The following is a 72,089-nucleotide window of genomic DNA, read 5'->3' on the forward strand; positions in this document are numbered from 1 at the left end:
AAATGTTTGTTTGGTACAAGACCAAACAAACATCACATAAGTGTAAATAAAGGAAAAAATATATCGCAATTTGATGTTCTTGCAAATCGTGCAGCGCTAATTAAGATACTAACCCAAGTACCATTGTGTATCAGTCCGCCACTGAAATAGTCCCTGAGAAATTCACAATTTCAAGACCAGCTGTTTGGATAAATGGCCGTGCACTTGTTAAACAATTAAATTGTACATTTTACACTGGGAACCAAGTTATCTATGTTGGTTTTGGACTTTTCAGGGATTTGTTATCAATAAGACAAACAGTAGTTTTATCTTGACAGGGTTGGTGCTTTTATGTATTTTTAGAGCTATGGTTGTAGTTTTGGTTCTTTAACCTACACAACCTTCAATTCCATCACAACACATACAGTATAATGTAGCTTTGTCTGTGGGGCATCAGGGTATTTCAATACTTCACTTATTAAGTGGTGTTTCTGGCACTGAATGTCTAATTTCTTATTTCTACATGTTAAAGTGATAATGTTCAATTTTCAGAAATGGGTTTTTGTTTTGTATAGAAAAGACTGAATTTACAAGGATATATTGTTTTTAATTCGGGAGCTCAGTGATTTATCAGTTTTATGGTGCTAAAAATGGTAGACATAAACAAATATAATTTCACAGCTGTAAATATACCAAATTCAAACTATAAAATTTTGTTTTAACATGATTTACATCATTGTGTCATATTGTCTTTTTGTATTACATTTTGTATGTTGTATATTTTATTTTTTTTATATGTTGTTTTACACCAAAGACTCAGCAGAAATAACTGTGTATGAATAATTTGATGGATTGTACAAATGTCTGATTTGAAAATAAATAGATTTCTACATAAATGAGTTTCTCCTTTGACTGTCAGTGGCTCACTGCCCCCTGCTGGTCCGTGAAGGTACTGCAGGTCAATGCCACAGGTCATTTACAATAAGAACGTAAAAAGTTTTCAATGTTTGTTCCTAAATCCACAGTAAACACACATACAACAAACAACCAGTGAGACACATTGTTAAAACACAGACACATTTTATGATTAAAAACCAGACTGGGTTTTGTTAAAATTGTTACATGTAAAGAAACGACATTGGTAGACAAAATTCAAAAAATACAAAATAAATAAAAGTGAAACAAACAAACAATCGAAGACGAAAATGTTTTTGTCAGCTTCCAAACATTTCTCCACAGTCTCCATTGACATTTATATTCACATTTGACATCAATACTGTTGATAAATGAACACAAAGTAACTGTTAATAGGTGACATTTTTTCAGCACGTCTAAATGAGTGTACAGGTGTGGTGCATGTCCACAAACGCATGCAGGTGTTTACAGATTAACTGGCAAAATGACCCATGGATTTAAAACAAATCTTTCTTTTTGTGTGTTGACCTGCGAGGGGGGTGGGTCGGGGGGGGGGCGCGTAAATGCTTTATAAACCAAAGTTGAAACAGGAACAGGAGCGGGTGGGTGGGGGGATATCCTGCGATTCTGATTGATTGGTTAATTTGTTTTCAAAGCTAGCTATATTCTTTATCTACCGTTAACATGTCAAAGATACAAAAACGACAAAGAAACGGAACGTGTGAGTAGAGAGAATATGTCAAGTTGTAGACCAACTGTTCCACACAATAAAATCTACACCTACAGATCCACAGAGCCATGCCGTCCCTCTGCTCCCCCCCCACCCCACCATGCATCACATACACTTTGCACTAACACAGAGGTCAGACACAATCCAGTACACAACACCGTAAAAATCTCTAGAACAATGCATGCTCTCGTGTTTTTCACGTGCCCAAACAACACAGATAGATATTTTATAATTTTTTTTCTTTCTTTTTTTTTTTGTTTGTTTTTTTGTTTTGCAGATTTGTTAACATTGCACATCATCTGTAGCTAGTGCAGGTGAAAAGTAAAAAAAAAAAAACAAAACAAAAAAAAAACGTAGGATTCTTTTCTTTTTCTTTTTTGGTTGAAAAAATACAATGGTTGCTTGGGTCAAAATGTTACGAAAATCACACAAAGTTCAGCAAAGTCAGTGGTTCCCAAACTTTTTTTTTTTTTTTTTTGGCTTGTCATCCCCTTACACAGTAGATAGAAGATTTGTTACAGATACAGATATTTTTTTAAGAAGTAAAACCTTCAGGAAACAAGGCTTAAAGGTCTGCAGGCCGAGGTTCAAAGAGCCAGTTAGCTGTGTTAGCATGGTAGGCTAATATTTGTATGTTACCATTAGATATGAAGTAAAATTGTAGGATAGTGAGTTAAATGTCTGTACAAACAATAATTAATGATTCCAGTACATCATAACCAACTTATGACCAATGCTAATAACAACAACAACAACAATCCTAAGGGTCAACAGCCATGCTAACAGGCCGAGGTTGTTGTGTTTGCATTGTAACGTTGCAAATTGGCATAACATTAAGTATCTTATACATTTGATAACTAAACATCAGTAGGATTAACCCACTGGGGATCATGAATGCCTGTACAATATTTGATGAATCCATTTAGTTCTAATACCCAACAATAATAACAATGTTAAGATTCAACAGCTACGCTAACAAGCATAGGCTGAAAGAATTGTTGTTCACATTGTAACATTGCAAATTAGCATTAAACGCTAAATACAATTGATCACTTAACAATTATAAAACTTCTGGAGATCATGAACAATGGTTTCAAAATCTAACTTAGTACAACCAATGAATGACCGACGCTAATAATCTACAGCTGAAAGAACTGTTGTCTCAGCATGGTAAAATTGCAAATTAGCATTAAACACAATATTGATCACTTCACATCAGTATGATAATTAACCTTCTAGTGATCATTAACAATATTTTATAAATCCAACTTTTACAACCCATGACCAATGCTAATAATAGTGTGTTTTGAGCTAAATGCTCATTTTTAACATTTTTATCCCATTAACCATGTTAGTTTAGCATTTTTGTATGCTAACACACGCTAATTGGCACTGCAGTTGAGAGTGGAGGGAAAGGCAGTCATTAGCACGGCTGGTGAAACAAAAACAAAAAAAACATTCATAAACAAAACAAAACAAAACAAACAAAAAACAGATATGTAGAAATGTGTTTTCGATTATTTCCTATTTTGTTAACAATCATGTGAGAACATCCTCTGGGAACCACTGACTCTAAATGCAACCAAGGTCAGATCAAACTGGGTTTTTTTCACAAAGGTGACAGGTACAGTTAAGTGCTTTAAAAGTTGATTACATAGACATTTAAAAAATGGGATCGTTGGAGAATGGCTTCCGCATGCAACTCAAGAAACAAAAACAAAAGAATAGGAAGAAGAAGCCAAACAATGGCAGGTTTATAGTCAAATTGATTTTTTTTTTCTGATGACAAGTGCACTGCTGGAGTTTTTTTACTAAGATAAAAGCAGAGGAGGGAAAAACCTGCTTCGACCGCTCCGCCCTGCTTCCCATCCATTTAAAAAAAGACTGTAAACACAACACGAAGCAGGTGTTTACAGTGTGAGTGTGAGTGAGGCTGTGGGCGGATTCAGCTCAATGCAAATGGCACAAAGAAAGCAGCTGTTAATCATTTTATAGTCATATATAATAAAACTTATAATAAAACAATGCAAAGGAGGAGGGGGGAAGGGGCGGGTCATGGATTTAGTTTGGCTTGCCTCTCACTGAAACACTGAACAACAGAAACCAAGCTAAAGACCGCATTTTACTTTTTTCTTTTCTTTTTTTTTTCTACCTCAGGTCGGTGCCTCGTGGCTTTTTTAAGGTACGAGAGGCACCAATGATCAGAGAGGGGGAGAACAACTGTGCACGACACAGGTCAAAGGCACAACACTGGACACAGACGAAGGGAAACGACACCCAAGGTGCTTTGCAAAAAGGCCCAGAGAACAACAAGGAGAAAGAAAAGAAAGAAACAAGAAAAAGAAAGGTGCTCCTCCTCCATGAGACGTTCAGGCGCCTCCCACCGGAGTAGAATAAAACTGCACGACACACACTCGAGAGGAAGGAAACATAACAAAAATAAAACAACAGAGAAAGTCTGAGCTCTGACAACAGCAAAAGGTACAGTATCATTAATATTATTATTATTTTTTACCCATTAAACGCATTCTTTTTGTTCATGCTTGATATAACATAACTGCATCAAATATGCTCTTTATACAAAGGGCGGCGTATCAAAGTGATCAATGCCAGTGATTGGCTGAGGGTCTCACACACACACACACACACACACACACACACACACACAGACGGCGGCGACGCCTCCTTAGCTTCAAGGGGCTGAGATTGAAAGTTTGAGACAAATGAGATGTTTTGGATTTTTTTTCCATCTGATATGTGTAAAAACACGGCTCCAGATGTGCCGACGTGACGACGCTGCAGTCGCACCGGTGACAACACCACACTCACATCTGCTCACAGTTTGAATTCATTCAGCTGAGAAAAGAAGGAAATCCTCTCATCTGAGACATTTCTGGTCGATAATCGATTAAATAAAAGAAAATAAATAAAGGTTTCAGCTCTGGTTGAACATGAAAAAGAAGCCGAGAGAGTTTTACCTGCACTGAAACCATTAAAAGCTCCTGCAAAATGATTAGAAAACAATATTGGTATAGACTGAGCCTTATTAATTATCACATGGGCAGTGGTTCAAAGCTGCTGTTTCCTGTGTTTTCATGTTGCCCAGATGTTGTTACAGGTGTAAACAGCAGCGTCACAGCAGCTCAACGTCACCTGGAAATTAAAAACGTCTGCCGGCACAGAAAAAAACAAAGCAAAAAACAAAAAAACAAAAAAACAAAAAGGCAACATAACATTTGAAATAATAATAATAATAGTAATAATAAAGGCTCCCGGTGTGGAGCTCAGGAAGCTGAGGAGACGCTTCCCGTGTGGCAGGTTCACTGACAGTACGTAAATCTCTGTGATTAAAATGCAGTTCTCAGGTGTCTGAGGGCTTTAAGCGCGAGGAGCACGATTCAGCTTCGAGCCACAGTTGCTACAGTCGCTGCAGGATGAGAGAGACCAAACAGAAGATACAGAGTCGGCATGAAGGCAGCACGAGGCCGAGGGGGGAGGGGGAGGGGGAGGGAGGGGAGGACGGGGCTGTTTCAGGGTTTTGAGGCAGCATACAGACTGGCCACAGTCCAATCCCCGGGGCGAAAAATGGCATCGACAGTAGTTTTTCCTTGTCCCTAATTACAATTTTAAGATATGCAAGAGATCAAAGTCGGATATTTAAAGAGAAAAACTTAAGTGACAAGTGTTTTTTTTTTCTTTTCTTTTCTGTTGCTGTTGTTTTTTTGAGGAACACTACAGAAAACGTGCAGCTGAAAAAACCTGTGATATCTCAGTGATGTGACAGAAAGCAGAGAGAGAGGCACTGCAGACGCACTCTCGCCCGGCGGGGCGGGCGGGGAACCTTCAGGAAAACTGGTTATGAAAAGTGATATTGTCTCTCCATCATTTAAATAGACTCACCCACCCACCAGAATATGTAAATATATGACAACTATGATACAGAAATCAATAATTACACCATTTGCATTCAATTTTTCATATAATTTCATCATGTAGCCTATATAGATTTATATAGATTCCTCACATGCCTTGACAAATTGTACATAGGTGAAGTCTGTTTGAGTCTTTTTCTTTCGTTTTTTGCGCTAAAATATCCCAAATTATCCCCCCCCCCCCCGCGGAAACAGATCGGATCGAATCCTGCGTCGAAACCGGCGTCTGTCCGAGGGTGACGACGACGACCGTTGTAGAGACTCAGGAGAGAAGAGGAAACGCTGCTCCTCCTCCTCCTCCTCCTCCTCCTCCTCCTCTGGACCTCCTGCCTCGGAGTCTGGGAGCGCAGGGGGGAGGAAGGGGGGAGGATCCAGATCCAGGTAACGAGAGAAAGAGAAAGGGAGAAAGAGGGACAGAGGCTCAGTCCGTGGGCGTGTGTTCGTTCCTTTGTGTCCTTTGAGAGTCCTGAGGAGATTTCTGCTGAGTCGACAGAGCCAGGTGGACGGGAGCGAGCGAGGATCCCGTCTGTTTAACAGCCACCATGATGATGATGATGATGATGATGATGATGAAGATGATGATGATGATGATGAAGAGGAAGATGATGATGATGATGTGTAGTAGGAGCTCCGTGCCGGGGCGGGCGTCCATCCACTGCATCGGCACCGCAGCCTCCGTCGCCGTGACACTGACCATCGAGAAGCTGCTGTGAGCAGCACTGGAGGAGGAGGAGGAGGAGGAGGAGGAGGAGGAGGAGGAGGAGGAGGGGGAGGAGGAGGAGGAGGAGGAGGGGGAGGAGGAGGAGGAGGAGGAGGAGGGGGAGGGGGGTAAACTCATGGAAGAAATGTTGTTGATGTTGATGTTGTTGTTGATGTTGATGATGTTGATGTTGATGTTGATGTTGAGCTGTTTACATCCTGGAGCCTCGTTCCTGAAGGATCTGAAAACACAGAGAGAGACGGAGCGTGAACTTTTGACTTTGAGTTTTGAATTTTGAATTGAAATTTGTTTATTTCGGTCATACAACACCAACATCAAAATCAACCATTCTGTGTGAACAGTTTAGCCAACACATATTATACACAATTGCAACCATACACACACACACACAAAAGAAAATATCATACAGTGACCGAAAAGGGAATAGGCTGAAGCCCAAGGCTTATATTTGCCTATCCTTTACACTCTATGAAATTAAATTACCTAGAATGTCATCAGTCCAAAATAATAAGATGAAAGTAATCATTACTGTATTTTATAATTTTTCATTGTTTTACATTTCAAGGTTTCTCAACAAAGAACTACATGTCTTCAACTCATCACTGAGCTTATTCCACATGTTAACTCCCAAGACTGAAACACATTTGTATTTTATATTAGTTCTCACTTTACACATTTCAAGACTTTGAATTAAAAGCTGAGGTTAAATTTAAAGGGATACGCCAACATTTTTTTTTCGTGTCTTGCCTCACTCCCGAGTCCATGACCAGCAGATAGACACCATCCTTTCGACTGTGCGTGCAGTAACGAGGGAGATAGAGCCGTATCGCCCGTAATTAGCTTAGCTCAAACACTGGAAGTGTATCGGTAGTGTTAGCCTGCCTCCACCTAAAGTCATCAGAGAAACTCTTCAGCAACTCTAAACGGAAACTGGCAGGCCGATCGAGGGTAGGTTAGCTTCCTATTTCAAAGTAAAAGCACAAATTCTATCGTCATGGTTTTCTGTATGTAAAGGGCAACGGGTGTTTTATTTTGTGAAAGTGACCGGAAGTGCGTTGGTCACAACGGCTAGCTTGAGTAGCGGCAAATTCGTCCAAACAAAATTGTAAACAGCTGGTATTTAGACAAATTAACGACACACTGCTGATCTAAACGGCTACTTTCTCGCCTAAAGTGTTTGAAATGTCGATAAAGTGATATATTAACAGAGTTTAGGCTAACACTACCTATGCACTTCTAGCGTTTGAGCTAAGCTAATTAGCGGTGCACCTGCTCTGCCCATATCTCCCTTGTTACTGCACGCACAGTCGAAAGGATGGTGTCTATCTGCTGGTCATGGACTCAGGAGTGAGGCAAGACAAGAAAAAAAATGTTGCCGTATCCCTTTAAGGAGGACAGGTGTGGTGTGGAGTCACTGACCTTGGCCTTCTCAGTCGGCTCGATGACGATGCCGTTGGTCGAGTTGTTGAGTTCCCGTGAGACGACACAAAGAAACTCGGCCTGGTCCTCGTTGCCGTAGTTATACGAGGAGCCGATGCTGATGAGCTGAGGACGAGGAGGGAAGACACAGTTAACAGACCTATCTATCTAATCTATATATATATATATATATATATATATATATATATGCTTTATAAGGGCTTTATACAAAAACAAAGTCACCACTTAGATTGAATTAAGGTGAAAGGTAAGAGTCTCCCATTGTATAATTACTGCATGGATGCAACTTATTTAACCCTAACTGATGCAGTCTCATTTCTTAAACAACCATGAAGACCCATTCTGTGGCCGTGGAGAAGATGTAAATCTTTTTTAGAAGAGTCAAATTATTGGCATCAAGAAAATGAAACATCTGAGGAGATAACTGAGACTAAAACTGGGTTAAGAACCGTCCAACACATTATTTAAAATTGGAAGGAGAGTGGGGAACCATCATATTCAAGGAAGAAATGCGGTCCAATGTGAGCACAGAGTCCATATCTTAACCCCGCTGAGAATCTTTGAAAAATTAATGCAAATCTAGCAAAGTACAGTCGAATCAATTCAGTGATTCAACGTCTTCAATTCTAAATTCTGGATAATTCAGCTGTTTAATTCACCTCCTGTCGTCACATGGATTGAAAGTAACGACAGGAAGTGAAGCTCATGTAACAAACACATGATATGAACACGAAGACGCTGTGATTCATTTCTAATTTCACAAACTAATAAAATTCAGTGTGAATTCTGTGAATATTCAGACACATTTCAGCCTGATGAATTAAAATTAGTCTGTGTTCTTTTGTTTTTTGTTGTTGTGATAAACGTCTCTGAGGCTGAAATATGAAAAAAATAATAAAAATCTGATTTTTCTGCACCTGCTCGAACTTCCAACCGTCGGACATGGTCGAGACCATCTGTGTGAGTTCCTCCTCTTGGCACTGTAGTACTCGATACACATGCTTCACAGGGCCCTGAGGGACACACACACACACACACACACACACACACACACACACACACACACATGAATACACAAACAGTCACTTAAAAACAACATCAATCATCTGCACACATAAATCTATTCTGGGAACATTCTCACTGCAACAAAGTGTTTTTTTGTTTGTTTTTTTACAGATTTATCTCCTCAGTCTCTGACCTAGTTTTTATTTTATTCATTTATTTATTTATTTATCTATGTGTTTGTTTGTTTTCTGTACCTGAGACGTCCTGTTCTCGTTGTCCCGTATCCTCTCCTTCACCAGCCGCACCAGCGACGCGATGTTGTAGAACTCGGCCTCCTCCAGAACCCCTGAAACACGAATCAAACGCACCCATCATCAGCATCATCATCATCATCAGCCTGTGTGTGTGTTCGCTGTGTCAGATGTTTCCTGCAGAGTCGGCCGGTCAGAAACCTTTACCTTCCTCCGCCAGGTTTTTGTCCATGATCAGTTTCCCGTGTCGGAGGTAATTCAGGATGGGGCCGAAGTACGTGGGGTCCCTGTCGATCAGGTACGCTCCTGTCTCGTCCTGTACGAACAAAAAGATTATTAAAGAGAGCTCGCTGCCTGTTACAAGAACATCTGATATGAACCCTGGAATAAGAAACTTTGGTAACCCTTTAATTTACAGGCCGCTAATTACGTGATTATGTCAAGAAATAGCCAAGAAATAACAATTAATTGCATCATAATGTCTAGAAATAGCCAAGAAATAACAATTAATTGCATCATAATGTCTAGAAATAGCCAAGAAATGACAATTAATTGCATCATAATGTCTAGAAATAGCCAAGAAATAACAATTAATTGCATCATAATGTCTAGAAATAGCCAAGAAATAACAATTAATTGCATCATAATGTCTAGAAATAGCCAAGAAATGACAATTAATTGCATCATAATGTCTAGAAATAGCCAAGAAATAACAATGAATTGCATCATAATATTAAAGCAGAAGTAAGTGATATATTTGTGTTAATATAAGTCTTAAATAGTTATATCTTCCGACAGCAATCACTTACATAGAGTGTTTGGACTGAAACACGGGTCTGTCAGTCACTCTGCTCTGCTCTGAGCCGAGGAGAAAACATTTATCGTATCCTACAGTTTTTATCCAATGAGGAGAGAGAACGGCATGCAGGGCTGTGTGTGCAGCCAAGGGACGCCGTGAATGTGGCGACGTAGGGACGAGGACTGTTATGGTGCGTTCAAGGAAACTCGTATTTTTCCGACCGTGAAGTGGTACCAGTTCGATCTGGTACGACTTCACCGGTCGGAAGTTACGAGTGGCCGTTATAGTGACTTTCACCGGTAAAACAGGTCGGAAAAACACGAGTGGGTTGCCTGGAACGCTACAAAGTCGTAAGTTGTGACTTGAAGCTGTAATTTACGATTTCAAAAGCCTGCCTGGAACGCAGCATTAGCGAAAACGACCGGACCACTTACTTCTGCTTTAAGAAATAGCCAAGAAATAACAGTTAATTGCATCATAATGTCTAGAAATAGCCAAGAAAGAAATAACAATTAATTGTGTCATAATGTCTAGAAACAGCCTGGAAATAACAATTAATTGCATCATATGTAATTAGCCTAGAAATAACGGTTAATTTCATAGTAATGTCGAGAAATTTTGCCAAAAAATATAAATTGATTGCGTAGAAGTAGCCCAGAAATAAGTGATTGTAATTTACAATTGCAACGACTTGGTGGAGAAAAATTCTGGCCTTTCCCAAAAAATTCAAAGCATGAAAAGCATGTGTAATCTTTTGCCTTTATGAAAAACGTTATTTCTAGGCTATTTCTTGACATTACTATGCAATTAATTGTTATGTCTTGTTTATTTCTTGACATTATCACGTTATCAACGGCCTGTAAATCAAAGGGTTACCAAATATTTTTTATTCACATTCAGTCTTATCATGGTTGTCATACTGATAATAATAATAATGACATGCACTAATTCCACTACATATGTACCAATACTGATATACAAATATTGTCATCATAATTGTAATGATTACTATTATTGTTGTGAGTGAATATTTGAAAAAATAAAAGTGCAAAAACTGTAGGAAAGATAAAAATGTAGAAAACAAAACCAAAAAACTTTCAAACAAGTAAAAATGCAAAACATCATGTGGACATGACAGATGAATGAGCAGCAGCAGCAACTTCAAAAACTTCAATTTTGTTGAATATTTGTAAAGTATAAGGATGCTCGTAGCTAACTTCTGTGTAATTTTTGATTGGTGGATGTTTTAGTTGTTTTATTTTTTCCCCACAGTACAGTGTGATCCGTCTCTTGTCTTTGTCACCATCACTTCACTGGTTTCACAGCGTCTCACCAAAACACTGACAGCTGGAGACACACCGGTGCGTTCAAAGACACGCCGAATAATCAGTGTTGGTTGAAAAGTCTCAGGTCTTAAAATGACCAAATTTTACTGAGACACTTCACTGTCAGCTGACTGTTACTCAGCATGTCAGGAGTTAAACATCTGTAAATTCATTCACATCTGCTCCTGATAATGATCGATCAGTGACGACTTGAACTGAGTCCAAACCCATCGATCATCTGGTCTTTGATGTGTGAAACGCTCTGACCTTTTACACTGAAGGTTAATGTTTCACATGATGATCGTTATATTTCCAAGCCTCAAAAAAAACCTAGTTTACATACATCTGGGCCTGTATAACAACTGTGTTACACATCTGGAATAAATTTGCACCACAGCTTCTTCTTTCTTAATTTTTTTTTAATAACTTGACATGTTTATCAGATACTTTCTTGAATCCCTGCATTAGTTAATTCATTATGCAAAATGCAAAAAATAATCTCTTGTTTGATATAAAGAGGTCCAATATGATCTGAGTTAACATCTGAACTTTGTTTATGTTTGATCAAAACACCAAAGATGTTGAGTTCACTGTCACAGAAAACTGAGAAATTACAAATATTATGTAATAAGCTGGTGTCAGTAGGATTTTGACATATTAGCATTTAGCTGTTATGCTGCACACAAGTGGAACAAAATACCAGCAGAACTGAAATCAGCCCCAACTGTGAGCACTTTTAAATCCAGGTTAAAAACATTTCTCTTTTCACGTGCTTATAGCTGAACTCTTTTAAGAACTTAAAACTTCATCTATTTTCTTTTATTTGCTCTTGCTTTTAGTGTTTTGTTTGTTTTTATTCTGTTTTATGCTTCTTTTTTTCATGTTTTGTCTTTATGTAAAGCACATTGAGTTGCCTTGGTATGAAATGCGCTATATATAAATAAAGATGCCTTGCCTTGCCTAAAAAAAAAAAGTGACTTCTAGACTGTTGCCAGTCAACTTAATTGATCATCATATGAACTGATCAGCTGATCACAGGTGTGTTAGTCCTGACATCCATGCAGCATGTGGCCTTTTTCGTGTACAGTATATTCAGTGGTGTAGTCTGTGTGATACTCAGGTATACGCAGTATACCCACTGAAATGCATTAATATTTCAGTACATACCCACTACGAATTTGGTCAAACAGCAGAACTGAAATCAGACCCAACTCTAAGCATTTTTAAACCCAGGTTAAAAACATTGATGTTTTCATGTAGGCTCTTTTAAAGAACTTTAAATCCTAATCTTGGATTGGCACTGTAAATCCTCTTAATTGTTTTTAATACAAATCAATATTTCATGCTGCAAACTCATATTTTATGCTCTATTTTAGTCTAGTTTTTATTATTTATATATATGTTTTGTTTTTATGTAAAGCACATTGAGTTGCCCCTTGATATGAAATGCGCTGAATAAATAAAGCTGCCTTGCCTTGCCTACAACAAAACTATCTACAGTATAGTCCATGTGTTACAGGTATGAACAGTGTACAAATTAGACTACACCACTGTGTATATTTAAGTCTATATAAAGATTCATTTCATAACCTTTAGGCTATTTAAACTCGGAGATATATTGAGGAGTAACCTCATTTACAATATAGCCGAGATGAAACACAAAACATATAAGGACAGAAGACAAGACATTTGAAACATACAAAAACATAACAGAATACCAGAATTTAAAGGTGACTAGTATAGGGTAAATTGAAACATAGTTAAAATCACGAGCAGTTGGAGGTAAAATAAGATGTAGTTATGGTTTTAAATTGTCCTATTGATAAAAGTGAGGTAAGGTTCAGATGATTTTGCAGAGTGTTCGGGGTTGTAGGTGCAACAGTAAGAGAAGCTGGTGTTAACAGAGGGAACCTGCAGTGTGATTAATTACACAAACACGAACATTAGAGGGGTCGTTAATGAATTGAACACATGCATGCACATTGCACTCACTTTGTCCGAGTCGAGGTCCGGGTCTTCCTGACACAGTCGGAACAGGAAGGACTTCGGGTCCCTGCACAGCGTCTGTTTGGTCGTGATGAAGTATGTTCCTCCGACGTTGAGCCGGACCCAGCGGGACCCCGGCTTGTCCGCCGGCTCGGACGGGGAGCTGGGGCTGCTGCTCTTCCCCGGGAACCCGAACACCGACCTCCCTGCACCTCCTCCTCCTCCTCCACCTCCTCCTCCTGCACCTCCTGCACCGCCGCTCGGCTCCACGACGTGCAGTTCAGCCATGTTTTTTTTTTTTTTTTTTTTTTTTTTTCCTTTTCCTTTTCCTTTTCCTCCTTCCCCTTCCTTCGCCTGTAAAACACAACACTCACCGATTCGCTAACGACACACTGCGGGGAAACAGCCTCTCCCTCGGGTTGTAAACACAGCGAGCTGCTGCTGCTGCTGCTGCTGCTGCTGCTTCTCCTCCGTCGCCGCTTCACGGTTCACCCGCCTTCGTCTCCCCCAGAACCGCAGCGTTAAGACGCGGATGATGGTGATGAGGCTCTCGGTCTCAGAGGCCGCACGGCGCTAGCAGCATTTTCGCGTTTGATGGTGGTTTCTTCACAGGATAAATTGCTCATTCTTCGTCTATTCAAACGTTAATCATAAGAAAAGGGGTAAATGCTTCCGGGTTGTAACGTGATTATTGTTTACTTCCGGCGTGTCATGGTTTTTCAAAATAAAGGCTAAATCCCCGGTTTAAAAAAAAACGCAAAACAGTAAACATAATCTACAGCCGATAAATGTTAAAATCAATGTATTATTATGAATAATAATAATAATAATAATAATAATAATAATAATAATAATAATATCAAAACTTAAACCAACACTAAGGAACTTTTCAACCTTCATAAAATATTTTCATAACTTTTGTGATGATACATCGACTTACAACAAGTTGAATGACACCTCTGTCGTGGTCTGAGGGGGTCTGTATCTCTTTCTCTGGCACTAAGCAGCTTTGAGGAGCATGGTAGGAACCCTGCTCTCACTTAAGTTTCACTTTCACGAGTCACAACAAGGAGGGAGCAGGCAAAACGGCACTTTAGCAATGGATTATGTTTGTGTTTTCACTTTGAAATGATCCACTGGAAACAGAAACTTAGTTTTGATGTCTTCTGTTAATTTTAATGCAGGATATTTACAGGGCTTCACGCTAGTGTTCATGGGAAATGGAGTCTTTCTTCAGGCAAAACACTACCGCTTTGGTCCACAGGCGCCGCCAAACTCAACCAAAACTGAAAGTTCTTTAGTACTGCTTTAAAGGTTAGCTTTTCATCAGCATCATCAACTTTTTCATCAGAAGGATTAATTTTTCAAAAATAATGCATCCACAGAATGTCTAGAGGGGTGCAGAATAAAAGTGAATTTTTAAAAAAAAATAGTATATAAATAATTGTTTAATAAATTTTGGCGGGTCCGAAATATATAAATATTTACATCTGGTTACGTTGGCGGAATTAAACTTGTAGCTATCACCTTTAATGTATGTGGCAAGGGTTACAGAAAATACTTTATAGCAGCATCAAATAACAATACAGTAAGAATAAAACACCAAAAACACAGTACATGCACACAAATGTTTTCAGACTGTCACTATGATATGGTGACTGTCTCTGAGAAATACAGGCATTTCCCCTACCGATATAGATAAGAAAGTGTTATTGTGTGTGTGTTTTTTTTTTTTAAATAATGAATTATATTTCTGCTTTCCCGAGTGTTTTAAGAAATCTGGCCTCAAGTAATTGAAGTGGTAAAACTACAAGAACAACATATGATATGTTGTTGCATATAACCCTGTTATTAACTGTCTTTATGTATGCTATGCTATTAACCCTGCTTGTTCTTTGTCTTTCATGTTCTGTCAGTTTAGCCTTCCTAATGCCTTCCTAACCCTTTGTAATACTAGTGTGTTGTTATATTTCTCTGCCTTGCCCGCGCCACTGCCTGTCTTGCTGCTTTGGCTATATGCCTGTATGACTGAATAGCTGTTTGTTTTACTGTCCACGCACAATAAACTAATAAACTAAACCCTTTCTTGTCCCTGTCACTCTCTTGCTGTTTGTCTGCATAGCCATGCTTGTGTATTGTCTTTGTTGTCATCCTGCTACATGTCTGTATAGTTGTGCTTTGTGCCACCGTCTTTAACCAATGGGCTCTATGCACAGCTCCACTACTTCCTGAATTTAAGGCAGTTCCTTTATTTCCTGTTTTACATTATTGGACAAACTGATTAATTCAGGTGTGTCTGACCATTGTGACTACTCAGACACACCTGGATTAATCAGTTTGTCCAATAATGTAAGACAGGAAGTAGTGGAGCTGTGCATAGAGCATAGATAGACTGTATAAAAAAGAGGCATAGAGCCAATACATTTTTCACAGCCGCCTCTCCCTCTCCCCTCAAGAAGCTTGTGCTTTTTGTCTTCTTTTTTTTGTCTTTCTTGGTGTTCTGTGTTCCTCCATTCTGAATGAGGAGATGTACGTCTGTGTTTTCAATGTTGTCCCCCTGTTGTCCATGTGGCTACTTGTGCGGCGGTGTGTGTGTTGCCTCTGTGCCGTCCAAGAGTTCACCTGTGTCGTTCTATGTCTTGGGTTTCTCCTGTATTTTATTGTGATCTGTATTTTTCTGCGATCTGTATTTTATTGTGATTTGTATTGTGAGTTTTATGTTGGGACTACAGATGGAAAATAGCCCTAGTGGCTAAATCTGGTACAACCATCACTTCTCTGCTCTAAAAGTGATTAATGGTATTGTACACTGTCCTGTATTAATAAACTAAACTAACTAACTAACTAACTAACTAACTAACTAACTAACTAACTAACTAACTAACTAACTAACTAACTAACTAACTAACTAACTAACACTAACTTGTCAGGCGGCAGGCCATCATTGCAAATAAGAACTTGTTCTTCATGATTTTTGCCTGGTTAAATAAAGGTTAAAAAAAAATACATCTGGAGAAATACCATTATTATTATTATTATTGTTATTATTATTATTGTTATTATTATTATTATTATTATTATGTAATAATGGCATTAATATGTGGGGGCTGTAGTATCACATCTGACCTGTGGCGGCGCTGTTGCTACGTTACTGTGTTGGCTCCAGTAGTAACAGAAGAAGTGGAGTTTGAGCAGCGTTGGGCGCGTTGTTGCTGCTGCTGCTGCGACAGTTTCACTGGTGTTGTTGTTGTTGTGGACGCTGCTGACAGGTACAGTCAGAGCCAACAGCTCCGTTTCACCTGTAATGAAGGTTTTTATTTGATGACTTGTGTTATTGTTGCTGTTTAACGGGCGGTTTCGGGTCATTCAGAGTGAGCTAGCTGGCTGTTAGCATCCTCTTCTTGCACCGTTCATTTTCAATGGAGCTAAGTTAGTTAGCCTGGCTGCTAGCATGAGATAACGTCACCTGCAGCACCGAGAGAGGGTTTTTACATGAAAACAAGCTTCAAAATCAACTTATTGAATAAGATATTGATGATTTCTATCAGTAAGAACCAGTCCATCAATGCTAATTTGAGCTGTTAGGAGGTTAGCTAGCTGTGCTCTTCTGCTGCTGCTGTCACTGCAGGAAGCATCAGGAGCTCCAGACTCTTAATGGAAAACTTTATTACTTAATATATATATAATTAATATATGTTGTTATTGTTTTTCTTGTATATTCAGTGGTGTGATACTCAGGTATACTCAGTATACCCACTGAAAGTGCATTAATATTTCAGTATACCCACTACGAATTTGGTCTACCAGCAGACCCAACTCTAAACATTTTTAAACCCAGGTTAAAAACATTGATGTTTTCATGTAGGCTCTTTTAAAGAACTTTAAATCCTAATCTTGGATTGGCACTGTAAATCCTCTTAATTGTTTTTAATACAAATCAATATTTCATGCTGCAAACTCATATTTTATGCTCCATTTTACTCTAGTTTTTATATATGTTTTGTTTTTATGTAAAGCACATAGAGCATAAAATATATATAATTACTGTAATATATGTTGTTATTCCAGCTGCCTGAGCCATGAGTGAGTTCAGGATCCACCACGATGTGAACGAGCTGCTGAGCCTGCTCCACGTCCGGGGAGGAGACGGAGCAGAGGGCTACATAGACCTGCTGCAGAAACACAGGACTCCCTACGTCACCACCACTGTCTCTGCTCACAGCGCCAAGGTGGGACATATAGAAAGCTTTAATACGACTTAATGAGAATATGAAAGTCCTATAACATGAGAAAATTGACCGTAATGTCCCGAGGATTCTCCTGATAACAACAATTGTAGGGATTACTGGACAACAAGGCGTGGTTGTTAGAAATCAAGACAATATTTGGAAGATAGCAGAACAGCTTTTATTCCTGTGCCATTAAGGAGCTGAACACTAATCTTAAGGACAAATAGACTTTAACAATGGATCTTGTAATCCTTCCCCTCTAAATGTACAATATATTTTTGTTTTCATGACTATTTTCTTGTCTTCTCTTGTGTTATTACATGTTATTATGTTGTACCATGATTAGATAGCAACGTAAATGTAATTGAAATGTCATCTCATCTCATCTTATCTTATCTTATCTTATCTTATCTTATCTTATCTATCTATCTATCTATCTATCTATCTATCTATCTTTGTGAGACTGATTTCAGCTTCTTTTATTATAACATTTCTGTTACATATAATCGTGCGAAGACGGCAGCAATGTGTTTGACGTGTGTTATGTCATTTAGATCTAAATTAGCCAGTAGTGTTGTGGTTTCAAGACCGGTCTTAGTCTCAAGAGACCACGTTTTCAAGGTCTCGGTCTCGTCTCGGTCGAGCTGGACTCAGGGTTTTTTCTCAAGACAACTCCACAGCTGCAGTGACATCTTTTATCTCGACCACAACACTGTCAGCCAGTGATGTGTAACGAGCAGAAAAGCGACAGACTGTAAATCGGCTCTGACCGTCGTCACAGTCTGTAACTGTGAATGTGATTTCTCATTCTCACACCTCTTGTGTTTCTTACTGTGGATTTTCACTTCATAATAATTGTTTTCAGGTCAAATTAGCCGAGTTCTCTAAAACCCCTGAGGACTTTTTGAGGAAGTACGAAGAGCTCAAGTCCAAAAATGTTCGCAACCTCGACCCGCTGGTCTATCTGCTCTCCAAACTGTGTGAGGACAAAGAGGTAACGAATCCGTAATGAGCTCATAATTATTTATTATTTAGACACATTTATGTATTTCATATTTATCCACTGGTTTCACAAATATGAAATTACATCTAATTCTATCTCGTGTCATGTCTTTGCTGTGATGCTCTTGTAGACGCTGCAGTTTCTGCAGCAGAACGCCAAAGAGCGGTCGGAGTCGTCGGCAAACACGACTTCCACCACGACCACCAGCTACACGCTGCCTCAGACCAGCACCAAGATGTCCATGCAGGAGCTGGACGAGCTGCGGAAGAAGCTCGGCAACGTGACGGCCAGCTCCAACGCTCCTCTGGTGAGCTGCTGCTTACATCAGATCCACCGGGTCCAGGTTCGATTCTCCCCATCGATCACTGTAGAATAATCAGATTGTAATCTCTCTCCTGTAGCCCGCCGAGGTCACGAGGAAGATGCTGAGGGACAAACACAACAAGAAGAACCCGACGCAGCCCAACCCGGTGTTTCCTAACTGGGTGTACGACCGTCCCGCGCTCCTCGGAGACTTCATCACCAGCCCCAGTCCGCAGGGAGATCCACCTGTGGCCATCGGTAAGTCCGGGCTCCAGACTAACTTTTTTTTACCAGGAGCTCAGTGCCCCCCCACCCCCCCAACATAAAGGGATAGTTCAACATTTTGGCAAATTGGCCCATTGCCATAATCGCTATAGTCATAGCAGTAGGTTCATTACCTTTATTTGTCAGTTTAAATTTTAGAGCGGCGGAGCAGAGCTGTGAGCTGCTCAGAGCTACGCTACGGAGGCTCATGGGATTTCTTGGTTTCCCTCATCAAACTCATCAAATACACAATCCAACTCCACAACACTGTGGTGGACAAGTTGTGACCTGCACATTCACCACGCTATGAGATAATAACAGAACTGGAATGACACATTCCTGATTCTTTGAGTCGATTCTTCCTTGTTTCACCAGTGTTAAAAACAGGAAAAACAGGAAATTTACTGGTTGCACATGTGCAAGTAGATGAAAAATTTACTTGCACACACTCAAATTTTAGGGGCAGTCTCTGGAGCCCTGTAAGTCTCGTCAAGGTTCATTTCAGGGAGTTTCTTTAAAGGGATACTTCACCAATCATCTACTCATGGTCATGCCAAGGAAGAGTTTGGAGAACTTTCAGAGTTATCAAAACTCTTTAAGAGTTCCAGGGGGGGTTCGGCTGGCAACAGATTTTCATATAATGGCGGCAGATAGAGTTCACTTTTGAATCGTCCAAAACACACACTATGAAACATCCAAATACCTCCATACTGCTCGTCTGTACTGACCCAAGTGTCCTGAAGCCGCCACATGAAAAAGTTGTTCAGAAAAAATTAATGTGATCTCTGTTTTTATCCTTGTTGTAGCAGCAGCTCCCAGTGGCTCTGTTGATGTTTGTGAGATTTGCTGCGAGATGTTGGTTCGTCGTTGTAAACCATTGGATGTTTGATGTAAACACAGAAGAAAATCAATCTTGCAGCAAATCTCGGGCAGCCACTGGGAGCTACTGCTGCAACGAGGATAAAAACAGAAATCAAATTAACTTTTTTCCAACAACTTTTCCATGTGGCAGCTTCAGGACACTTGGGTCAGTAGGACGAGCAGTATGGAGGTATTTGGATGTTTCATAGTGTGTGTTTTGGACGATTCAAAAATGAACTCTATCCGCCGCCATTATATGAAAATCTGTTGCTCTCTCGAATGTTGAATGTTCTCCAAACCCTTCCTTGGCATGGTGGTGAGTAGAAAATTGGTGAATTATCGAATTTGCGTGAAGTATCCCTTCAATGCTCCAGTCAGTGACCGTGTCGTCTCCTGTCGCCGTCGTCAGGTACGATGCCCATGGCAACGCAGGAACAAGCTCTGGTGGAGGATCTGCTGTTCGTCCTGATCGGAGTCGACGGGCGAGACATCACAGCTCAGCCGGTGCTGGGGAGACAGAACCGCTCCTTCATCGTCGATGCCACTCTGGATATGTCCATCAAAGAGCTGGTCAACAGGATTTTACCGGTCGCATCGTATTACTCCACAATAACACGGTGAGTGTGTCAGTGTTACTTATTTAAGGTTACAAGGTTTAGGTGATTTTGTAAATGTTTTATTTTTCTCTCTGATATTTGATGATTTCTTTTCTACTCCTATATTTAATTACTGTTAATTTTGTTGGTTGTGGTCTTTTTTTCCTTTTTATGTTTGTTTGTTTTTTTCCTATATTGTAAAAATGCTGAAGAGTAGCTTAATTTGCTCAGTTTGCCATGTAGGACAGGCATATAAACATTAAGCTTGCTGCTGCCATGTGTGTCGCCTGTTTTTACGTTCAGTGGCAGCGTGACGGTAGGAAATTACAACCCGAACACCGACCCGGCTCAGGCGACAGAGGCCGTCGCTAACAACCAGCATTAATTATCTACCCGAACCCGGCCCGGCCCGGAAAAAAAAAAGCGGTGTGCTTGCAGCGGGAGGTGTCGCTGCTGGTGACGCAGCACTTGTCTTCTGCCTCACGTCATCTGGCCCCTCCGGTACTGGCCCGCTAACGGGCGGGACTTGACGTACACAATGTACCTTTAATTACCGTTAATTTTGTTGGTTGTGGTCTTTTTTCCCGGTGTAGTTTCTTATTTTAAAGGGACAACGAGGAGTTTTGGAAAAGGGAAGTGTTTTCACACTACATTTATGAGCCTCCGCGCACGTGCTGTTGACGCGCACCAGCTGTGGAATAGGCACATGCCTATTGTAATGTTTCTCTGGTTCTCAGCCACGAAACGAAAGTAAGAAACGCTGGTCGGCTCGATATTTCCACCACCACTAATAATAACAAACAACAATTTACACTATAAATGTGTTTTATGAGGGGTAAAAAAGGAAGCCCGAGGTCCGACCCGAGTCACTTTCATATTTTTTCGACCCGAACCCGCGGTCCAGTCGGGTTTGTCAAGCTGGCCCGGCCCGTTGAAAACTCTATCAGTCACTACCTTGTTGACAATATAAACGTTAGATTATACTACCTTGTTGACAATGTTTATAGTGTTGACTGTCTGAATAAAAGACTGAATCGACTGTCACAGAAGACGTGTTGATTGGCTGTCGACTGTTTTCTCAGTTTCATCGAGGAGAAGTCGTCCTTCGAGTACGGGCAGGTGAACCACGCCCTGACGGCGGCCATGAGGACGCTGATGAAGGAGTACCTGATCCTGGTCACGCAGCTGGAGCACCTGCAGCGCCAGGGCCTGCTCTCCCTGCAGAAGCTCTGGTTCTACATCCAGCCCACCATGAGGACCATGGAGATCCTGGCGTCCATCGGTACGAGACTGAACCCGAACACAACATTAAAGGGATAGTTCAACATTTTGGCGAGTTGGCCCATTGCCATAATCCCTATAGTCATAGCAGTAGGTTCGTTACCTTTAATTGTCGGTGCAAGCTATTTTTAGAACGGCGGAGCAGAGCCGTGAGCTGCTCAGAGCTACGCTACGGAGGCTCATGGGATTTCTTGGTTTCCCTCATCAAACTCATCAAATACACAATCCAACAACTCCAAAACGCTCTGGTGGACAAGTTGTGACCTGCACATTCACCACGCTATGAGATAATAACAGAACGTTACCAGACAGAGTTGTTTTAGAGGGAAATACAGAGACTGCTTGATGAAAAACTGTCCCTGAAGGCAACACGCATCAGCGGTTTTGCATGAATTTCCCTCTAAAACAACTCTGTCTGGTAATGTTCTGTTATTATCTCATAGTGTGGTGAATGTGCAGGTCACAACTTGTCTACCAGAGCGTTTTGGAGTTGTTGGATTGTGTATTTGATGAGTTTGATGAGGGAAACCAAGAAATCCCATTAGCGTTGAAAGTCGAACTATCCCTTTAAAAACCATTTTCTTACCACTGATGTTTGTTAGACACCAACTCCTCCTCCACAATGGAGTCAGCAACACAGTTACAGCTTTATGTGATGTCGCTATGCGCATCAATAACATTAATATGATATAATTTGACTGTCACTAAAAATTGAGCATCTGTTGTTCTATTGTTTTATCAGATAGTAACTCAGTTGTGTAAAATAAGAAGACAGAAGTTACATCTTCTTATTCCACATGAAGCTAAATATTTAATATGAGCAGATTCAACTTTTCTTGTGTCTGTTTTATTGTTATTTATTGCGATTAATTGAAATATCAAAGATTTCTGACCCGTTTTGTTCTTAAATTTATATATATGAACAGCTACACAAATGCAGGTTGATAATGTCTGATGAGCAGTAATGAAAACATTCAGCATGTTGATGTGTTTCCTCCACATGAACAGCAGTTGTTAAGTTTCTCCACCAGAGGGCGCGTGACCCAGGTGGAGACGAGCTCAGCTGTTCATATTTACTGCAGCTGAGCATCATCTTTAATGTAACACAATAAAACAACATGTTTTATTGTAGATAAGATCCTTTTAGTTAATAATATATTATATATAATAAAAACGTCCGACAGTTTCAGCTCCATGTTTTTAAACACACAGATGCTCTCTTCTCTCTCTTCTGCCTTGACAGCGTCCTCCGTGGACAAAGGGGAGTGTATGGGCGGCTCGACGCTCAGTCTGCTCCACGACCGAACCTTCAACTACACGGGCGACAGCCAGGCCCAGGAGCTGTGTCTCTACCTCACCAAAGCCGCCAGCGTCCCGTACTTTGAGATCCTGGAGAAGTGGATCTACAGAGGCATCATCAGGGATCCGTACAGGTGCAGCTCGGAGTCTCAGTTTAGTTTTAGTTTAGTTTATTAGTTTAATAAGGGACAGTGTGCAATTACATTAATCATTTAAAGGGGAAAAAAATGAAAAGATGGTTGCACCAGATTTAGCTCCCAGCTAATTTCCATCTGTAGTCCTTACACATAACATAAAAGTGATAAAATACACAGAATACAAGCTACTATACAAAGGCGAGGCATAAACAGACACAGTTAGACAATGGACAACACTTAGACAACAACATGTATGAGGTAGACAAAGTGCAAAGTGCTTATAGCAGCAAGATGTTGATTGTCATATACTGTATGTGTGGTGGACACATACAGTATATAACTGCAAAGTGCTCATAGCAGCATGATTATTCATAGTATTGATAATAATAAAGATAAAACATGAAAGTGGCAACAGTGGCAGACGTAATACCAACGATGGTAATTCTCAGTTACAAAAAATAAAAAATTACCAGCTATGGTAATGTGACAGATGTATCTGTGGATATCAGATGGAAACAGAGACAAGAAGTGCTAACGAAAAAGAGAAACAGCCCAATGAGTCGGGCAGAGAGCCTGAGCCTGTCTCAGAGAATTAGAAACATCTACGTCTGTGTTGAAGTTTGGTTTAATATGTGTAGTTCTGTCCCGGCAGTGAGTTCATGGTGGAGGAGCACGAGCTGCAGAAAGAGAAGATCCAGGAGGATTACAACGACAAGTACTGGGACCAGAGATACACCATCGTCCAGCACCGGATTCCCTCCTTCCTGCAGAAGATGGCAGATAAAATATTAAGCACAGGTGAACAATTCAATTCTATTTAATTCAATTCAACTTTATTTATATAAAGCGCATTTCATGCACAAGGCAGACTCAATGTGCTTCACAACAGGTATAGTAGGTATAGTTAGAGTAAAAACAGTCAAAGAAAATCAATTAGAAATCAATCGGAGAGTGCAAGTAAACAACCATATGTATGCCATCTTCACCACATACACACTTAAACTCACACATGTGCACACAACCACACATGCACACACACAGTTCAACAGAATGCGGTTAAAAAAAGATACGTTTTTAATCTGTTTTTAAAAATGGCTACCATGTCTGACTGTATCAGGCAGGGTGTTGACACAGAACCACATCATCAACATTTTTAAAGGGCAGTTCCAGGAAAATTCAACCTGAGGCTCTAGTTTCCTAATATTTTAGGTCTAACAGAATGAATCTGCAGATTCTACCAGATTTAATGTCTGTCTGTCCCTGCATCAACATAGCAGCGTATGATGGGAGCGGATGGATCTCAGGCTGTTTAGGCTGTTTACATCCCACAAAACTGCAATTTGTTTCCACAGACAATGTCAGGTGGCTTCAAACATTCACCAACCGAGGGGTTTGTTCACTTCAAGGAAGACGACATGTTTGTAAAAGGAGCTGAAATACAAAGTCTCGCGCGAGAGTCAAGTTGAGGCTCAGTATGTTTACAGGTTGTCTGAAGCTCCTGTTTGTTTTATCAACAAAGGAATATCACCTCGGAGGCTTCAGAGTAGCAGTTAGAGTAAATCTGGATATTGTTTATTCTACCTATAAACATACTGAGAGCATCAACTTGACTCTCGCGCGAGACTTTGTATTACAGCTCCATTTACAAACAGCCTAAGATCCGTCTGCTCCCATCATACGCTGCTGTGGCGATGCAAGGACAGACAGAACTACTGCAGAACATTAAGAAGATTCATTCTGTTCGACCTAAAATATTAGAAAACTAGAGCCTTAGGTTGAATTTACCTGGAATTGCCCTTTAAGAGTCTGTTAGAAGAAGATCTAAATCTCCCTGATCAACCTTGTATGTAGGTAAATACCTGAACGTGGTGCGGGAGTGCGGCCGCGATGTGACGTGTCCCGATGCGAAGGAGGTGCTGTACACGCTGAAGGAGCGAGCCTACGTGGAGCAGATAGAGAAAGCCTACAACTACGCCAGCAAGGTGCTGCTGGACTTCCTGATGGAGGAGAAGGAGCTGGTGTCACGTCTCAGGTAACCTAGCAACGAGCTGCTCAGGTTACACATGATAATAACACCACATTCTGCTTTTTTGATTTAACATACAGGAATATTCTCTTTTGCTTATTTTTATACATATGTGTACTTTTTTTCTCTATTTATTTCAGTTGATTATTTATCCACAAGTTTCCGAACGTCATCTATGGTCAAAACCGTTTACGTTTCCATGGTTTTCAGTCGTTGTCATAGTTGTGGTAAACGCATGGAACTGGCTTTTAACACGGATGTCAATTTGTGTGATATCCATTGTTAAAAGCTGGTGTGATGATCCATGCGTTTTACAGATTTTCATTGAAAAAAAAAATGCATTTACCGCGACTACCGAAACCATGGAAATGTAAACATAAAATTCCACCGGAAGAGCAAAACCGGCTTACGTTTTTGACGTTCAGAAAAAGGTGGATATATTCACTTCTACCAGATGACATGCTGGCGTGCTGTACATATTCTAGCCATAGGGATGTACTATGTGTATAAGTTATTTTCTTTTAATAGAAATCAATAGATATGTGATATGAAAAAACAAAAAACAAAAACACCAACTTCATTTCAGACTCATTATCGCCCCTGTGTTGTTTCCATCAGGTCCATTAAACACTACTTCCTGATGGACAAGGGCGATTTCTTCGTGCACTTCATGGACCTGACGGAGGAGGAGCTGAAGAAGCCGGTGGACGACATCGTTCCTCCCAGACTGGAGGCGCTGCTGGAGCTGGCGCTGAGGATGAGCACGGCCAACACCGACCCCTTCAAAGACGACCTCAAGGTCAGTGGAGATCGAGGTTTATTAAGAGGTTTATTGATCAGGTTGTTGATGAGACGTTGGTGTAGCTTATTGTTTTTATCCTGTTCTGTTTCTATGATGAACAGTAGATTCATTAAAGCTGCTATGATCAACATTATATTAATATTAACCTGTGATTAAATAAGAGATGAGATCATATCAGATAATTATTAACTAACTCCACAATAAATCTGCAGAAAATGTGAAAAAAAAAGATAAATACTAAAGTAATAATAATTATTATTATTACTTTTATATATATACTATATTTGTATACATACTATTATTAATAGTATGTGTAATTTTGTATACAAATATATCAAAAAACCTATGAAATGACATGGCAGCAGATGAGTGATAGATAAATGCACTTGTTAAACTGTGACAGAGGAAACATCTTTCATCTCAGTGTTTCAGTTTCCTGGCTGCAAATTTTGGTTTCCTTTTTTTTTGTTTTGTTTAAAAGGTGTGAAAACTCTTGTTTGTTTCATTTCCTGTGCGTTAAGAAATAGGCCTGCATCCAAGTTAATAGCTTTTATTCTCTCATTTGTAAACAAGAGCATTCAAAGAACAGAAATCCCAACTCTGTGGTAAAGACAATGCAGTGAGTCACTCTGACCAACAGATCTCTCTCAATCCCATTTGAAATTGCAGCAAATTAATTTAGGCTTATTCTTATTTTAGGCTATGGAAGCACTAACAGCAGCCTTACAATGAAACCCGAATATTAAAATAAATAAAACGTTAAAATTTGAATACTTAAGAGAAGGACTACATGTTTGAGTGAAGGAGGAAATAAAGTGTTTGTTCTGTGGTTGAGGTTGTTGCTCCTTCACCAGGTTCTTGTTCTGGATTAAACTCTGATAGCGTAACTTTCATCCACTAAATTATGAGTTCACAGTAAATTTACAGTGTCCAGTTTCATCATGAAGCCTGGTTCGTGTCTCATGTTTGTAAATCCCCTTGAAATTCTTAAGAAATAATCTGTAATGTTCCGGTGAAGTGGAGTGGAGTGGAGTGAAGTGAAGTGCCGTCGTCATCCTTCACTCACAGATTATGTCACGCTCTGTTAGTCACATCCATTAATGTCTGGACTTCCTGCTCTCTCTCTCTCTGTCTCTCTCTCTCTGTCTCTCTCTGCACAGATCGACTTGATGCCTCATGATGTCATCACTCAGCTGCTGCGGGTGTTGGCCATCGAAACCAAACAGGAGAAGGCGATCATCAACGCCGACTCGACGGACGCGGCCCTCAGCGGGCTGGAGGCCTTCTCCTTCGACTACATCGTCAAGTGGCCGCTGTCGCTCATCATCAACAGGTTCAGAGCCGAACACTTTATTTATATTCAACTTTATTTTTCTTCTTTACAAAGTTCATTATAGAAATAAATTAAACCACATACCTGCAAAATCCAAGCATGTTGAACAACAGAAACATCTTTAAAGGGAAAACGATGAGTTTTGGAAAAGCGAAGCGTTTTCACACTACATTTATGAGCCTCCGCGCGCATAAATCATGTTTTCATTCATCAATAATTAAAGTCAGAGGTCCGAAGACGATCACATACCGTCGTAGTTCCGACCATAAACGGTGATTCGGTGGCGTTATTCTCATGACTCGCCACGAAACCGAAAGTAAGGAAACGCTGGTCGGCTCGACCAGCATTTCCGCCACCACTAATAATAACAAAATAACGATAGAGACAAAACGATATATTTATCGAAAATGGGCCCATTAACAAGTGTGGGTAGCGGAGATTCATCCACATTAACGTGAGACTTTTTTATAACCAAATAGAAACTCCTCGTTGTCCTTTTAAATCAACATTTTGCAAAAAAGAAAATGAAAATAAAAATTATATAAAATCATAATAAGGGATAAAACAATATAAAATCTCTTTATGCACAAATAACTTGAGACGTTACCTCTCTAGATAGTTTTAAAAAGCAGCTTGTATGAATTTATGATCTTGTCTTATGATTATTATGTTATGTTTTAACTAATACTACTGTTTTTATCTGCTACTTCTGTTCAGTTCTCTTGAATTTAAAGGACTTTGAGTTGCATTTTATGAATGAAAGATGCTACATAGAGATTTAAAGGAAGTTAGAGTTGGTCACAGAGCTCCAGAGTGTCGGAGGTCACTCATCATCATGAGCAGCGTTGACCCCGAGGTCACCAGCCGACATCCGACTTCCTCAGACTTCCTCAGAGCTGTGACTTTAGGCAGACAGGGAGTCGGTGAAGAAGTTTTTGATGTTGGAGATTAGGGATGTCACGATTATAAATTTTCTTGGTACGATTATTGTCAGAGAAATAATCACGGTGTTACGATTATCACGATTATTATGCATTAATTAAGTCCACAACACTATGAATGTGTAAAATCGAATATAGTCAAAATATAATTACATTACTAATTGTTTACACAAATTATTTCAAGTATCTATTAATATGACCAATTATCAACCCCCCAGGGGAAGCGTTGGGAATAATCGGGTCATAAATTGTCATCAATACGTTTATTTTAATCGTTTTTTGTTTTGTTTTGTTGTTGTTTTTTAAATACAAATGACATGCTAACATTTAAATTCCTACCAATTCAATGCTACTTTAGTTAAATGGACCAGTATCTGTGCATTTACCTTTATTTTGGCGCTCATCTGCCGATATTCTGACATAATCTTTTTTGGGAAGTGACGGTATTTAGGAATCTTTACGATTAAAGCAGAAGTAAGTGGTCCGGTCGTTTTCGCTAATGCTGCGTTCCTAGGCAGGCTTTTGAAATCGTAAATTACAGCTTCAAGTCACAACTTACGACTTTGTAGCGTTCCAGGCAACCCACTCGTGTTTTTCCGACCTGTTTTACCGGTGAAAGTCACTATAACGGCCACTCGTAACTTCCGACCGGTGAACTCGTACCAGATCGAACTGGTACGACTTCACGGTCGGAAAAATACGAGTTTCCTTGAACGCACCATAACAGTCCTCGTCCCTACATCGCCACATTCACGGCGTTCCTTGGCTGCACACACAGCCCTGCATGCCGTTCTCTCTCCTCATTGGATAAAAACTGTAGGATACGATAAATGTTTTCTCCTCGGCTCAGAGCAGAGCAGAGTGACTGACAGACCCGTGTTTCAGACCAAACACTCTATGTAAGTGATTGCTGTCGGAAGATATAACTATTTAAGACTTATATTAACACAAATATATCACTTACTTCTGCTTTAAGTAATTGTGGCGTTTAATACCATGATTAATTGTGAAAACAAGTAATCGTGACATCCCTATTGGAGATATTTTTGAAACAAAGAGGAAGAAGATGTGTCTGTTTTTGTTTAGGAACGTGAATGAAGTTCATTGTTGGTTCCGATCTCAACAACCGTTAGATGTGCGACCTTGTTGGTGTTTACTTGTGTTTTGCAGGAAAGCGCTGACGAGGTACCAGATGTTGTTCAGACACATGTTCTACTGTAAACATGTGGAGCGGCTGCTGTGCAACGTGTGGATCAGCAACAAGGACTTCAAGGAGTACTCGTTACACTCGGCCAAGTGGTGAGTGAACCGACGATTTAAAGGAGAATTACGGCCATTTTTGACCCCTAAATCGTTGTCCTGATGGTCACCCAGTGTTGGTTGGAGCAAAAAACGCAACTAAAATTGATGCAGGCAAACCAGAGTTACACCATGGCTACCCGGCGTTAGGGATAGCAACAATGCTAAACTATGGGGGCAATTCTTTCAACCACAACAAACACTCAGAAAACAATCAAATATCTATGGTACATGACTGGAATCCTTAGAGACAACACTGAACCCATATAGTGTACAGTATAAACAGTATAAACTTTGTGTTTTTGCATGTAGCCGCTCACCTCAGACAGCCGAACTCTGAAACATCCTGGAAAGACATTACTATCCGATCGCAGAAAAAAAACACAAAGTTTATACTGTTTATTCTGTACAGTTTATGAGTTCAGTGGTGTCTCTAAGGATTCCAGTCATGTACCAGAGATATTTGATTGTTTTCTGAGTGTTTGTTGTGGTTGAAAGAATTTCCCCCATAGGTTAGCGTTGTCGCTATCCCTAGCGCTGGGTAGCCACTAGGGCTGGGACGATATGCTTTTCTCCCGATTCGATTCTTCTACGACTTTTTGGATGGCGATTCGATTTCAATTGCGATTCTACGATATTGCCGATTCTCTCGATTTTTAGTCTGCATTTTAAACATTTATCTGCACACAAATACTGTAGGAGCGTATAAATGAACATAGTCCATTATAAAGTGAACTTAAACCCTTTTCAAAACCTGTACTGTCTGTATGTAAAAAAGGCGAACAAATGCACATTGCACAATATTTAAAAAAAAAAAAAAAAAACGATTTTTGAAAAAAAAAATCGTCAAAAAAGATATCGCGATATTTATGTGAATCGATTTTTTCTCCCACCCTTAGTAGCCATGGTGTAACTCTGGTTTGCCTGCATCAATTTTAGTCGTGTATTTTGCTCCAACCAACACTGGGTGACCATCAGGACAACGATTTAGGGGTCAAAAATGGCCGGAATTCTCCTTTAACGGGAGGAAGTCGTCCTCTTTGCGCTCATGCTTCGTTCTCCTCTGTGCAGGTTCTCCGCCGCCTTCGCCCTTCGACAGCGGATGCTCAACTTTGTGCAGAACATCCAGTACTACATGATGTTCGAGGTGATGGAGCCGACCTGGCACGTCATGGAGAACAACCTGAAGACGGTGAGTGGACTGGACGCTGAAACTCTGGATGTTTGTGTCTCATGTGCGTCGCTCTTCACGCTCCTCTCCCTCTCTCTCCCTCTCCCTCTCTGTGTCTAGGCGTCGAACATCGATGACGTGCTCTGTCATCACACCAGTTTCCTTGACAACTGCCTGAAGGACTGCATGCTGACCAACCCCGAGCTCCTGCGGATCTTCTCCAAGCTCATGTCCGTCTGCGTCATGTTCACCAGCTGCATGCAGGTTTGTCCAGAGACAGAGATCTTCCTGGAAATGAATGAATGAATGAATGAATGAATGAATGAATGAATGAATGAATGGTCACACAACACCAACATCAAATTCAATCAACCGTTTTGCATGAACAGTTTAGCCAGCACATGTTATACATAATTGCAACCGTGCAAATCATCATACCGTGACCGAAAAGGCCCGAGGCTTATGTTAGCCTCTCCTATACACTCCATAAAATTAGATTACTAAGAATATCAACAATACAAAATAATACGACAAAAAGAATCATTACTGTAATTTATAGTTATTCATTATTTTACGTTTTAAGGCTCTTATAAAACTCAACGAAGAACGACATAACTTCAACTCATCACTGAGCTTATTCCACATTTTAACTCCCAAGACTGAAACACATTTGTATTTTACATTAGTTCTCACTTTACACATTTCGAAAATCAATAACCCTCTTAAATTATAGTTTCCTTCTCTTAATTTAAATGATTTAAAAATGATTTCTACCGTTTTTAAGAACACAATATCTGAAAATGTTGGGTTAATAGGTTCACAATAGCACACTTTGTTTATTATTCTAATTACTCTTTTTTTAAGTTTAGTTATAGGGTCTATGTTTGTTTTATATACATTTCCCCAGATCTCAACACAGTATGTCAAATATGGGAATATAAGGGTTGATTTTTTATGTTGAAGTTGACTGGGGATCTGCTCCCAGCACCACCCAAAGGAGAATGTATTGTGCATGCTGATTAAGCCTTGATAATATAAGATATAAGATATAGGAATAAATATGGGAATGATCCAGAGCAGTTTCTTCCTTAGAATAAAAGGTTTGTTTGTTTCCTGTTGCAGCGTTTCACTCAGAGCATGAGGCTGGAGCGTCTTTCTCTGGAACAGGGAACCATGGACGGTCCTCCCACTCAGGGCGAACTCGCCGAGGAGGCGGAGAAGAAGAGGTTAACCACAAAGGTATTTCACAACAATCGCCGCCGCTGCGACCTTCTGCCCTCGAATGAACCGATATCTGAACAAGAAAGCGCTGAGTAGAGTTTCACAAACACGTTATGAAACTGAATCCAGAGAAAATGTTCAAAACTCTTCCCCAGCTGCAGTTTTTCTGCTGTTTAACTCATCTCATTTCTCTGTGGTTGCAGTTTTTAGGCGAGCACGCCGACACGCTGCAGTCGGACGCCGGCTTGGAAGCCACCATCATTAAGTTCGACAGTAACTTCAGCATGTTGCTGCTGGACCTGCTGGACAAGCTGAGCATCTACAGCACCAACGACTGTGAACACAGCATGATTAGCATCATCTACAGGTACGACCGAAGCGCCACGGAGACGGGTCACTGTCAGGGGTCAATATCAGGGCCGATCCAGGTGTTATTGATCATGAACTGATTATAGACAATGTTGTTATCAGTTTTCACTAATTAAAGGTAAATCTGTGAGTCTCCAGCTGATCACATGATTGATTTAACACGATCTACTTGACAGTTTTAGTCGTCAGAGTTTGGATCAAGCAGCTCGTAAAAACTAAGATACTGCATGCTCCATGTGTTATTTAATGTGTCAGCTACATATTTAATCATCGTTCTGGTAAATAGAGGAAGACGAAGAAGAAGACACATTATTTATAGTATACAGCACATTTCCTGTCAGAGACAACTCAATTCACAACACAAATAAGCTAAATACACACATAAGCAAACCAGTATATAAAAATACAAATATATTGCACAGATATAAACCAAAATAAGTATGTTGGTGACTGGAGACTGGCCTATGGGTATCATGTTACACACTGGACCTTTAAATGATTTTTGGGAAATTCCGGTAAACAAGCGATTGCTGTTTGCAGGCTGTGACAAATGCATGAATAAGTTTCTGAATTTATTTGACAGGGAACTACGGATTTTTTGAGATATTTTTAAGATGGAAAAAAAGGAAGATCTCGTGATATTGTTATTGTGATGGTGGAAGTTGAGGACAGCATCAAGATTTCTGGCATATTCTGTGTTATTGAGAGGGTTAGGGTTTTTTAATTTCTTTTTTGTTTAGTTTTATTGTTGTTAAGTCAAAGGAAGTCGTGATTCATCCAATTGTTGATGTCCCTTAATGCAACCAGTTAACGTAGCTATGGGGCTCAGACCATCGGGGGAGTTTTGTATTTTGTGTTTTTTAAAATATGACCAAGGATAAGCAGCTATAGATTGAATAGGAGTGGACCGAGGATTGAGCCTTGTGGAACGACACCCAGTTATGAAGTCTGTTCAGAAGGATGTGGTGATCAATGGTGTCAAATGCTGCACTTAAATCAAAATAAAACTAAATAAGAAAGACTCAAACTGGAATCTGGACTCCAAAACATTTCACATAAACCTGTGAAACTGAACAATGCATTTAAAGTGATAGTTCACCCAAAATTCAAATTCCGTGCCTTCTCTGAGTTACAGCGGGGCTCCGTGCAGCACTGCATGTCCATATGACGGTAGCGAACGGAGCTCACTTTTCTTCGTCCAAAAAGACACACCAAAAACCATCCAAATACCTTCATAGTGCTCGTCTGTAATGCCCCTCTTGTATTGAAGCCCCAACATGAGAAATTGTTCCGAAAAAAATGAAATAAGTATATGTTTTAAGCTTGTTTGTAGTGGAAGCTGTCTCAGTTCACTGCTCTTCCTGAGTCAGTGCAAATCTCGCATGATTTGAGACTGAGACACTGGGAGCTTCCGCTACAAACAAGCTTAAAATATAGACTTGTTTAATTTTTCTCAGAACAATTTCTCATGTTGGGGCTTCAATCAAGAGGGACATTAGAGACGAGCACTATGGAGGAATTTGTTTTTTGGTGTGTCGCCAAAATTTCGCAACCGTCATATGGACATACAGTGCTGCGCTGAGCCCCGCTGTAACTCAGAGAAGCCACGGAGGACTCTGAAACTTCTCCCAGCCCTTAGTCGACATGAGGGTGAGTAGAAAATTTGTAGAAATTTGAATTTTGGGTGAACTATCCCTTTAAACTAGAGGTCGATTGTTCAGCCTCCACCGGTTGTATATCCAGACTACGTCACCAGATCTCCACACAGAGACAGTGAAGGTAACACCGCAGTGAACCTGAGATCATTTATATTTAAACGCGTCTCCACATTAAAGCTGCTGCTGCGAAAACTAAACTCTAAAATAAACTGCGTCCAGTGTCGAAGCAGAGCCGAGGTTCTCTGCTCTCTTGTGTTGTTGTTGTCGTTTTCAACAACAGGATATGGCGAGGGACAAAAGAGGTTATTGTGATGAAAATGTGTTGCTGCTGTGACTGAGCTGACTGGACCGTTGACTCAGTCACCTGATTAATCAGCTTCCTCCTGCTCCAAACTACTGTGATTGTATCAGCCCCTGTAAAAATCCTCTTATCTGTCCACCTCTAATTCAAACACACCATGATGTACTATTTGTAATATTATAAATTATTCATATTAATCACTGTGCATGATGTAATAATCCTTTAAAGCTGCACGGACTCTCTGGAGCTTAGTATCCGTCTTTTAGCTCATTACATCAGTTCAGCCTGAAAACAAACTGCTCTCATCAGACTCGTTTCCTGCTGCTGCTAAAAAGTTAATGGAGACCAAAAAGCAAAGAGTGGGAGTTTAACATCGTGTGAGCTGGATGTCAAACAAGCAGCTGTTTTCGATCTTATAAGGTGGTAAAATGTGGCCAAAAAAAATCACTTTTAAAGGGATAGTTCAACATTTTTGGAAATTAGCCCATTGCCATAATCCCTATAGTCATAGCAGTAGGTTCGTTACCTTTAATTGTCGGTGCAAGCTGTTTTTAGAACGGCGGAGCAGAGCCGCGAGCTGCTCAGAGCTACGCTATACGGAGGCTAATGGGATTTCTTGGTTAAATACACAATCCAACAACTCCACAACGCTCTGGTGGACAAGTTGTGACCTGCACATTCACCACGCTATGACATAATAACAGAACATTACCAGACAGAGTTGTTTTAGAGGGAAATGCAGAGACTGCTTGATGAAAAACTGTCCCTGAAGGCAACGTGCATCAGCGGTTTTGCATGAATTTACCTCTAAAACAACTCTGTCTGGTAACGTTGTGTTATTATCTCTTAGCGTGGTGAATGTGCAGGTCACAACTTGTCCACCAGAGCGTTGTGGAGTTGTTGGATTGTGTATTTGATGAGTTTGATGAGGGAAACCAAGAAATCCCATGAGCCCACGTAGCGTAGCTCTGAGCAGCTCGCGGCTCTGCTCCGCCGTTCTAAAAATAGTTTGCACCGACAAATAAAGGTAACGAACCTACTGCTATGACTATAGGGATTATGACAATGGGCCAATTTGCCAAAATGTTGAACTATCCTTTTAAAGGTGATAATGTGATAGAAAGATGAGACAGCTGGCTAATATAAAATACAAATCCAGATGTTGCTTTCTGTCTAAAATAAAAACACAGACTTAACGTTGTTGACATCTTTGAAAATGAAACTATTTTCTGACATTTCAGGCTGGATTTCAACGGCTTCTACACGGAGCGTCTGGAGCGGATGGCCATCGAGCGCAGTCAGAAAGCAGCAGCGTAGCAGCATCGTCTTCCCTCCTCCTGTTTTAACAAACCACCCAGCAATAAAGACGTCCTGCCCATCAGTCCCTACGCTATGCCGACCGCCCAGATTATCACCATAGAAACATCAGCTGTCAGTCAAAGAGCTGATAACGTCAGTCAGTGTGTATATTATATATGATGTCCTGTATGAAATGTAGAGTTAAAAGTCTCCCTGTTTTTTCAGCGTCATTTCAAAGCTACACGTGTAAATTAAAAGAACTGTTTATTCTGCTCTGACACTCCTTATGGGTAACTTATTGTACCTGTACAGTGGAAATGTATGTTTGTATCGCACTTCATTAAAACTAAACTTTACCGAATGGGTTTTGCCTCCTGACCTCTGATTTTACTGGAAGACATGTAGATCTTTTTGAGATGGATTACGTCATTTCGATTTTTATTGTGAGTATTTTATTATATAAAGATGCTCTTAATCCCTTTGGTCACTTCTCAGCTGAACATTATGAGTTATTGGATCATTTATTTGATAGTTTGCAGATGCAAAAAGTCAAGTCAAGTTAACTGAACTCAACCAGACTCACTCGAATTTCAAAATAAAAGCATGCAAGCATTTCCTAAAGTGGTCATTACAAGTGTTTGTGTTTTCTATCTTAGAGAAAATAAATCTAAGCACAGGTTAAAGTTTCTGTTTCTCTACAGGAGGAGTCCACTGTCTATAATGTAAATGGGTTATTTAAAGTAGAAAAACAACAACAACAAAGAGCTGAACACATCATCAGTCTACACAATCAGTGTCCCTAATCATGTTTAGAAATAAATGGTGAGAAGAATCAACCAAATCAATAATAGTTACATAAAACAACACTTATAGGGTAAAAAAAAAAGGGCCTAGAAAGGTGATAAACATGATTTTTAAAAAGTTGTAATGGACAAAAGGGACATTACACTCAAACATTAAAGACAGGGCAAAGAGTGGTATTTTTTAACAATGTTTTACCTCATTAAAACATTTAACATTTTGATTTTCCAAATGTCAAACTTTTTACCGTCTTGTGTAATCAAGATTGGGAAATGAACGAAACAGGTAGCCTAGAAATCTAGACGCACCCTAGCGGCAGCACATTTTAATGATATAGTCTGGCTTGTCAGGCTACGAAACAGGTGCTACTTTGAAAACAAGTTAAATATCTTTAAACTTAAGCACATATCCTAATTTTATTTGTTTCAAAAAGCTTAAATAGTTTGTTTTTATGGCTGTAAATCATTCTCTTATTGTTTAAGGGAAACTATTTCCACCTCCCAGATTGTATGTAGAACGTAGCAGGGCCGTGCTTTTACTTTGAAACATGTCACCCCACCGGAAGTCTGTCGCTATGGCTACGACGTTGACTTCTATTCAGCCCGTTGCTTGGTGACGGTTCGTTCCGGTAAATGTGTGAGTCGGTGATAAGCGTCACTGCGGGGGGGCGGAGCTTTAACGGAAGAGCTGGCACCGCTTGATTCACGGCGGAGAACCGGGCGGAGAGCGGGGCAGAGTGAAGGCGGTGGCCGAGCAGAGCGCATCGCGACCGGGGAGAAACATGTTGTCGCTGTGGGTCTCATGGAGTAAGTTCTTCACTTTAATCACATTATTGTTGTATTTTTATATTAATGTGGAGGAGTTGCTGAGCAGAACAAACATCTTTAACGGTAAAAACAACAACAAACAAACAAAAGTAGGTTTAACATTAAAACTGTCATGTCCACCCTCCATTTATAACGACTCTATTTTCAGTAAAACTGCATTAAAACACTTTTTATTTTTGACATTTGCGCTGTAAAATGACTAATTAATGTATTCATTAATCAGGAGTGTCGATGTTTGCAGCGCAGGATAAAAAAAAACGGTTTAAAAGTCTTAAAAACCTTCAAAATGTTTTAAAAGTCATAAATATTTTCAGTTTCCTGCTGCAGACGGAAACAACAGATTAACATCTTTGCTTGTTTTTTTTTGTTTGTTTTTTTTTACAGTAGAATAAAACCTGAGTGTAAAACTTGAGGTCTTTTGTTCCAGAGTCTCTGACCAATCAGCCTCAGCTTCATTAAATATTTTATGAACTGTGTTAAAATGCCTGTTCTGCTGCTCATCCGTGTCGTGTTTAGAGGTTAATTAATTAGTGATGCAAAAAGGTCGTGTTTATAGGGAATTATTGACAAAAAAAATGGGATTTATATATAAAATACATAAAGAACTCCATTCTAGATTTAATTCACTGGTAGTTATATAAGGTAAATATGTGTTAAAATTATGTTTTATATGATTAAAATGTGATTTTGTGAAGATGCATCTGACTCCATGCTCTGTGTAGATGTGTAGTAGGCTATAAACTGTGTGTGTGTGTGTGTGCAGTGTGTATCGTGCTCAGCTCTGGTTTGCTGTCCCATGTGGAGCGCTATGAGGTGGTCAGACCTCAGAGACTGAACCAGAGACAGAGGAGGAGCCTGGAGGAAAACCAGGTGAGTGGAGAGCAGCCTGTCAAATATTTAACATGTCAAACAAAATCCATAGAAAAAACTGGAAAGTAATTTAGTGCATCTATTCAGCTTCTGCGTTTACGTTTAATTATATTTATGATATATTGATTGATATGTGTCATGTGACTGCAGCTTTACCCCGACACGGTGCAGTATGAACTGACCATTGAAGGGAAGAACCACACTATTCATCTGGAGAAGAACAAGTATGAACTGCTTTTTATTCTATTTCTGTCAGATTAAATGTAAAATATAATTGAATATATTTTCTTTCTCTTATAATATTATTGTTACTATTGTGTTTTATAGTGATCTGCTTGGGAGAGACTACACTGAAACTCACTATTCAGAGGACGGGAAAAGAGTGACGACGTCGCCCAATGAGGTGAGAGAGGAGGAGGAGGTTTAATATTCAAAGATATTAATCAAATTAACTGATTTAGGAGACTAAAAGTTCATGAAAATTAACATTAATATTGATGTTGTTGCCTTTAATGACATCCCATTTACTTCCAGATGTTCCTATTTTAGCCGATCTGTTCAGTTATTTCAATATTTCAATTATTGTAAAAGGTTTTCATTTTGTTGTAATGTTTTTTGTGGCTTTTATTGTTGTTTTTATTCCAGTTTTATTGTGTTTGTGTTTACTGACATGTTTAGAGTTCAACACTGTTGCTTTTAGGACCTTTTAACTTTTAGCTGTTTTCCTGAGTTAAAGCCAAGTTTTCAAAACAAGAAGTCCAAAAAATTGAAATAACATTAGTGTGTGTAATATTATCTTGTGAGCGTGTGTTGATCTTTATTATAAGACCCCGGGACATTAGGCCGTAAACCTCTGACAGCTGAGTGTGTATTGATAATACCAGTGTGAAGAATGAACTGTGTTTTCCTCTCAGGAGCTCTGTTATTACCACGGTCGAGTCCAAGGCATCGACGACTCCTCGGTCAGCGTCGGGATCTGTTCAGGGATTAGGTAACGAAACATTTCATCTCTCTCTCTTACACACATGAAGTTTCTGAAACATTTCTTCATCTGTTGCTTCATGGAGTTTAGTAACGATGATGTTTCTGAATCAGCTTCTGTTTTCTTTTAATTTCCTGTTTGATTTCTTGTTATCAGACTTTATCTGTGTCTCTTTTGCTTTTACTGTATAGTTTCATATTCCTGTTTTTTGTGAAACGGATTCAGTGGTATCACCCAAATTTAAATATCTGATGACGTTCAACACTGACATAAGCGTCTTTATACCAAACTGACATGTTTAGACGTTATTTTCAAAATATTTAGATAATTTCCGTCTGTTTTCTGAGTCATATTTCACTAATAAACGTTCCTGTGTTCTGATTGGTGCAGGGGCTTCGTCAGAACGCGGCGGCAGCTTTACCTGATCGAGCCTCTGGGACAGACGGACGACGGAGACCACGCAGTTTACAGACAGGAGGACCTGCAGGTCAAAGGTCGCCCCGGCTGCGGCTCCACCTCCAACGCCACCACGCTGTACGACCACGACCAGGACCAGGACTGGAAACCTCGTGCCGCTGGACTCTTCAAGACCAGAGCGTCGGTACGTGACATCACCACCAAGACGCCGTTTACAAGTTTATTAATAGTTTTCTTGAAGTTTGTTTCCTCCTAACAAAGACGTCCCGAGCCAAAACGACATGTTTCTATGAGGTTGGAAACACACTGATGTGTTTAATGTCCTCGTTTTCTGCAGCGTTTAATTTTCCCTTAAACTGAAATATCACAATAGAGCATTTTAAATATGTATTTACTATTATTGTCATGTTTATTTTATGTCTAATCAGTCTCAAAACACTTTATAATTACACACTGTAACGCATTAGTGAAGCACAATTCATCATTATGAGCTCATATGATGTGTTTCATCAGATAAGAGTTAAACATGTGTATAAATTACAGACTAATTAGTAGGAAGAATGAGGAATTGTTTAATTACGCTGAACTAATGCTTCCTAGTGTTTCGTTATTAGAAAGTGATAATCAAAGTTGTTTATTTTGTATTCATGTTATTTTGAGTCATGAACTATAATTAAGAAATTAATAGTTAATGAAACGCATGGGCTATAACCCACTCAAATGTTTTTATTCGATATAGCCATTGTATAAATAAAGGCTTTTTATATTATTGAAGAAGAGTGCCTTGGATTTTCCTCTTTTGACCAATGTTCCCACCAAAGAGCACCTTCGTCATATGTTTTGAACCTTCTGAGCACTCTGGATTTTTTCCTTTTTTTCTTAATAGTTAATGAGTTTTAAAGTTGTTTCTCTGTTTCAGAAAAAGAAATCTGAGTCGAGTCCTCAGATGTTTGTGGAGCTGTACGTGGTGGTCGACAACACTGAGGTAAAGACGAACACAAACATAAACAGTGTCATTAGTCCTTTTTGCTCTGCTCCATAAATCTGACTGTGTTTGTCTCTTTTCTTCCTCCAGTATAAACGATACGGAAGTGAAACTAAGTCCCGTATCCTCGGAGTCATAAATCACGTCGACAAGGTACAACTCTTTTTTTTTCTTTCTTTCGTCCTGTTCTCAGTCGAAGCTCGTGTTGTTGAGTGTTTCCATGGCGCTGAGCCTTCGTCTCCTCCTCCTCCTCCTCCTCCTCCTCCTCTGTCTGCAGCTGTACCGGCCCCTGAACATCCGCGTGCTGCTCGTCGGCCTGGAGATCTGGACGCACAAAGACATCATCGCCGTCGACGTCGACTCCGAGACGACGCTGGACCGCTTCCTGCTGTGGCGCCGGACCGACCTGCTGAAGACGATCAGACACGACAACGCCCAGTTTGTGACGTGAGGACGAGTGTCGTTGTGTAGTTGTTATTTATTTTATTTATTTTAATGTTTATTTAACAGGGACGATACATACCGTACAACGTTGCCACAAAGAATGAAAAATGTGATGCATACAAGACGTCTAGCTTCAGCTAATTTGCAGTCTTTGTCCCTGGTCGGGCTAAAGAAGGATAAAAGATACTGAATACCGTTACAATAAGTGCAATAATACAAATACAGTGAATAATACAGTGAATAGATATCATGAATAAATAAACACAGCTACAAAATTTAGATTAAGAAATTGCACAGATTAAATACATTAAATATTAGTAAAATGCTGTATTGACAGTGACTTGAGAGAAGTTAATGTTCACATTTCTGCTGCTGCTTAAGCCAATGTTTAGCTCTAGCACTGAACATCTTTAATTCTGTTTGGGATTTGATTTCTGGTGGTAAAGAACTCCATAGGTGTGTATCTACGCAGCACTGAAAGGGATGATTGACCGAATGTTGTCCTGCATCTTCGAATTTTACAGTTTTGCTTGCTCATGCTCCTTGTCGTTGTCCCACAGTCGTCTGACTTAGTAAAAATCTGTGACATCGCTTGTGTGTGTGTGTGTTGTTGTTGAACCGGTGCAGACGCCGCTTCTCTCTCTCTCTTATCCTGACGTCTGTTTCTTCTCTTCTCTCCACCAGCGGCATCGACTTCGCCACGGACACGGTCGGACTCGCCAACAAATTCGCCATGTGCACCGAAAACTCAGGCGGAGTCAACCAGGTGAGACGCCGACCTCTGACCCCTCCAACATCCGCAGGTGGTCTCTGAGCGTTGATTGATTGATTGATTGAAATTCTTTATTCAGTCGCATCACACAATAGCATTATCGACACAAACATTATCGACAAAATAGTGACTGAAAAGGCACAGGCAGAAGCATAATGCTTATATTAATGCCTGTCCTACATACCAAATTCAGCTACCCAGCATTTTTACAATATAAAACATAAAACACAAACATAAGACAACAACTAACAAACAAACAAGCTAATGAACAAACTAAACTAAACCAGAGGAAAAAACAAACAAACAACAAAAAACGGAACCAATAAGGTTACCAGTATTTAAATATATTGTAGTAAATACATTTTTAAATAGCAGAGAAAAACAAACAAACAAACAAAAACAAAAAATAGTAATAATAAGCGTTTGTATGAACTTCTTCTTCTTCTTCATGTCTCCTCCAGGATCACCATGACAACGCCATCGGCCTCGCCTCCACCATCGCTCACGAGATGGGCCATAACTTCGGCCTCTCCCACGACGCGGCCGGCTGCGTGTGCGGCCCGTCGTTCAGCAGCGACTGTGTGATGGCGGAAAAACTCAGGTGAGGAACAAGATGATGATGATGATATTAATAATAATTATAAAAACTTTATGTTAGTATTAGGGCTGTCAGAGTTAACGCGTTAATCGCGTTGAGATTAATTTAAAAAATTAACGCGATTAAATTTTTTAATCGCGGTTAATCACGGCCCATTTTGTCCTCTGTCTGCTGGACTGGAGGACTGGAGTGTGGGACCTCCAGTCCAGTAGGTGGCGGTAAGGCACCTTCAAGTTGGTTGCTACACAAATATACACAGTCTAACATATATCCACAGCTCCATCCATTGATTTTTTGACGGCTTTGTTGTCAACAAATGCACGTGGCAATGTATTGATTTTTTTGACGGCATCGGTTGTCAACAAATGCATGTGGCAATGTATTGATTTTTTGACCGTCAACAAATGCACATGGCCAGTCAGAGACGTAGCAAAGTAAAGGGCAATTTCCACTGGATGCAATTCGTTTCAATTCTGTGTGAGTTTCATGCATCATGTGTTATGATTAGGTAGCTAGCCTACTAGGTCTGGTCTAAAAGTTGTTTGTCTAGAGATTATAACACTTTGGAGTGTTGAAAGTCCAAAGCGCCATATATAATATTTTTAATAGAGATTAATCGCGAGTTAACTATGGAAAAAATGCGATTAATCGCGATTAAAAAAATTAATCGTTTGACAGCCCTAGTTAGTATATATATACAGTATATACAGCTTCTCTGAAAACAAAGTTAGGACAAACAGACAGACTCAGACTCTGTGTCAGCGTGAGATCTGCAGAGCTGAGGAGCAGGAATGTTTGGATTGTAGTTTAGTTGTTTTTGTGTTGCATGATGGGAAGGATCAAATTTCAGTTCCACAAAAAAATGCAACATAATGCGGCTAAATGTTTGTGGACACTTCAACACTGACACATTCAGTCCAGTCACTTCCTGTCGGTTTCACCGCTGCAGACGACGCTTCACCAGCTCACAGGTTGATTTTCTGTATGAAACATTTAGTCTGAGATGAAACCAGGCTGCAGAATCAAACTGTGTCTCTTGTTGTTGAATGAATGAAATAAGATAAAACCCAGTCCATTAAAGGGGAATTGCCGTTTTTTACAATCTGGACCTCATTTCTAGCATAAAATACGATCATTTACTCACCCAGATAACTTTGGTGTCATTACAAGTCGTTCCGACGAAATTAGCTCCAGCTGAGAGCCGCGTATATCCGTATAATGGAGTCTACAGGGCAGCAGAATGCAGCCTCTAAATAACACATTATCTGCAGAGAAACTCCTTCATTTCACCAATATTGTTATGATAGGCTAGTGCTAGTCCCCTCTGAGTCCAGTCCAGGGTTAGCTGTTATCAACATCCTGGGTCTGTAGGTTGACCTACTGACCTCTGAACGTAACTTGATTGTATTTTATGCTAGAAATAAGGTCCAGATTGTAAAAAAAACGGCAATTTCCCTTCAAAAAAATAAAAGAAAACACTAGAGCACCTGTGGTGGGGTTAGCACCTCATACAACCCCACTTCAAAAAAAAGCTGAACTATCCCTTTAAATTGAGTTTTTCCTGCTGAGGACCCCCTGGTGGCCCCCTGCTGGGCCCCGGCCCCCACATAGAAAACCAGTGTTTTTCCAGCCTTTATTTTCCTGTGTGATGACGATGGACGGAGCTGCAGAAAGAGAGAAGTGGTTCAGCTCTGAATCAGACTGATGCTGCTGCAGCTGCTGCAACATCTGGTGGAAACACTGACACCAGACAGGGGTTGTTCCAGATGTGGACGACGACGACGTTGGAGCGTCTATGAGTTAAAGGGATAGTTCACTCAAAATTGAAATTTCACTCATCATCTACTCACCCTCATGTGGACTAAGGGCTGGGAGAAGTTTCAGAGTCCTCCGTGGCTTCTCTGAGTTGCAGGGGGTCTCGGCGTAGCAGTGCATGTCCATATGACGGTTGCAAATGGATACCAACTGTCTTCGTAACAAAAAGACACACCAAAAAACATCCAGATACCTCCATGCTGCTCGTATGTAATGTCCGTCTTGTATTGAAGCCCCGAAATGCGAAATTGTCCCGAAAAAAACTAAATAAGTCTATTTTTCAAGTTTGTTTGTAGCGGAAGCTGTAGCGGAGCTCCTCTTCCCTCCTCTTCCCAGTTCGTCCAAATTTGACGAACCGGGAAGAGGAGCTTCGAGAAGCTTCCGCTACAAAACAAGCTTGAAATATAGACTTTCACATTTCGGGGCTTCAATGCAAGACGGACATTACATACGAGCAGCATGGAGGTATTTGGATGTTTTTTGGTGTGTCTTTTTGTTACGAAGACAGTTGGTATCCATTTGCAACCGTCATATGGACATGCACTGCTACACTGAGACCCCCTGTAACTCAGAGAAGCCACGGAGGACTCTGAAACTTCTCCCAGCCCTTAGTCACCATGAGGGTGAGTGTAGATAATGAGTGAAATTTGAATTTTGGGTGAACTATTCTTTTAAGTGTGTTTGAGTTTCATCACTGACTCCTCTCCCTCTCTCCCTCTCTCCCTCTCTCCCTCTCTCTCTCGTCCTCAGGACAGGAAACAAGGCGTTCCCCGAGCTCTTCAGCAGCTGCAGCGTGGAGCAACTCTCCGACTTCCTGGAGCGAGCTCGGCCCGGCTGTCTGAGCAAACCCACCCCCCTCAAGACCGTCGCCGTGGGGCCGCGCTGTGGCAACGCCATGCTCGACCCCGGGGAGGAATGTGACTGTGGCACCGTGGAGGTAAAAAAAAAAAAACTTCACTCTGCTTCACTCTGCAGCAGATGAGTCATTTTTAAGAAGCAGCTCGGAGAGTTTAAATATAAACCTCAGAGAGCGGAGCCGCCTGGTTTCCTGCCCGAGGTCACGGATAATAAAGGAGAGGGGGCAGCAGCGCTCGGCCTCAAGTAGTCAACATAGTTTTCCTGTGCGCTCAGCGTGTTGGCAGAGATTTCAATCTGGACTCCACACTCGACTCATGTTTCATCATCGCTGCTGTTTTAAAGGGAAAGTTCAACATTTTAGCAAATTCTTCTATCACCATAATCCCTATAATCATATAGCAGTAGGTTTGTTACCTTTAATTATCGGTGCATGTTGTTTTGAGATCAGCAGAGCAGAGCCACGAGCTGCTCAGAGCTACACTACGGAGGCTAATGGGATTTCTTGGTTTCCCTCATCAAACTCATCAAATACACAATCCAACAACTCCAAACCACCAGACAGAGTTGTTTTAGAGGTAAATGCAGAGACTGCTTGCCGAAAAACTGCCCCCAACAGGAACGTGCATCAGCGGTTTTGCATGAATTTCCCTCTAAAACAACTCTGTCTGGTAACGTTGTGTTATTATCTCATAGCGTGGTGAATGTGCAGGTCACAACTTGTCCACCAGAGTGTTGTGGAGTTGTTGGATTGTGTATTTGATGAGTTTGATGAGGGAAACCAAGAAATCCCATGAGCCTCTGTAGTGTAGCTCTGAGCAGCTCGCGGCTCTGCACCGACAATTAAAGGTAACAAACTTACTCCTATGACTATAGGGATTATGGCAATGGGCCAATTTGCCAAAATGTTGAACTATCCCTTTAACATCTGATGTTTTTCCAGGAATGCAGGAACTCTTGTTGTGACGCTGCGACCTGTCGCCTCACTGAAGGATCCCAGTGCGCTCACGGACAGTGCTGTGAAAACTGTCAGGTAGGTTCAGACCCTGAACTCACCTGTTGTTCTGTTCCTTTAAAATATAAAAATACACTTTTATTTATCACAGGACTCAGATATTCACTGACAGATTGAACAGATGTTTCTATCCTGGGTCCAGTTCTATGTGCAAACAGTTTCCAGATGTTTGTTTGGAGAAGAAGGAGCAGCTCTGGCCGATTTAAAGACGAAACGACTTCATTATATCTCACTTATCTTAAGTCATTTGCTCTTAAAGAAGAAGGTTCTGGGTTCAGTGGGTTCAGGGATGTGTTTAGTTGACTGATATCAAGTCATTTGACCTAAAAACCAGAGTTTCTACTTGTTTCACTGATTAAAGTTGATTTATTTCTGGACTGAACAAACTTATTTTTACATTTCCAGTCATGTAAAACGAGCTCGCTGCATAAACAGACGATTTCATGAGTATTCAGTCTTTTTTTAATTCCTGTACTTAAGTGAATCTTTTCTACACTTTGAGCCGCGACTGTCCAGATGTTTGACCTTTAAACCTGCAGCTTTAAAGTCGTCAGGATTCACAAAAAACAATCAGAGATTTCCTGAGGCCAGTGGGTGTTGCTGTTCGAGTCCGACCACGGTGAAGGTCGCTCGGACTCGCCTCGCCTCGCTGCCCGTTAATGACTGCGGCTGGTTTAATGACTGCAGCTCAGTAATAACAGGAAACAGAGAGCGACTCACCACATCCTTCCTCAGATGAGACGTTTGGCGTGCAGGTCACCGAGCGCCACATCTACCTCTCCTCACCGTGTCGTGTGACTTGATTGATATCTTTATTTCGATCATGTAAACAACAATGTAAAAAAATAAAAAATAAATAAGATAAAATAATAATATAATAATAAGGAAATAAGTGAACAGCAAAAATGTATACACAAAAAAGTAACATCTCATAAGCAACGCAGTTCACATGAGCGAAAAGGAGTAGGAAGAAGTATAAACTTATCTAATCCTACCCCTATAATTTTAACTATATGTTCTAATTAAAATCATAGCACAAAGACATACATTTATTATTTCATTCCTCCATTACACTATGTACCATTTCCTGCCACATTTTAATCCAAATAGTAAGCAAGCAAACACCTTGTGTGAATTATTCAATGTACCTCTGGAGAATCATTTCTTTATGTCTCTTTTTAAACATGATTACACTCGAAATGTTTTTGATTTCAGTACTCATATTATTCCACAGTTTTACTCCACAAATGGTGATACAGAAACTTTTCTTTGTTGTGCGAGCTCTGCCAACCTTTAGATTTGATTTCTCTCTTAATTAACCTTTTAAAATCCAGCCTATTTTTTAGGCCTTTTCTCGAAAATTGCATATCCATAATAAAATGAGTATATCTCTGCAACCACAAGGTCTATTTGAATACTTTTGGTGTCATAGTAAAGGGAAAAAAATGAGGAATTGCTGAAATGTGTAAATTTCAGTATATCTGTTACTGGTGAAGAGTAAATGAAGATGACACACAGAAAAAAATTAATAAAATTAATATTCGCCTAAAAAAAAAATCATATTTTTGATGAGTGCCCTTTAGAATAATGCTGATGAAGCTCAAACTCTCTATAAAATCATTGTACAACATGTGAACATTGTCTCTGCAGTGGTTGATTCTGATTAATTGAAGCAGGACAAAATGATTGAGATTTTACTACAAAATATCCAGGCGAACTTTCCAAAATGTCCATTTTTGGCACAGCTTGGAACCACCTGCTACTATAAACTATTGTTTAATCTTTATTTTCACACAATTTGGATAAACTAACTGAAAATAAATCTACTGGAACCGATTGGAAATAACTAAAATAGTGGATTCAGTCTCTCTGCGTACTGCTGCTCAGAGCAGCTTCTGGGTGGGTTTGGCCAAAGCCCTTCTCATATTAGAACGTCTCTGGTTTGGCTTTCAGCCTCTATCTCTGCAGCGCAGTGGTCGATTCGAGTGAGGGGCGGCTCATTTTAACCAATAGAGAGAGAGGAATGACGCTAGACCCAGGTCGATGTGATTGGCCGCACTGGCAGCCATGTGACAGCCATGAACCAGTCAGATCAGCAGATCCACGTGCAGGCCAACGTGGGGTTGTATGCGCGCGCACCAGGCTTCCGTGTAGGGTCCTACATCCATGGTAGGGTCCTAGCGCCGTCGGGTTTCGGCCCGGCTAGTTCAGATGTACACACTAGGCAGAGTTCAACTGGAAATATTGTGGATTTACCCATAACACAACCTTTTCACGGCAAAACAGCAAAGGTAAGAGCAAATGTACGACCATGTTTTGGCCACGCAGTGTCTGTTTTTGCTCGACTTTGCTGGTTGTTGTCTTCTCCCTCTGCCGTGCTGCTGCTAGCTGCTGCTGCTAGCTGCTGTTGCTGGGGGAAGCCCCGATGTTCACGTTCAGATGAGAGGTCGCTGATGTGTTTTGCTTTATGTACAGTAGTATACGAGCCAGAAATGTGGCGACTGGGTCCACACAGAGGTGCTTTATGAAGTTTGATGTCTAGTTGTTTGTTTGAGTAGTGTTTGGGCTGTGTTTGGGTCATATAAACATGGTTTTTACACGTTGTAGCCCAGCTTCTGCTGTTTAATTTGACGTATAATATGACCATATTCTTTCATAATCAGTGCAGTGGGGGCTTTGTTATTGTTATGCAGCATGTCTTCAAGTCACCCATATGGGGGACTCTGGATTACAATAACCCGCTTTAACCTTCAGTTCCGAGGCGCTGGGATCTGCAGGAACTCGGTAAGCGACTGCGACCTGCCCGAGTTCTGCACCGGCCTGTCGGGGGACTGTCCCGAAGACGCCTTCGAGATGAACGGGAAGCCGTGCAGCGACCACGGGGACGGATACTGTTACGACGGCCAGTGTCCCACACACGAGCAGCACTGCTGGAGGCTGTTCGGACCAGGTAACCATAGCAACGTGATGGTTTACACATGACAGTCACTTTGATTTATTGAATTGAATTGAATTTATTTATTTATTTCAGTATATATCAAGCTTATATAACCGAAAGGGTGTAGATAGAAGCCAAAGCTTATATACCTCTACCCCTTTTACCTTAAAAAAAAGTTATACTAATTTATACAAAAGGATCAGATTACAGACAGTTGAAACTAATCAGTACACTTAAATTTCTGATCACAACAAAATAAAGAATTGTACACAGACAGCGCATAACCCAAAATAGTACAAAATCATTAAACGTAATTTTCCAACGAGAACGAGAAATTATGTTGTTCTTATAAAGTCTTTTAAAGCCGACTAGAGTACAGCATAATTTAATATTTTCAGGACAATTATTCCAGATGTTAACCCCTCTAACAGAAAGACAGTGATTTTTTATTTTTTATTTTTTTTACAGTAGTTCGAGTCTTTGGTTTCTCAAGTAATAGCAGTCTTCTCAGGTTATAACTGGAATCCTTCATTTTAAACAGATTCTGGATATCTTGAGGAAGAAGTTAATTTATTGCTTTGTACATGGTTTGTATTGTAATGTATTCAACTAAGTCCCTGAATTTCAAAATGTTCAAGCGACTAAATAGTGAATGAAAATGATGAGACAACATGTCAGAGGTTTGAAGATCTGTAAACGCTGGATGTCGTCTCCTCAGAGGCGCGGGTGGGACCGGATCTGTGCTTCAACCTGAACGAACGTGGCCAGGAAGGAGCCAACTGTGGGTTGAGCAGGTTCGGCTTCACGCCGTGTTTACCGCAGTACGTATCAGAGAGGGAGGGGGAGGGGCTGGGAAATGTAAAACTGTTCAAATATTTAATTGTAATTAATCAGAGCCCAAAGTTAATTATGATTCACACACATCACAAATGAATCACATGTTTTTTATTTATTCAGTCGGATTCTTCTCCAATGTTTAATAATGAACAAATGTGCTGCTTTAAAGGGACAACGAGGAGTTTCTATTTGGTTATAAAAAAGTCTCATATTAATGTGGATGAATCTCCGCTACCCACACTTGTTAATGGGCCCATTTTCGATAAATATATTGTTTTGTCTCTAGCGTTATTTTGTTATTATTAGTGGTGGTGGAAATGCTGGGCGAGCCGACCAGCGTTTCCTTACTTTCGGTTTCGTGGCGAGTCATGAGAATAACGCCGCCGAATCACCGTTTATGGTCGGAACTACAACGATATGTGATCGTCTTCGAACCTCTGACTTTAATTCTTGATGAATGAAAACATGAGTCTGTCTTGCACCGGTCAAAGAATTTCACGGTGCGCGCGGAGGCTCATAAATGTAGTGTGAAAACACTTCGCTTTTCCAAAACTCCTCGTTGTCCCTTTAATCAAATGTAACTTTATTATACATGAACCAAAAACAATTACAGATTTTGTCCAGAAACCTTCAAAAGCCATTAAAGCAGCAGTTGTTTGATTTCTTTCTTTCTTTCTTTCTTCTACTTTGTAGGAACTCCAAGTGTGGATCTATATTTTGTGGCGGAGGCGGCTATCCCATCACAGGTAAAGGAGGGAGCTACCCGGTGTTCGGCATCGAGTGTAAACTCGCCGTGGACGACGACAAGAGCCGGAACATGGACATGGTGCCCAAAGGAACCAAATGTGGAGAGAACAAGGTACAAACATTTATTCACCATCACCGCGTGTGTGTCTGTGAACTGCTGCTCACTCATGCATGTACAGTATATATGTGTGTTAGGGCTGGGGCGATACGCTTTTCTCCGGATTCGTTTCTTCTATGATTTTTTGGATGCCGATTCGATTTAAATTGCGATCCTGCGATATTGCCGATTTTCTTGATTTTTAGTTTTCTGCATTTTTAACACCAGTGAAACAGTTGAATGATTATGATTGCCTACAGACTATCCCAGGAACCATATTTCCCCCAAAAATACACATCACATGTAAGTCAGTTTTTAAGATTTATTTAGCAGCAATATATAAAAGAGGCAAAAATAAAAGAGTATAGAAAAAACAGGCTTCTGAAACCTTTCTGACAAAATGAGATATAGACTGAGGTAAACTGCTACATTTTAACATTTATCTGCACACAAATACTGTAGGAGCCTATAAATTAACATACTCCATTATAAAGTCAACTTAAACCCTTTTCAAAACCTGGACTCTCTGTATGTAAAAAAGGCTAACAAATGCACATTGCACAATATTAAAAAATAATAATTTTAAATTCTAAAAATAAAAAAATTAAATCGTCAAAAAAAAATCGCGATACTTATGTGAATCCCACCCCTAATGTGTGTGTGTGCATGTGTGTGTGCACAGGTGTGTTTCGACCACAGGTGTGTGGATGTGGCTGTTTACGGCAAAAGGGAGGAGTGTTCAAAGAAGTGCAACCAGAGGGGGGTGAGTGAAGTGAACCAGCTGTGTCACATCTGGATCAAAGAGCCGATCAATCACATCAATCCGATCGATCGGTGCGACTCAAATCTGACTTCACTTCTTCTGCAGGTTTGTAACCACAAGAACGAGTGCCACTGTGACGCCGGCTGGGCCCCACCCTACTGCGACATCCAGTTCGCTGATCTACCGCAAGGTACCGACGCCCTTCTGCTTCTGCTTCTGCTTTTTTTTTTTGAACAATGTTTTTTATTGATTTCCGATAAGAATATATACAAAACACACTGACACATACCACACAAGTTGCACAATGAAATGCAGGCAAAAATCGCTGCATACACATACATACATACATACAAAAGAAAATAAAGATAAACACGCACACAAACATACATACCCACGTAAAATAATAACAATAATAAAATAAATAAAATAAAATTGTCACACTCAATAGCCCTACAGATAGATATAATCTATTGTTGCTTGAGAAAGTCCATTAAGGGAGCCCACACCTCTTCAAATTCTTGTACTTTACCCCTGATTACATAGGTTAGCTTTTCTAATGTAACATACATTGCCATCTCTCTAATCATCTCTGAATACCTGTGATTTTTCTTAGTGTGAACAACCATTTTCCAAAAAGCTACCAGTTTAGGACATTCCCATACACAATGAATCAAAGTGCCTTTCTCAGTCAAACATTTCACACAAGTATCTGGATATTCTGCTTCTTCTTTATTTAAACTCACTAAGAGATCATTCACACTGACGCTGCGTCGATAAAACACCAGATAAACTGAAGTCATCGAGTCAAAAAGCTGCAGATTAAAGATTTAAAATGACCAACAGGCACCAACCAGTTCCTTTTTAATTGGTCTTCAGGTCAAAGCTGCTGATTGATTCACTGTTCCAGTAAAAACAGAGATGATTCATTATGACTGATGTGTTTCTTCTGTTAATGATAAACCTGAAACTTCTCCACCTTTAAAATCCTTTTGGTTTCTAACCTTCACTTCACCGTCTGTTTTTGCACTAGAAGTTAATTAACTTCAAGAGAAAAAAAGTGTTTTTTTTATTCACTGAGTGACTCAGTTCTCACAATGAAACGCCTCTAAACCCAAACAAAGGGGAAGAAGAGAGTTAAACACTGAACGTTGTGCAACAGCTTGTGCAACATGTTTTTATTTTCTGCACCAGAACGAATGAAGAAATAATGAAGCTGCAATTTTAAGTGGAGTGGTGAAAACTGAAGCTGAAAGACTGTTTCTTTCTGCAGAGGTTCAACTGGTTTGTCTTATATATAACGAATACGTAGCTATAGATCCAAAAATATAATGTGAAATATAAATAAATACACAGTCAACACAGTCGGCTAAGATGGTTTTAGTTTAGTTATCTGTGATCAATCCATTGACAATCCTTCTTATCTGGGGAGTGGGGCCGATCCCTGGTGACACAGTTTCATTCACATCTACAGGCGATTTAGAGTCACTAATTAACCTATGACAGAATGAAACAGAAATGTTGTGTCTCTTTTGATCTGGATCCTTCATGAGACCAGAAACACGTTGATTATCCGTCAATCAGCTAATTGATTGTTGCAGTTTTGTAACTGTTAACCTCCTCAGTTTTACACAAACTCAGCATCTCTAATTAAAGAACAAGAGTCCGTGTTGTGACTTGAGTTTCTGAGAAGTCGCGCCACCCGAGGCGACGCCGCGGCTCCAAGTCGTTTCCTCCTTTAAGACACTGAGTCGAGGTTTGTGTTTGTGGTGAAGGGTGTCAGCGCTGCGGTCGCTAGCGGCCTCTTGATCCTCGGCTCATCGGCCTGTAGCTGTTTTCTCTGACGACTGGAAAATAATAAACCCCTGTTTTAATTAGCTTTAGCTACGTATACTGAAACATAAGCATCTAGCCCACAGCTAAATGTTGATATGGAAAATAAAATACAACATTTAGCTCCCAGCTAACTGCTGCTCTGGAAAGTAGTAAACTCCTGTTTTCATTTGCTTTAGCTACTGAAAGATTAGCTCAGTTGTAATGTAATTACTAAAACATTGACATTTAGGTAATGAAATTAAGAGTTTACTACTTTCCAGATTAGCAGATACCCCCTTTAACTCGTTTACTTAAGCCACGTCTACTAAAAACACCAGCCTTTCTTTAGCTTTGAGCTAAATGCTAATCTGGAAAGCATTGATTTGCTATTTGATCAGCTACTTGCACTCAGAGCTAATTGAACTTAATGCTAATTATTTAGTAGTAACTAAAGCAAACGAAAACAGGAGTTTACTTGTTTTCATATTAGCAGTTAGCTCAGAGCTAAAGAGTAATGTTTCAGTGTAAAGGTTATTGCACCATATTTGAGAATGTGTTAAAGGGACAGTTCAACATTTAGCCAGATCCTCCTCTCTCCATAATCCCTCATCAAACTCATCAAATACACAATCCAACAACTCCACAATGCTCTGGTGGACAAGTTGTGACCTGCACATTCACCACGCTATGAAAAAATCATGTAACATTACCAGACAGAGTTGTTTTAGAGGCAATGCAGCCGGAACTACATTCCAGACACGGCTGCTGGGCGGAGGGATTTCAAAAGTACAAGTAGTTCAGAGTAAATTTTGCTTCATGTGTCGTAATGTTACATAATTATACATGATCATTTCATAGCGTGGTGAATGTGCAGGTCACAACTTGTCCACCAGAGCGTTGTGGAGTTGTTGGATTGTGTAAAAACAACATGCACCGATAATTAAAGGTGATGAACCTACTGCTATGACTATAGGGATTATGGTGAGAGGAGGAATTTGCCACAATGTTGAGCTATCCCTTTAACGTAAACATTGAGTTATTCATCAGTTATCTAAAGTTTTTCCTCTCTAATATCGGTATTGGACCCTAACATCCACCTCGCCGGTCAGCTGGTCTAGTTATTGTCACTTTGTTTGTGTCCGTAAAGCAAAAACAACTTGTTGATAAATCCGACGCGCTGTGTAAAAGTGTCTTGTGGCGCATAAAGCTGAATCTAAACAGCGTCTCCTCCTCTGCGCCTGCAGGTCAGACGGGGATAATAGCCGGAGTGTGTGCCGCCGTCTCCGCCCTGCTGGTCGTTGCCGTGGTGATCACCGCCCTGAAGTGCTATAAGAGGGACAACATGGACAACTACAGCTCCAAAAGGTCGGATATCTCTCTCTCTCTTCTCTTCTCTTTCATATCATCCATTACCGTATGTTTTTCCTGTTTTCACTTCCTGTCTGACAGGGTTCTTACGGATCCTTAAAAAGTCTTAAAAGGCATTGAATTCATTCATCTAAAAACAAGACCTTAATTGGCATTAAAATGTCTTAAATCAAATTTTCAAACGTCTTAAAAATGTTAACACTTAGTAGGTAAGTGGGATTTTATGATTGTAATTAGTCTCAAATCTCAAAATAATTGGTAACGTTCCGACATAGAGAAGTTAGTGGCGGCCATCACCGCTAAATTTCTCACCGCCACCAGCTCCCGAGTCAGTTTTCTTTTTTTTCTGGACTTTTTATGCATTTATTTTGAAAGGAGAGCTGCGGAAAACTCACGCGAGTTTGTAGTTTTCACCAAAGTCCGTACTTTTAATGGAAACACACAGAACTCAAATTTCTTTTAATGCGCATTTCCCAGTTATTTGAATCACTTTGGATGGAAACATACAGTACAGTACCGACGAGCAAACGTGTCCTTTTTAGTTTATCATCTCCTCTCCACAGCTAGATTAAACGTCTATTAAAAACGTCTTAAAAAGTCTTAAAGGGATAGTAGCATTTTTTTTAAAGTGGGGTTGTATGATCTACAAATAGCCCCTAAGTACTTTAATTGCAGTAGAAGACTCTCTGCACTCCTCCTGTTAGCAACGCCAGCCCATAGCCCTGCCCAGAGATTTACAACACACAGTGTTGTGAATGGACCCAAAGAAACGGCCTATTTTCGCGGCCTAAAAGAGATTTTACATGAAAAAAAAATACAGTTCCATTGTTCGCTACAATACAATACAAAATTTTTTCCAGCCCTTCAAAGTGCAGGAAAACACAGTTTTTATTTGGACCTAACCAACTCACGTATCCCTCCGCCCAGGGTTAGCGCCCACCGATCAGCAGTTGTTTAGGTCCAAATAAAAACTGCGTTTTTCCTGCACTTTGAGGGGCTGGAAAAAATTATATTATAGCGAACAATGGAACTGTGTATTTTTTTTTCAGGTAAAACCTCTTTTAGGCCGTGAAAATAGGCCGTTTCTTTGGGTCCATTCACAACAATGTATGTTGTAAATCTCTGGGCAGGGCTATGGGCTGGCGTTGCTAACGGGAGGAGTGGAGAGAGTCTTCTACTGCAATTAAAGTACTTAGGGGCTATTTGCAGATCATACAACCCCACTTTAAAAAAAATGCTACTATCCCTTTAAATGTAACTTGGCTTAAGCTGTAGGAACCCTGGTCTGAACTCGTTTCTTCCTCACAGGAAAGTTCACTCGGCTCCGGGCAAGTTGAACCCGATGTTCCATGAGGCCGGCGTGAAGGACCGGCCTCAGATCAGTAATCCCACTTTCATGGCCTCGACGGCGACGCAGCCCCGGGCCCCTCTGATGGTGACAGTGGCCCCCAGCCGGCCGCCCCCCCAGGTACAGACAGGAAGTCACACACAGTCCATCAGTCACACACACACACACACACACATTCGTTCCAGACATCGATTAGTTCAACTAATGACACAATCGCTTCTTGTTCACAGCCTCCAAACAAAGTGTCAACATCTTCATCTTCATCAGTGTCTACCTCACAACCTGAGCCGGTGAGTTCATTTATTCATTTATTTATTTATTTATTTAATTATCTATTTATAAGAAAACCTGAGCTGATGCTAAAAACAGCCTGAGGATCACATTCACCTTAAAAGTCTCACTGAGGAGAAGCAGCTTCATATAAACAACATCATCTCAGATTCACTCATAGATAATAAAGGAAACTAATTTATGTTAAAAGAATTCAAATTCAAGATATAAAAGAGTCAGGAATGTAAGGAATAAAAGAAACAAGAAGACAATATATATATAAAATACTAGAAAGGTGGACAGAGCCTGAAAGCGGAGATGCACTCACACAACATCCTATTGGCTATTGGGCATAAACATTAAAGGGATACTTCACCCAAAGTTTGGAGAACTTTCAGAGTTATCAAAACGCTCCGGCTGGCAACGGATTTTCATGTAATGGCGGTGGATAGAGTTCACTTTTGAATCGTCCAAAACACACAAATTATTTTTTCCATGTGGCGGCTTCAGGACACTTGGGTCAGTACAGACGAGCAGTATGGAGGTATCTGGATGTTTCATAGTGTGTGTTTTGGACGATTCAAAAGTGAACTCTATCCGCCACCATCATATGAAAATATATGATATATAAAATCTGTCACCAGCCGAACCCCCCCTGGAACTCCTAAAGCGTTTTGATGACTCTGAAAGTTCTCCAAACCCTTCCTTACCATGACGGTGAGTAGATGATTGGTGAATTATTGATTTTCGGTGAAGTATCCCTTTAAGATAAAGAGTCACACCAGCTAGGAGATGGGAGAGCAACAATAGTTTCTCTCTCCCCACGCAACAGTGTTATCCAGTGACGGTGACTGTTATCATCTACAGTACATAACTCTACAGTTGTGTCTGCAAACGGCCAGAAAGTCAGAGTTAAGACGCCAGAGAGAAACCATGGCCTTGACATGTTCCTCAGAGAGAAAGTAGAGCAGATAACTGTCTCCAACTCTAATCTAACAGAAGGTCCTCTGATTCATACAGCTCTCCACTGTAACACAGAGGGATTGACCATTAACTGCACAAACTACTGTATGTAGAGCAGTGAGATTCTTCTCTAACACGCGTAAATGAGAAAGAATATTAAAAGATGCTGAACTGTTGTTTAACAGATGATGAAATTAACTTAGATAAAGGTACTAATAAAGACAAAAGATCAACTTAAAGCAGAAGTAAGTGATATATTTGTGTTAATATAAGTCTTAAATAGTTATATCTTCCGACAGCAATCACTTACATAGAGTGTTTGGACTGAAACACGGGTCTGTCAGTCACTCTGCTCTGCTCTGAGTCGAGGAGAAAACATTTATCGTATCCTACAGTTTTTATCCAATGAGGAGAGAGAACGGCATGCAGGGCTGTGTGTGCAGCCAAGGGACGCCGTGAATGTGGCGACGTAGGGACGAGGACTGTTATGGTGCGTTCAAGGAAACTCGTATTTTTCCGAACGTGAAGTCGTACCAGTTCGATCTGGTACGAGCTCACCGGTCGGAAGTTACGAGTGGCCGTTATAGTGACTTTCACCGATAAAACAGGTCGGAAAAACACGAGTGGGTTGCCTGAAACGCTACAAAGTCGTAAGTTGTGACTTGAAGCTGTAATTTACGATTTCAAAAGCCTGCCTGGAACACAGCATTAGCGAAAACGACCGGACCAGAGCGATAGATATAACATATCTATCGCTAATTATATCTATCGCTCTGGACCGGACCACTTACTTCTGCTTTAACTGCACAAACTACTGTATGTAGAGCAGTGAGATTCTTCTCTAACACGCGTAAATGAGAAAGAATATTAAAAGATGCTGAACTGTTGTTTAACAGATGATGAAATTAACTTAGATAAAGGTACTAATAATCAGATTTAAAGATCAAAACCAACCAACACAGATAGTAGAGGCTTTGGAGTCGGTTATACAGGTAATACTCAGAAAATTAGAATATCGTGAAAAAGTTCATTCATTTAAGTAATTCAACTTAAAAGGTGAAATGAATATATTATTTAGACTCATAACAGGCATTGCAAGATATTTCAAGCTTTTATTTGTTAGAATTTTGATTATTATGGCTTACAGCTTATGAAAACCCCAATCAAAAAATTAGAATATCGTGAAAAAGTTCAATGTTGTAGCTCAAATTGTCACAGCCTCGTCAGCCAATTAATCCAAAACACCTGCAAAGGGTTCCTGAGCCTTTAAAAGCTCTCTGTCTGGTTCAGTACAGTTCGCAATCATGGGGAAGTGAATGAACTTTTTCACGATATTCTAATTTTCTGAGTATTACCTGTAGTCGGGGACTATTTTCAGCTGCGTATTAACACATTGGATTCAGGGGGAAATATAACTCATGCACATCTATATGTGAACATGTTGATGTGTTTAAAATGAAAAACGTGTTTCTCCTTCTTCTTCTACAGACTAAACCTCAACCTCCAGTGAAACCTTTACCACCTCTGACTAAACCACAGGTGAGTCACGACGACGTCACCGCTCACCGGTCGGTTAGTCGACGGTTTATTTTGACCACAGCAGCTTCTCTCTTTTATTTTCCTTCATGTCAGTCGGGAAAAAAACCTCTTTCATATCTTGAAGAGGTGTTGGTTTCATCATGACGCTGCTCAGTCACTTCGCTCGTGCTGCCTTCAAGGTCCGAACCTTTGGGAGGTTGTAACCGACCCCTGAAGGCCACTCTGCTCTATTTCTGAATGCATTTTTAAAGGGATAGTTCAACATTTTGGCAAATTTGCCCATTGCCATAATCCCTATAGTCATAGCAGTAGGTTTGTTACCTTTATTTGTCGGTGCAAGCTGTTTTTAGAACCGTGGAGCAGAGCCGCGAGCTGCTCAGAGCTACGCTACGGAGGCTAGTGGGATTTCTTGGTTTCCCTCATCAAACTCATCAAATACACAATCCAACGACTCCAAAACGCTCTGGTGGACAAGTTGTGACCTGCACATTCACCATGCTATGAGATAATAACACAACGTTACCAGACAGAGTTGTTTTAGAGGGAAATACAGAGACTGTTGATGAAAAACTGTCCCTGAACGCAACGCGCATCAGCGGTTTTGCATGAATTTCCCTCTAAAACAACTCTGTCTGGTAACGTTGTGTTATTATCTCATAGCATGGTGAATGTGCAGGTCACAACTTGTCCACCAGAGCGTTTTGGAGTTGTTGGATTGTGTATTTGATGAGTTTGATGAGGGAAACCAAGAAAATCCCATGAGCCTCCGTAGCGTAGCTCTGAGCAGCTCACGGCTCTGCTCCGCCGTTCTAAAAATAGCTTGCACTGACAATTAAAGGTAACGAACCTACTGCTATGACTATAGGGATTATGGCAATGGGCCAATTTGCCAAAATGTTGAACTATCCCTTTAAAAACTCCTTTATCCGCCTCCCTCCTCTGTAAACTGGCCTCTTGTGCTTCTGTAACATGTGAGACTCCACTTCCCTGCAGGGATCATTAAAGTCTCATCTTAAAGCTGCAGTCATGGGGCTCATCACTAGACGGTTTTTTTGTTTTGGCACCAAATAAAAATTCCAGCAGAATAAAATATTAAATATCTGAACAGTTTTCTGACTTCACAATGTGTTTCCTTTTCAGCTCAAACCCTGTCCTCCCCCCGTGCCTCCGGTCAAGCCCAGTCCTCCTCCGGCGGCCAGACTGAAGCCCGGTCCTCCTCCTCCTCCTCTTCCTCCCTCGGCGAAGCCTCACGTCCACAGATTCACATGAAGTTAAAGTTTCAAGTTTCACCGAATCAGAGACGTCGTCGTCGGCGTTGTTGTCGTCGTCGTCGTCGTCCCACATGATCCACGTTGGGATCAGACGTCTGAGTCAAAGAGTTCGGAAAACTCGACTCGAGTCACCGACGACGTTGGATGACTCCGGACCAACGGCTTCTTCTTCTACTTCATCGTCTTCATCTGGTGTTGTAGAAAAAAAGACGTTTTTCTTTTTCTTTTTTTTCTTTTTCTCCGTCCTTGTTTTATCTTTGCACTTTTATAAGAAAATGTACTTTTTGAATATTTATGTAACGTTCACAAAAGGGACTGTGTGAAAATTACCACTGGAGGATTGTTCTGAGTTCGGACATGTGAAACGCAACCCGTTGGTGCTGCCCCCAGGTGGCCGGAGGCCGTTACTGCACTTTTTTTTTTTTTTTTTTTCTTTATAGGCTACACAAATTCAATGAAAACACAATTCAAGATAGGGAATTGATTTACAGAAAGGAACAACTTTAAATAAACAGTGGTGGAGACAATATCAGAGTAAATAGATTTATAAAAAGACGCAAAGCACGAGAGAGCGGGAAAACTAATATTTAAAAAAACAAATAGACTTAAACATTTTTGTGGCTTTTCTTATTATTTTTTCATAAACTCCACTGATTTGAAATAATGGATGGATTCCTGTTATCGATATATTTACCAAAAGATAATGATTAACAATATCTGAGGTTAAATTTCAAGTAAATAATCATTGCAGGTGAATATGTATCTTATTATATTGGATATCAGTATTTCTTATATCAGTATGTGAATTATATATTTGACACTGTTGGGAGGGTGTTGTGGTTTTACCTTTTTTGCTTCAAGGTGCTTCAGCTTTATTTATTTATTGTCTCGTCTCTTTACACACAACATCTGGATGGTTTTGTTTTATTCCACGGTGGCGTCAGTCGTGTTTTTTGCTTTGTTGTGTAAATTCACTGTTCACCGAGGACAAACAGTCACACAGTCCAGGTTTTTTTAAGAGGGTTAGGGGGGGTTTTCTTTGTTTTGTTTTGTTTTTTTAACATTATTTCCTGAAAACTTGACAAAAGTGTTGATCTCACAATGTTGAAGATAAAAAAAATAATTTTCATACAGTCCCTGAACTGAGACCAAAGCCAGTCAGCGCCTTCTTCAAGGTTCATGTATTTTATGTCTTTGTACTTGAAAACCTATGAATGGTACACACACACACACACAAACACAGTGTGAGAGGAGCCTCGAGGAGCAATTGTTTTTTTTTTTTACTGCACTGACAATTTTCAAGGGCAACAGTGGTGGGGTTTATACCTTTTAGTTTAATTTAAACTAATGGTTTAAAATACAAACTTGTTCTTTTGAATCTGTCTCATGTTATTGAATGTAAAAATGTATAAAAATTTGCCTCTTGTTGCAACAAATCAAGTGCACTTTATGATGAACTTTAGTGGGACGAGACGATCACGTTGAAGATTTCACCATCAAACATTTTTATCTGATGCATAAAGAGATTAAATAAAGAAAATAAAGATTAAAAAGTTACTCTGTGGACTCTTCTGCTTCGTCTCTTCTTGTTCTCCATCGGTTCATCTGTATTTATTGGCCTCCGGTGAGAAGCTGAAGCTGCATCATGTGGATTTCCTGCTCCGGGAAACAAAAGGTTAATGGGTTTTGTTTTGTTTCCACTCAAACACAGACTCAGTGTTCTCGTGGGAAATAATGAACGAAGTGAATTAACTGAGAAACGAAGTCACAGAGTCCAACAGCTGTTTGACGGGAAACTGGACTGTTTTTAATCATAACAACATAAATAATTATCATGATCATTTTATGAATATGCACCTTTTAAAAACATTTCCAGACTGAATTTACTGCTCACTATTGAATTAACTGGCGCATTTTCATCATAAGTGCTGTATAGTCTACTCTAAAGTATGTAATCTTAAAAAAACATACAAGATTATCATTGCTGAATTCACATTATTATTAATATATTCAAATCTTAATTACCATCGCTCTGTTGCTCTGCTTGTTTGCATGTAGCGCTACAAATCTTGACAAGGAAAAGACTCAAATGTTGTAAATAGAAGTTCATTAAACCTTTTCAGTCCACTGTGACTCTTTCTAGTGAAGTTTCCTGGTTAATCAAACTCATTTACATAGAAACATCTACAAGTAAACCTCCTTTTCTTAGTTACTGTGTTGAAACCGTGTCAGTTGTGTAACTCTTTGCATCATCGTCGTGGCTGAGGACACGTTGACCACAGATGCCCTAAAACGCCCCAAATTAAATAAAAAAAAACATTTCTGTGAAAGCAGTGAAAGCATCAGTTTTACATTTTCACACCAACGTTTGGCAAGAAGCAACAAGAAGTTTCATCTTGTTGAGTTGTAAAACATCCTGCTCAGGATTCCCATAATTAACATCTTTAAATACACTGAACATAAAACATGTAGCGACGAGTCTGCAGACAGTTTTTATCTGACTCACTGCAGATTCACAGATTTCCCATCAGCCTCTTCTCCTGCTAGTAAAGACCAAACCCTGAGCTAAAATTAATTTGGGGAAAATCAAATAAGTTGGTTTTTTTTATGGGTTTTATGAACAAAAAGCTATGTTAACACTTGTAGCTAAGAGAACAACTTTATTAAAAGGAATAGTTCACCAAAAAATGAAATTCAGTCATTATTGACTCACCCTCATGCTGATGAATACTCCGGAGTAGTTTTTTATTCCTCAAAGTGCATCTGGAGACCCGGGAGGCCAGTTCCTAGTCCTACGAAAACTTTATATGAGAGTCAATAGAGCCCGACATAAAAACGTCCATAAAACTACACAAAAACCATTTAATATTCCTCCACACTGCTCGTCCACTGCAATCCAAGTGTCCTGAAGGGATGTAGTCCAGAGTTTACTGGAAACAACCTCATTTAGACATTTTTACAGCCTCAACAGTCCTGTATTGAATGTGTATATATGTAGCTTTTTGTTCATAAAACCCATAAAGAAACAACTTATTTCATTTTCCCCAAATTAATGAGCTGATGAGCAGTATGGAGGAAGATTACAAGGTTTTTGTGTAGTTGTATGGACGGATTTCGTTGGACTAGGAACCGGCCTCCCGGGTCTCCAGATGCACTTTGAGGAATAAAAAACTACTCTGGAGTATTCATTTTTTGGTGAACTGTTCCTTTAACCCAATGTGTTTCTGCATGTAGCCTCCATCATCGGTCTTATTAACGTCGTTTTCTGAGCTACAAGTGTTGCTGCAGCTTTTTGTTCTTGTTTTATCAGTGCAGCTTGTAGGTTGGTGAAGTCGTGCCAGATTTTCCTCTCCTCTCTGCTGCTTTTATGAGTTTTGTGCACAAGGAGGACGTCGTCATGTTGAAACAGGAAAGAGAGACGATCATGAGCTGTCCCTTTAACGTTTCTGTAGGATATCAGATCAGCAGACAGTGAACTGTTCACACACACACACACACACAAACCCCCACAAATACATTTATTCATGTCACATGTGTGAATCTAGTATCTATAAATGGATAAAAACAAGAGTCAGATCTGAGCCAGTGGTGGAAGTCAGAGCTCAGCCGGGGGGCGTTGAGATTTAAGGAATGTCATCTGGGATAGAGAAAGAGGAGGGGGAGGGGGGAGGGTGGGGGGGGGTATCGTTTCTCACCAGGATCCTTGACTCTGATTCACGGTGACTCACTCACCGAGCAGCTCGTAAAACAACAGTTTACAGTGATTGTGGCTTGTTCTACAGCGAAGCCTCATCGCCAGAGATGTGGTGACGAAATAACCCGACAGTACTCCACCCCAGTACTTGAGTAAGAGTACAAATACTACTGGTCAAAATTTACTCCGTTAGCTACAAGTAAAAGTAGCTCAGTCGACATGTTACTTGAGTAAGAGTAAAAAAGTACTTGCTTTTAAAGCTTCTAAAGTATCCAAAAGTACATGCTTTTAAATGTAATTAATGAAGAGTAAATTTCTTATTTTTCACATCAATGAATTACTATAATTGTTTCTAAATGAATTTAAGGAGCTTTTAACTCTTGTTTCTGAGAATTAACTCTTTGAAACCAGCTGCACTGATGTGCTGCTTTTAGGGGTTAGGGTTTCCTTCTTTGACAAACACAGCTTGTGTCCAATAGGATTTTAGAAAAAGACCTGAAAGTAAAGAGTACTTTTCAGCCTTCCTAGAAATTAACTTGAGTAAAAGTAAAAATATTTGTCTTGGAAATGTATTCAAGTAAGAGTAATAAGTACCAAAGAAATCTAATACTCAAATCCTCTGGATATGTACTTAAGTCAAGTAAATTTACTCCATTACTGTCCACCACTGGCGGGCGACTGACTGAACTCTGCTCAGACCTCGACTCAACTGTGTGTTTGCTCCTCCAGTTTCACACTGATCCACAAGAGAAATAAAAGCAGCAGCACCAGACTTTCCAACTAAACAGCAGAGGCCTTTTCCTCCTTTGTGTGGTCAGATCTTATCTGATCTGCAAGATTTACGACTCATGTTGTGTCACGTTCCAAGATTTTTTCTGGCTTCGATCGTGTCTGGAAACAGAAGAATGATCATGTTTGGCAGTTTTATATGTGTCGACATGCCAAAGGAAAGGAAACCGCAACTTCTCAGCGATCCTGACAAATCATCTCCTGCCATGTGGTAAAAACAAACGAGTCCTCGACTGACCCACTAACCCCCCCCCCCCACACTTAAGATAAAAACTAGGTCATGAGAATGGAGAAGGAAGAAGGAAGGAGATTATCTGACCAGCTCAGTGATTCACTATTAATCGTCTTGTTTGAAGAAATGAGCAACTTGTGGTTGAATAGTTGAGTCAAAGTATCTCCATTGTTTCCAACTTCTGCTTTTTTCCAGCTGCAGCTGCAACGTCGCCTCAAAGAAAGAAAGAAAAACCTTCACCGGAGGAAATTTACTTACTTGACCTGGTGGTGGCAACATGCAGGTGTGTCTGTGACATGATGACACACAGGTTGCATTGACTTGATTTGTCATGAAGATGTGAGGAAAGACCTGAAAGTACAGGAAGTTGAGGACAGAAAGCAGCTGGGCTCGGCTTGTGACATAAATAAGTAACTGATCGTCAGCGGCAACTGGAACGACCTTCAACGACCGTCAGACAAAGAGATGAAGGTCTGGTTTGCTTCTTTAGGAGAATGGATAACACTTTATCTGACGCCTATCTCTATAACGCATTATAACCATACTTATAATGAGTTATAATGCAGTTATAACACTGTATAACTATAGTTATAAACACTCATAATGATCATAATGCTTTATAACAATAATCATAACACACTATAAAGCATTTTATCATGACTTATAAGGTCAGGTATTATAATACGTTATAATTATTTGTTAGTAACTCACTGACAATGCCCTCATCGATAATGCATTATAAATATAGTTATGTGTTATAATTGGCTTATAAATGTGTATAACTATAATTTTAAACACTCATAAATAATCATAAGGCTTTATAACAATAAGCATAACTCATCATAGAGCATATGAACATTTCTGCGTCTTTATAATGATAGTTAAACACGTTTATAAGACAATTATAACACATTATAACTATAATTATAATGCATTGTCAGTGAGTTACTAACAGTTATGACGTATTATAATACCTGACCTTATAAGTCATGATAAAATGCTTTATAGTGTGTTATGATTATTGTTATAAAGCATTATAATCATGTATGAGTGTTTATAACTATAGTTATACAGTGCTATAACTGCATTATAACTCATTATAAGTATGGCTATAATGCGTTATAGAGATAGGCGTCAGATAAAGTGTTACCGAAGAATAAATGAATGAACCCAAAGCCAGAGGGAAGCGTCCACGTCGCTGTAGGATCAGGTGAGTTAGTAACAGGACAGGAATGATGAAACCAAACAAAAGACACGGTCCCTGACTTGAGCAGATACCGTCAGCGGAGGATGAGGACGTTCAAATCAAGCACAGGCATCTCATCTCGTCTCAGCAGGACGTCCTCGTGTCTCAACGTCTAAACAATCTTCAAGGAGTCGAAGCGGAAGTCGAGCGTTTCTCCACAAACACCCTGAGATCTGTGTAGATCCTGATCCTGATCCTGATCCGCCCTGAGGACAGGAAGTCCCGGGATCAGGACTTCAGAGACAGAGTCAGGACAACTGAGTCTGATTGTTCAGTTTCTTTAAAGGGATAGTTCACCCAAAATTCAAATTTTACTCATTATCTACTCACCCTCATGTGGACTAAGGGCTGGGAGAAGTTTCAGAGTCCTCCGTGGCTTCTCTGAGTTACAGCGGGGCTCCGTGCAGCACTGCATGTCCATATGACGGTTGAGAACGGGGCTCACTTTTCTTCATCCAAAAAGACACACCAAAAAACATCCAAATACCTCCATAGTGCTCGTCTGTAATGTCCGTCTTGTATTGAAGCCCCGACATGAGAAATTGTTCCGAAAAAAATTAAATAAGTCTATATTTTAAGCTTGTTTGTAGCGGAAGCTCCCAGTGTCTCAGTTCACTGCTCTTCCTGTGTCAGTGCAAATCTCGCGAGATTTGCACTGACCGGCGGAACAATTTCTCATGTCGGGGCTTCAATACAAGAGGGACATTACATACGAGCAGTATGGAGGTATTTGGATGTTTTTTGGTGTGTCTTTTTGGACGAAGAAAAGTGAGCCCCGTTCTCAACCGTCATATGGACAAATACTGCTGCGCGGAGCCCCGCTGTAACTCAGAGAAGCCACGGAGGACTCTGAAACTTCTCCCAGCCCTTAGTCCACATGAGGGTGAGTAGATAATGAGTGAGATTTGAATTTTGGGTGAACTATCCCTTTAAGCCTCCGGTCTCAGAGTTGGACTTTCTAGGAAACGGCTGGTGAAGGACTTCGAAGAACAAGAGGACGTGAGGTTTGTGGGTTGTTTTGACGCCGCGGACTGACGACCGAAGACTAACGACCACTGACAGTTTCTCCAACTCGTTGCCTAACGGGTTAAAAAAACAACAACCTTTTAATAAAACAGATTTTTAATAGAGATTTTAAATTGGTTCGACCCGGGTACGAGCAGAACCAGAGAAGCCTGGAGCCACAACAAAATGCAACGATAAAATCTTAAAATCTCTATTTTTAAAACAAGCGACCAGTGAAGAGCAGCTGAAACTGAAATGATGCATTCAAGGCCCCTAAAAGCAGCAGAATCTGTCATAAATCTATGTATTGTACTTTATGATGGAGGATAAACGTCAGTAAGAGGTTAAAAACAAATATTAGTCAATATATTGGTTGTTTTAACTTTTAACTTAATCATCATCAAACATCAGAACCAACACCGGTGTCATGCCAAAGTCTTTTTATTTCATTACCAGGCAAAACATTTGATCTTTATACAATAACATTTTCTAGAAATGAAACATTCAGAGACAAAGTTAAACCGTCAGATGGAAAGAAACAAAACAAAACAAAACAAAAAGAAATAATCCGATGGAAAGAAAATAAACCGACAGATCGAGTGACTTAAATATAAAACAATATTTTCCATTTCTCCATTGCACTTCAGCTTCATAAATACACCTGGTTCAGGTCGGTCTGTCTCCGCTGCTGCAGCTGCTCTACATTCAGTCCTTTAACAGCTCCGCTACAACAGAGGCTGCGTTCAACGACAGCTGACCGGAAATCAGTCGATCGATTGATTAGTGATGGGGAAACGACTTCACTGATGGATAATTACTGAACAAATATGACTCATTAACTGCTGTTTTCCTGTTTCAAATCAATTTAAGATCAATATATTTGGGTTTTTACTGTAGGTGGTTTATTATCAGAACACGTCGCCTTTGGCTCTGGAGACGCTTTAAAGGGATAGTTCAACATTTTGGCAAATTGGCCCATTGCCATAATCCCTATAAGTCATATAGCAGTAGGTTCGTTACCTTTAATTGTCGGTGCAAGCTATTTTTAGAACGGCGGAGCAGAGCCACGAGCTGCTCAGTCACCACGCTATGAGATAATAACACAACGTTACCAGACAGAGTTGTTTTAGAGGTAAATACAAAGACTGCTTGATGAAAAACTGTCCCTGAAGGCAACGTGCATCAGCGGTTTTGCATGAATTTCCCTCTAAAACAACTCTGTCTGGTAACGTTGTGTTATTATCTCATAGCGTGGTGAATGTGCAGCTCACAACTTGTCCACCAGAGCGTTGTGGAGTTGTTGGATTGTGTATTTGATGAGTTTGATGAGGAAAACCAAGAAATCCCATGAGCCTCCGTAGCTGTTCTAAAAATAGCTTGCACCGACAATTAAAGCTAACGAACCTACTGCTACGACTATAGGGGTTATGGCAATGGGCCACTTTGCCAAAATGTTGAACTATCTCTTTAACAAACAAGAGTTGATGTGTCAAACTTATACTGTTAGGGTCAGATACTCAGAGAGTTGATGATCTATCATCTGGCAAAAACCAATCAACCACTAATCAATTGATCGACTGGTGGTCTCAGCTGTTGAACGCAGCTCCGACCGTCCTCACAAACAGAAACAGGAATCCTTTATGCACATTGTTGAGACTCAAACCCATGAGGAAACAAGACAGATGTACAGTATGTTACACAGTATTAACAGAATGGCCCGCCACGTCTTCTGCCCAACATATATACATACATATATATATATATATGTATGTTTATGTATATATATATGTAGCACTTTATCTAAAATAAAAAACAATACAAACATGTCCATAGAATCTCGATGGCAGAACGCTAGTAGATAGTAAAATAGATCCGATCGGTTACGAGACGACGACGACAGTTTCCATGGATTTCGGCCACGGGAACGTTTTCATCTCTTCACAGAGCGGATACATGGGAGTATCAAAGTGCTGCTTGCTTGATTGTGATTTCCTCCTCACCTCCCATCCCTCCCCTCTCACCTCCCCCCTCCTCCCTCCACCACTTCCTGTCTTGTCCATGTGTCACGAGGTCGACCCCCCGTTCCCAATATTCCCCCCTATGTGATCAATGAATCCACCTCCGACCAAAAAAGTAAAATAAAAACAAAGAAAACATCCGGTGCTACAGTTTTTGCTCAGTTTTGCTCAGAACGTTGATAGAAACAACGAGAATCATCATCGTCATGTTTTTTTTTTGTTTTGTTTTTTTCATGAGTTATGATAAATATTGTGCAGCAGGAGAAGAAGGTTTGTTTGTTTTCTCATACAAAAGACAAGAATATTCACTATTCATCAGACTTTCCTCCATCTGAGAGGACGGGAGCGTCTCCCAGCTTTAGGTTGTTGGTTTTTTGTGTGTATTTTTTATTTTTCTTTCTTCTTCTTTTGAAAAAAAGGTCAAGAGAAGCTCGTTTGTAAAGAGAAGATCCACCCGAGTGAGTCCAGGTTCAACTATACAAGGTCTGGTTCCTTTCAGCTCTCAGTCCTGTAGTGTTAACTCGGAGAACAAGCAGGGACGGAGGAGGACGGAGGAGGACGGAGGAAGATAAAGGAGGACACGGCGGCGGCTCTCACGCGTTTCGCTTTTTTAATTTCGTTGTTAAAGTTTCGTATTTTGTCCAGCTCCAGTCTTGGTCCTTTAAAAAAAGAGGAGGGGGAATAAAATCAGAAAGTTAAAACAAAAAAAAAAAGGATTAAAAAGAAAAGTGAAAGGCGACAAAATGAACAATGACGTCATCACCAGGAAGTGACACATGCATGCATGAGAGTTTTAAACAAACTTCCTCTAATGTTGAGAATAAAGACCCAGATTAAATAACTCAAATAAACAAGACGTGAGAATGAGAGAATAAACACTTCAGAGGCATGGGTGGGTTTTGTAGAGACACAAATCACAAGTTGTGCGTCTTATCTTTTCCTGTGTGTGTTTGTGTGTGTGTGTCTCAACAGAAAAGTCGATAAAAATTAAAGTGTAGAAACATAACTCTGACTCTAAACACTATAAACATTAGTGTGTTGTCTGATCAGCTCTCTGATAAACACCCACATGTTTGTTAACGACTGTAACAAATCACTGGGTCATGTGACGCTGTGAAAACAAACTATTTAAGTTTTTAACTCAAAAAGGAAAAAACATAGAACTCATATTTCCAAATGTTTTACAGATATTTAGTTAAAAAATATTTTACTGCTGATGCTCCACCTGCTATGAATTTGTGTTTTTGTCTCTTTCTTTGCTTTTTAGATATTAGTTTTTTATTATAATAATAATAAAAACCGAAATAATTAAAGGGATAGTGCAACATTTTTGGCAAATTGGCCCATTGCCATGATCCCTATTTAGGAGTAGGTTCGTTATCTTTAATTGTCGGTGCAAGCTATTTTTGGAACGGCAGAGCAGAGTCGTGAGCTGCTCAGAGCTACACTCATCAAACTCATCAAATACACAACTGCAAAATGCGTTAACGTTACCAGACAGAGTTGTTTTAGAGGTAAATGCAGAGACTGCTTGATGAAAAACTGTCCCTGAAGGCAACGCACAACAGTGGTTTTGCATGAATTTGCCTCTAAAACAACTCTGTCTGGTAACGTTGTGTTATTATCTCATAGCGTGGTGAATGTGCAGGTCACAACTTGTCCACCAGAGCGTTGTGGAGTTGTTGGATTGTTGATTCTGCTATGACTACGTATAGCGATTAGGGCAATGGGCCAATTTGCCAAAATGTTTAACCATCCCTTTAAGTTAAACTGATAATTAACGGTGGCGTTGTGCTTTGACAAAAGATCCAGATCAACTTGTACTGTACAGACACGGCTGAGGGTCAGTGAACTCACCACGATGCTCTTGGCCTGGTCGTCGGCCGCCTCCTGCATCAGGCTGGTCAGCTGACTGAGGTACTTCTGGTTCTCCTGCAGCAGACGAGGCGCCGCGTCACTGTAACACACACACACACACACACACACACACACACACACACACACACACGGCCCATTAGAGAGCAGCTGATCACATGACGACGCTGCTGTTCGACGTATGGAGCCTAGAGGAGGACGACGCTGCTCTGACCTACAGACTGTGACACATGTGACTGTTCGATGCGTCTGTTGCCGAGCAGCGTTCGCCACGGTGACGAGGAGGTCAGAGGACGTTCACACCGCTCGGCTCCATGTTACACACAAACAAGACTAACACCAACTAAACGACACGTGACCATGAAGCCTCGAGCTGCTGATGAAACATTCAAGTCATTTATTAAAGTGAGAAATTTGCTCCTGGGGTTTTTTTCATCTATGAACCAGATATTGAATGTCAAGTGAGGTTGTTCTTTCACATTTTTACCCTCTGAGTATGAGATAAGAAAAAAAATACAAGAAAAAGATAAGAAAAAATAGTTACCCAAATAAATAACTACGACTGAGTGCATTTTTTTCACAGACTTTGAGAATGAAGTCATAATATTTTAACCTGTTGTTTTACAGGAGGCAAGTTGTTAAATGAGGCGTTTTGTGAGGTTGTTCTTCAGTACAAGTTTCACAAACAAAGAGATGCTTCATCTTTTTGACGCATCAGCAACACGTTGTCATCAGAATCAGGACTTTGAAAAGATGTAACGCTAGAAAATGCATCGATTGTGTGTTGCACTCTCGCTTGTTACATTTAGACCTACTTCCCTTTTAAGTAGAACAGCCAATCGTATCCACTTGCTGGCACAATAACAACTTTTTTCTTGTAAATGTAAGACTTCATTCTCATAAAATTGCCACTTTTTCCCCGTAAATTTGCGGTGTGTTGTGTGTTTTTATTGTACAGCACTTTGGACAACTTGGCTTGTATTTTTAAATGTGCTATATAAATAAATATGTATTGTATATGTATGTATTCTTTTTTCCCACATAAATGTGTCACTTTATTCTCATAAAACTAGGACTTTATTCTCAAAGTCTGTTAAAAAAATAAAGTTTTCTCAACGTGGCCCTAATACTCTGTCGTAAATAATATATAAAATTATATAAATGAAAAAATAAAATACCTGTCGTTGGGCCCGGGGAGGGAGGTGAGGGGGTGGGGGGAGCTGACGGGCTGAGCCGACTGAGACCACTGAGACACCTGCAGCAGGTTGGACGACTCTGGACTCGCTGCGATGGAGCTACGAGACGAGTTCTGGGCCTGAAGGAGGGAGAGACGGGGAGGAGGAGAACAGCTGGTTTTATAACTGAATGTCTCCTGTTATAATAATAATAATAATAAAGTGAGTTTATCTGGGTTGTGGAC

General features: G+C 40.2%; 4 protein-coding genes across 4 annotated transcripts in view; 2 read left to right on the forward strand and 2 right to left on the reverse strand.

Annotated features, from left to right (window-relative positions):
• Positions 1-6,379: 6,379 nt before the first annotated feature.
• kctd2 (potassium channel tetramerization domain containing 2) lies at positions 6,380-13,371 on the reverse strand. Its single transcript, XM_085762187.1, has 6 exons — positions 13,090-13,371; positions 9,181-9,289; positions 8,977-9,068; positions 8,635-8,730; positions 7,697-7,822; positions 6,380-6,497 (listed from the first exon to the last, which is right to left on the reverse strand). The coding sequence occupies exons 1-6, from the start codon at positions 13,369-13,371 to the stop codon at positions 6,468-6,470; spliced, it is 735 nt and encodes a 244-aa protein (XP_085618313.1). The 3' UTR covers positions 6,380-6,467.
• Positions 13,372-16,038: 2,667 nt separating this feature from the next.
• tubgcp2 (tubulin gamma complex component 2) lies at positions 16,039-35,839 on the forward strand. Its single transcript, XM_085761098.1, has 18 exons — positions 16,039-16,352; positions 17,152-17,312; positions 18,178-18,306; positions 18,446-18,622; positions 18,717-18,876; positions 20,153-20,360; positions 21,422-21,621; positions 22,864-23,053; positions 23,709-23,854; positions 24,908-25,088; positions 25,701-25,881; positions 27,045-27,217; positions 29,329-29,457; positions 30,529-30,649; positions 30,749-30,892; positions 31,751-31,867; positions 32,053-32,216; positions 35,419-35,839. Exons 2-18 carry the CDS (start codon positions 17,163-17,165, stop codon positions 35,492-35,494), a joined length of 2,646 nt encoding a protein of 881 aa, XP_085617224.1. The 5' UTR covers positions 16,039-16,352; positions 17,152-17,162; the 3' UTR covers positions 35,495-35,839.
• Positions 35,840-36,989: 1,150 nt separating this feature from the next.
• Positions 36,990-60,023, forward strand: adam8b (ADAM metallopeptidase domain 8b). The gene is made up of 23 exons (XM_085761590.1): positions 36,990-37,083; positions 37,868-37,974; positions 38,125-38,198; positions 38,302-38,377; positions 38,889-38,965; positions 39,347-39,557; positions 40,293-40,358; positions 40,449-40,511; positions 40,636-40,805; positions 41,487-41,568; positions 42,036-42,175; positions 44,738-44,924; positions 45,786-45,875; positions 48,612-48,807; positions 49,514-49,616; positions 50,326-50,491; positions 51,159-51,239; positions 51,345-51,429; positions 54,296-54,416; positions 55,728-55,887; positions 55,998-56,057; positions 58,489-58,539; positions 59,680-60,023. Exons 1-23 carry the CDS (start codon positions 37,059-37,061, stop codon positions 59,806-59,808), a joined length of 2,520 nt encoding a protein of 839 aa, XP_085617716.1. The 5' UTR covers positions 36,990-37,058; the 3' UTR covers positions 59,809-60,023.
• Positions 60,024-68,731: 8,708 nt separating this feature from the next.
• The window catches only part of chuk (component of inhibitor of nuclear factor kappa B kinase complex), a 19,024-nt gene continuing 15,666 nt past the window's right edge, over positions 68,732-72,089 (reverse strand). Inside the window, exons 20-22 of the mRNA XM_085761155.1 lie at positions 71,848-71,984; positions 70,652-70,751; positions 68,732-69,453 (exon numbers count right to left, since the gene is read on the reverse strand). Of these exons, the coding sequence (XP_085617281.1) occupies positions 69,388-69,453; positions 70,652-70,751; positions 71,848-71,984 (303 nt within the window). The 3' untranslated portion in view covers positions 68,732-69,387. The remainder of the gene's footprint in view (positions 69,454-70,651; positions 70,752-71,847; positions 71,985-72,089) is intronic.

This window comes from Trachurus japonicus, chromosome 19, assembly GCF_045865225.1.
Source record: "Trachurus japonicus isolate A0001 chromosome 19, Traja_1.0".
Classification (NCBI taxonomy): Eukaryota; Metazoa; Chordata; class Actinopteri; order Carangiformes; family Carangidae; genus Trachurus; species Trachurus japonicus.

Excerpts from the sequence above, each read along its gene's own strand:
- tubgcp2 (XM_085761098.1), top strand. The coding sequence starts at position 17,163 with ATGAGTGAGTTCAGGATCCACCACGATGTGAACGAGCTGCTGAGCCTG. Across the intron at positions 18,877-20,152 it reads AGATCCACCTGTGGCCATCG|GTACGATGCCCATGGCAACG; the intron begins GTAAGTCCGGGC and ends CGCCGTCGTCAG. Across the intron at positions 29,458-30,528 it reads TCGTTACACTCGGCCAAGTG|GTTCTCCGCCGCCTTCGCCC; the intron begins GTGAGTGAACCG and ends TCCTCTGTGCAG.
- kctd2 (XM_085762187.1), bottom strand. The coding sequence starts at position 13,371 with ATGGCTGAACTGCACGTCGTGGAGCCGAGCGGCGGTGCAGGAGGTGCA. Across the intron at positions 9,290-13,089 it reads CGGACCTCGACTCGGACAAA|GACGAGACAGGAGCGTACCT; the intron begins GTGAGTGCAATG and ends TTGTTCGTACAG. Across the intron at positions 6,498-7,696 it reads AGCCGACTGAGAAGGCCAAG|ATCCTTCAGGAACGAGGCTC; the intron begins GTCAGTGACTCC and ends CTGTGTTTTCAG.
- adam8b (XM_085761590.1), top strand. The coding sequence starts at position 37,059 with ATGTTGTCGCTGTGGGTCTCATGGA. Across the intron at positions 51,240-51,344 it reads AGAAGTGCAACCAGAGGGGG|GTTTGTAACCACAAGAACGA; the intron begins GTGAGTGAAGTG and ends CTTCTTCTGCAG. Across the intron at positions 54,417-55,727 it reads GACAACTACAGCTCCAAAAG|GAAAGTTCACTCGGCTCCGG; the intron begins GTCGGATATCTC and ends TCTTCCTCACAG.